Raw genomic sequence first — 72089 nt, 5'->3', positions numbered from 1 at the left:
GTGAGAAAGAGATGAAGAGATGGTGGTCTTTGTACTTTGATGGATCAGTAGGAAAGGAAGGGGCAGGAGCTGGAATTTGGATCACAAGTCCAAGTGAGGAAAGTAAGTTTTACTCTTACAAACTAAACTTTGATTGCACAAAAAATATGGCTGAATACAAATCTCTGATTTTGGGCTTAGAAGTCCTGTTGAAAATGAAGGCTCAAAATATTTTTGTTTTTGGAGATTCTGAATTGGTTATTAGACAAGTGGAGGGTGTCTATCAAACAAAGGATGTAAGAATGAGAGCATATAGAAATCTAGTTTTAGATATGTTGGAAAATTTTCAAGCATATTCTTTCACTATCAAAACTAGAGACCAAAACTCCATTGTTGATTCTCTTGCTGTTTCGTCAAGTTTGTTTTTCATTCCTATTCATTCTTTTGAAAAGTATGAAGTGGAAGTTCATCATAGACCAACTATACCAGATAATATTACCAGTTGGCAAGTCTTTGAAGATGATCAACAGGTAAAGAATTTTATTGAATTGAAAGAAGAATTTGAAAGCATTTAAGTGGATCAAAAAAACATGTTTGTTCAATCAAAAGAAAATTTTGAAGTCTTACAATTGAAAAACAATTCAATACCAAAAGGTCTAATCCCTCTTGAGAAGTTGTTTGATTAGAATGATGTGTTGAAATTCCAAAAGATACAGGCCAATGAGGATGAAGTAGAGAGCTGCAATTTAGGGACTTCAGTTGTACCTAAGGTGATCAAAATTTCAAAGTTTCTTCCAGCTGATGTGAAAGCCAAATATTTTGAGATGATGAAAAGGTTTGTTGATGCCTTTTCTTGGAGTTATGATGATTTAAAATAGTATGACCACTCCATAATTCAGCATACTATTCCTATTGAAGAGAATGAGAAGCCTTTTAAATTTTTTTTAAGAAGAATTAATCCTCTTCTCATGCCATTAATTGAAAAAGAGTTTAAGAAACTCTTTGATGCCAAAATCATTGTCCCAATCAGATTCTCAAATTGGCTTGCAAATTTGGTTCCAGTTAGAAAGAAGAGTGGAGAAATCAAAATTTGTATTGATTTCAGAAATTTGAATAAGGCTTCATTGAAAGACAACTATCCTCTTCCCAAAATGGATTCAATTCTGCAAAATATTGTTGTTTCACAAAGAATGTCTATGCTTTATGGTTTCTCAGGGTACAATCAGGTTCTTGTGGATCGAGATGATCATGAGAAGACAACCTTGACAACACCATGGGGTGCATTCATGTACGCCAAGATGCCCTTTGGTCTCATGAATACAGGAGCCACCTTTTAAAGAGCAATGGTGTTTCTGGGAAAACTAGTGCCTTTTCAATTGACTAGCACTCTAGGTTTGACAACTACCCTAGAAATAGCAGTTTAAAGCAATTCACGATTTCTTCTATGTATAATGGATAAGAAAGAGACAATGGAACCAACCTGGATCTTCTGCTTAATCCTTTGCTTGATCTCTCCCCCCCTTGACAGAGCTTGCAACTCCTCTTCGTACTTATCCCGCTTGGAGAGTACCTGTAGAAACAAAGTAATAGAGAATTGTCAAAGCATCTTGATCTATTATAACATGGGCATTACAGAATTAGATATATAATGAGCATACAATAGCATTCACAAATGATAATATTCACAAGTGCACAATTATATGGAAGAAATATTGAAGAACTTTATTAAATAGAAGGGTGAATTACAACCCAGTTGTTTGATCTAGCATCATCCTCCCAACATCAATCCGTCTTCACCTCATGAAATAGCAAGATCACACTAGCAATACAATGCTCTTTTCTCAAATACAAACTATCAGCACTTCCTTGCAATTCACAATATTCCAGCCTCTATTGATTAGGACTAGTAAATGTTTTTATGTATTTATCCAACATTTACAATCCTTTGTCGAAAAGTTGCTTAAATTGGTCTGTCGTTTTGGTACAAAAAGTGTCGTAACTGTCGTTTTGTGTCAAAAAGAGAAGTGTCATGGATTCTTCCTTCCCTGGATAGTCGATTGAACTTTTTGTTATGTATGTGATTTGATTTGTTGATATTCGAAGTGTTGAAAGAATTTTCTATTCGAAACTGAAAAGTGTCGTTTAGTCTTCCTTTCTCTTTTGAAGAAGAAATTGTCGAAATGTCATTTTGAAAGAAGTATTTCAGATCTTTGCTACACTTAGCCTTCCTTTTTGGCATTTTTCACATTAAGGGGAACGAAAAACAAATACATGCATTTGCATTTGCATTTAGTTTGTGTGCGAAAAATAATTTAGGAAAATGCACTAGTGTGTGCTCTTTGCTCTTTGTTTGAAAGAAATTGTACTCTTCTTTCCCCAGTAGCTAGGATTTTCATTGCTCAAAATAAACAACAATTGTTTATCATTGTAGATTGCATTTTAGGAATTTCAAATCAACATCACGCGATGAACCATTGAAAGGCAAACTTTAAACAAGATCAACTCTAAAATAAATTTCAATGAACCTAACAACGCTTTGGAACTTAACGCAACACATCTAGAGGTCTAGGCTAGAGACGTGTTCTGACGTCGTAAAAACTAGTAACTCTTGTTTTCATTGAAGGTTGGGTGATTCCTCCTCCTTGATACAACAAGTGCTAGCACATACTTGTTCTCCCCATACCGTCGAGTATATATTTGGAGACCACAATAGGCTTATATCCTTTATTCATAGGAAGCCGAGTCTGTCGCCCTATTGATCACAATGCACTGGACACAACATTCAGGAATATTGACTGCTATACATAAGTCCTTGGTAATTTCTCTTTAATTTATTGCCAAGGTGTATATTTTAGTTTTGTGATTAGTTTGGTAATCCCTCTGTCTAGATTTTCTAGAGTAGTCACTTTTGTTCCTTTTCGACTCTTTAAAAGAAAAGGTCCATCTAAGCACTTGTCACTTTAGGCTCATTAAAAATCGAAGGGGACTAGAGTCATCTTTAGCTTTTTCTCGACTCTTAAAAACTGAAAAAGAAAAGTTGTGTCAAAGCATCTTTAAAATTAATTAAATTCCGAATAACATCCATGTTCCTTAGTTGATCTTAGGTTGAGATATATGGAGACAAATCCTGGATCTACCAATTAAGGAATCTCTTTTGAGGGGAATCCTAGTCCTTTCTCTTCTTGGGGAAATACTGATGCTCCATATACGGCCACATTGTCCCTTCCAGGGATTACCATTGGCCTACTAGTATGGCTGTTCTCAACCTCTATGGTTCAAAATGTCGTCATTCCTTCGCAATCGAATCAGCATCCAATTAATACTAAAGATGACCCTTCGCCTTCTTCTTCATTTGTTTCTCCCTCCCCTTCTTCCTCTTCGCTTCGTGAAAGTAGTGATGCTAGTAACTAGGTGGCTGAGAAGAAGAAGAAAGGGAAGGAGAAGAAGAAGAAGCCAATTCAGCAAGGGGGAAACCATGAATCATTTGGTGAAAATCCACACATTAAATCTCCTAAACCCAAATTTCCTTGCATAATTTGTAGAGGAGACCATTTTCAATGAGATTGTCCCTGCTTTCCTCGAATCTTGAGAGAATGGTCTCCCCATTCGCTCCATGCGCTGTCATCAACCTCTGGCGATCATGTTGATAGTACACCATCAACTAGTAATAGTGAGTTTCATGGACAAAAAGGAAAGGTCAAAGTTTCATGTAGGTTATCTGAAGGTAATCATTCCCTTCGTCGTTGTCCTTTCTTGGATGAAGCCAAAAGAGTGTTGGATAACCGTCCTGCTTCACTGCAGCGACTGTCGTCTGGCTACAGGAAACTCCCCCCATGCCCTTTACTAGTTGAAAACCGACTGATTTAAATCAACCATCGATCGAAACCACTCTCTCTGAAAGTGAATCTCGTGAGTCCATACCAGAACAAAGTCAACAGGTTGAGGTGACAATTGACCCAGTTTTACCTTCAGAAGATCATACCCTTCCCAAAAAGAGTGAGAACATTATTGTTCAAATTCTTTTTGTTACTTCAGAGTTCAATGAACTTGGGGGCAATCCTCCCGTTCCTTCACAATAGGAGGAAAATCCCCTAGTTCTCGTAACTCAAGGGTTTATTTCTCCCGTTTATTCAGTACCCCCTCCAAGTAGTCTAGTCACATACCTTGATTGGAATCGACTAGCAAGATCCCACCTTCCTTCTTATGTACCTTTCCATATCATATTACAAGTTTACAAAATGATCGTGTCTGGCACTATCATAGATGAAGGGGCATCAATGAGTATCCTTTCCTCAATTGCTTGGAAAGCGCTTGGTTTGCCATCGCTTATGCCTGTTACACAGAATCTGTTAGGCTTTAACAAAGGAACTAGTCGACCATTAGGGATCCTTCCTAAGTTACCGATCTCTTTGAGAATGAAAACCATTCATCTGAACGTGATGGTAGTCTTGGGACCGTTAGATTACAATCAACTCCTTGGACGTGACTATGTTTATAACATGGAGGCTATTGTTTCAACACTATTCCGAGTGATGTGTTTCTTGCATGAAGGCAAGATTGTCACCATTGACCAGCTTTCATTTCTTGGTTCAAACACAGCTCCAAGTCAAACATCATCGCTAAATGGTCCTTTTGCATCAAAAGTATCTCTCCAACCTTCATTCCATCCACCTAATTGCCATGAGTAGTCTAGTGAATGTAATAAAGCTTAGGGGGCATGCACCATTGTTTATTCTGCGGACAAACCCAGCTGAAAAGATAAGTTTCCTTGTAGGTTATGTGATTGGTTTGACACACCATTCACTTTTGTCTATTATATGCACGAAGCTAAGGAAGTGTTTTGTTTATTCTGCGGACGAAGCCATCCTACCCAATCTCAGTAGTTTCCATATGGTTATAGGAGACTGTCCTTTTCATCATGCTGGGGCATGCAACTTTTTCTTTTTCCCATTTTCAATTTTTAGTTTTGTCATTTCTAGCTTTTTAATTTTGTCATTTCTAGCTTGCGTAAAAATGAAACTAAAAACTGAGCATAATTCCCCCATGGTTCAAGCTCATTAAAAAATGAACCCACCTTCAGTAAATAACCTTTGTGATTGCCATGCTATCAACCTTTTAAGCCTTGGTTGTGTACCTCTCATCACCTCCATTCTTTTGGCCGATCATACACTTCCACTTGGATGTTTACCCATTTTGAGGAATAGCTACGATGAGTGGTCTTGTTAGCCAACCTCTTCCCAGAAACGACCATGTTTTGAGAAGTTCCAAGCTTACCCGCAACTAGTTGCTACCCTAAACACCTCTTGTTCCTCAAAATCGAGTCTTCTTTAACCCTTTTCAGACTTGTTAAATATGAAAATATTGTTGAGCAATTGGCCTTTCCAGCTCGTTAAAGTGATTGGAAGTGCCATCCCTCCTATACATTTTAATCTTTTTCATACCTGAGGGATTATCTCACAAAAAAGTTCGAGCGCTTGTCTTTTTCGGCTCGTTAAAGTGATCAGAAAAGTCATCCCTTTTGTATTATTTCATCCTTTTTCAGACATAAGGGATTATTTTACGAAAAATAACTATTGGAGTTTCCTTTTCGTCCCTTTTCAAACTCTGTAAACATGAAAAGGACCGAGTTATCCTTGTCGTTAAACTCGTTAAAACAATAGCGACAAACTTGTCCATTCTAGATGAGACAGAGTTTCCCTTTCATCCCTTCTCAAACTCTCTAAACATGAAAAGGATCGAGTTATCTTTGTCATTAAAATCATTAAAACAATAGCGACAAGCTTGTCAATTCTAGATAAGACTGAGTTTTACTATCGCTAGACTCGTTAAAACATAGCGATAGGTTTGCCCGAAGGGAAAATTATAGAACAAGCATATGTTATCCTCCTCAAGCTTGAAAAAAATAAAGAGGTACTGGTCAGCAATGACTGGGGAAAAAGGGAAGAAAACTTGAAGAATTTTATGGTAGCAAGTCACTCCTGAACATGACACTTTCACTCCATCACCATTATTGAGTCAGGTTGGGTTATTCCGTTCACTGGTCATCTCACCATTGGTCTTCCACACCATCCATCTTTTGGGGTTAACGCTACCAATCCATCTCAGTGTCGCCGACATGTTCAAGAGAAGTCATTCAGTTGAGAAACCATAAACCCAGTTAATGCCTCATCCACTGCAATACCTTCAACCTTCATTTTTCATAGCTGCCATTCTTGAACCTTGTGTCGTCAGATTGTTTTCACCTCCAGAAAAACATTTGCTTCATTTTGTGTCTTAGATATGGGATACATTAAGGCCCTCCTACGACGAGTCGCTTCTTGTCAACACCAGCTCGTTATCCAAGAAGTTGACTTAGAAACACCCCTTTCAGTACTTTTAAGCTTGCATGCCTCAATGGAAAGTTTCTCGCTTCTAGCTATAGGTTGACATCAATGGCCTTTGACCGAAAGACTTTGCGTGGTGTTCGACATTAGATCATATATTCACACCACCTGAATTGTACTGTAGTACCTTGAGGGTCATTATCATTATCAGTGATTCCTCTCGCGCCTGTTAATGGCTCACATTCTTGGCTGGTAATCACGTGATGTATTTCCATGTTCAACTTCAGAAAATCTCTTCACATGGATTAACTTGTACTTTTGGTGAAGATTGAATGAGTTTGAAGACCCTGAATCTAGTCTCACCCATCCGGGCTGCAATATATTTAGGGATATAAAGACATCAAATGTACAAAGACACTGCATAGATGGTCATCTGGACCAAAGATGATGACTCTACATTTGAAGAATCACCAGTCTACATCTATAGATGATTATTTGATCTATGTACATGAAATGAATTTATAAAGCTGAGCATGGGAATGCCCGTGTCATTTAGATCATGAAAAATTATATAATGATGATGTATTGTATTGTATCTTATATAGGTTACCTTCCAGTTCGAAACCTCAGATGCTCATGATAAAGCATTTCACCCGACATCAAGATTTACAACTTCATGCTTTAGGGGGAAACTGTTATAGACATATTTGGGCACTTCAACCCTAATCTTATATGTCGATAAACTAGGGCTCATCAACTCCTAAAAGAGTTGTTTCATACCCTAAAAGAACATGGTCATCTGATTACATCATTTCCCAAAAGTTCCACCTAAAAAACCATCCAAAAATGGCCTAAACTAGAACATACTGATTGCTACACTGGCCAGTTGTGATGCATACTGAGTGGTACACTGCTCAGGTGCGATACATACTGATTAGGCCTTTTGCAGGGTGTGATGGGTGAGGATGGACAAATGTCTGAGACAGTTTTCCAAATGGATGCTCATGGGATCTTCTAGAAACTTCTCCTATGACACTTGCCTCTCTGTATTCGCCTAGGGATGACTAAGAGATCCAAGAAATATCCAAGTGGAACCAAATGCAACAAGTGGAATGACACTAATCAAAACCCTAGAGATGACTCACACCCTTGCACATATCTATAAATGGATCCTCATCTAAGAGATCTAGAGGCTGGAATGTTGTGAATTATAAGGAAGTGTTGATAGTTTGTACTTCGGAGAGAGCATTGTATTGTTGGTGTGATCTTGATATTTCATGAGGTGAAGAGGTATTGATGCTGGGAGGATGATGTTAGATTAGACAACTGGGTTGTAATTCTCCCTTCTATTTAATAAAGTTCTTCAAGTTTTCTTCCATATAACTGTGCAATTGTGAATGTTATCATTTGTGAATGCTATTGTATGTCCATTACATATATGATTTTGTAATGTTTATGATATAATAGATGAAGATGCTTTGATGGTTCTTTGTTACTATGTTTCTATAGGTACTCTCCAAGCGGGATAAGTACGGAGAGGAGTTGCAAGCTTTTTCAAGGGGGAGAGAGATCAAGCAAAGGATTAAGTGGAAGTTCTAGGTTGGTCCTATTATCTTTCTCTTATCTATAATACATAGAAGAAATTGTGAATTGCTTTAAACTATTGTTTCTAGGTTAGCCGCCAAACCTAGAGGGCTAGTTGACTGAAAAGACACTAGTTTTCGATCGACTAGCCCTATAGGTTTGGTATCTACCCTAGAAACAACAGTTTAAAGCAATTCACGATTTCTTCTATGTATAATATATAAGAGAAAGATAATAGGACCAACCGGGAACTTCTGCTTAATCCTTTGCTTGATCTCTCTCCCCCTTGACAGAGCTTGCAACTCCTCTCCGTACTTATCCCACTTGGAGAGTACCTGTAGAAACACAGTAACAAAGAACCATCAAAGCATATTGATCTATTATATCATAAACATTATAGAATCAGATATGTAATGGACATACAATAGCATTCACAAATGATAACATTCACAATTGCAAAGTTATATTGAAGAAAACTTGAAGAACTTTATTAAATAGAAGGGAGAATTACAACCCAGTTGTTTGATCCAGCATCATGCTCCCAGCATCAATCCCTCTTCACCTCATGAAATAACCAGATCACACCAACAATACAATGCTCTTTCTCAAATACAAACTATCAGTACTTCCTTGCAATTCACAACATTCTAGCCTAGATCTCTTAGATGAGGGATCCATTTATAGATATGTGCAAGGGTGTGAGTCATCTATAGGGTTTTGATTAGTTTCATTCCACTTGTTGCATTTGGTTCCACTTGGAGATTTCTTGGATCTCTTACTCATCCCTAGGTGAATTCAGAGAGCCAAGTGTGATAGGAGAAGTTTCTAGAAAATCCCATGAGCATCCACTTAGCAAACTATCTCGGACATTTGTTCATCCTCACCCATTGCACCCTGCAGAAGGCCTAATTAGTATGCATCACACCTGAGTAGTGTACCACTCAGTATGCATCACACCTGGCCAGTGTAGCAGTCAGTATGGTCTAGTTTAGGCCATTTCTGGTTGGTTTTTCAGGGGGAACTTTTGGGGAATGATGTAATAAGATAACCATGTTCTTTTAGGGTATGAAACAACTCTTTTAGGGTCTGAAGAGACCTAGTTTATTGACATATAAGATTGAAGTTGAAGTGCCCAAATATGTCTATAACAGTTTCCCCCTAAAGCATGAAGTCGTAAATCTTGATGTCGGGTGAAATGCTTTATCATGAGGATCTGAGGTTTCGAATTGGAAGGTGACCTGTATAAGATACAATAAAATAAATCATATCTGCACACACATATGAGTTTGATTAGCCTTGGTAACATTAAAAAACACAAAAACATTATAAAGATGATAAACAAAGATGTGGTCGAATCATTTCACCTATGGCACTCCACTGCTCACCAGCGAGTAATGCTAAATCCGGGTCGCCTCGGAAGTCCATCCTGACGTATTGATACTCTGCAAATACCATCTCATGATAGTGGAACCACTCAGAAAAGGCATCAGATAAAGAAATCTGTGACTGACTGGCATGTCTAGCCATAATATTGACCCATCTCTGCATTTGTGGTTCCCTTGGTGCTCGCAATCCCAAGGAAATGTTCTGAGGCTGTATCAGTGGAATCCTCTCCAAAGCAAAAGCAGTCAATATGGATTCGTAGCCAAAATTCTTGGTCCTTCCATTTTTTACTTTGGATAGTTGATCATTTATGACAGGAAGTATTGCCTCGCACTAGTTGAACACCTTCGGTTCCAGGCATACTAGGGCATACTGCATGTAAGATCTATTCACCAAATGAAGAGGAATCAACAAATCACGCTAATCCCACTTTCTTCTTCTTCTTCTCACCCACCTAGTTACTAGCATGACTACTTTCACCAAGCAAAGAAGAAGAAGGTGAGGGAGAAACAAATGAAGAAAAAGGTGAAGTGTCAAATTTAGTATTAACAGGATACTGATTCAATTGCAAAGGAATGAAGGAATTTTGAACCACAGAGGTTGAGAACTGCTATACTGGTAGGCTAATGGTAATCCCCGGAAGGGACAATGTGGTCATACATGGAGCACTAATATTTCCCCAAGAAGAGAAAGGACTAGGATTCCCCTCAAAAGGGATTCCTTGATTGGTGGATCCAGGATTTGTCTCCATATATCTCAACCTAAGATCAACTAAGGAACAGGGATGTTACTCCAAATTCAATTAATTTTAAAGACGCTTTGATACAACTTTTCTTTGTCAGTTTTTAAGAGTCGAGAAAAAGCTAAAGATGACTCTACTCCCCTTCGATATTTAATGATACTGAAGTGACAAGTGCTCAGATGGACCTTTTCTTTTAAAGAGTCAAAAAGGAACAAAAGTGACTACTCTGGAAAATCTGGACAGAGGGATTACCAAACCAATCACAAAACTACAATATACACCTTGGCGATAAATTAAAGAGAAATTACCAAGGACTTATGTATGCTAGTCAATTTTCCCGAATGCTGTCTTCAGTGCATTGCGATCAATAGGGTGGCAGACTCGGCTTCCTATGGATAAAGGATATAAGCCTATTGTTGTCTCCCAATATATACTTGACGGTACAGGAAGCACAAGTCCATGCTAGCGCTTGCCGTATCAAGGAGGAGGAATCACCCAACCTTCAATGAAAACAATAGTTACTAGTTTTTACAACGTCAGAACACGTCTCTGGCCTAGAACTCTAGATGTGTTGCGTTAAGTTCCAAAGCGTTGTTAGGTTCATTGAAATTTATTTTAGAGTTGATCTTGCTTAAAGTTTTCCTTTCAATGGTTCACTGCATGATGTTGATTTGAAATTCCTAAAATGCAATCTACAATGATAAACAATCGTTGTTTATTTTGAGCAATGAAAATCCTAGCTACTAGGGAAAGAAGATTACAATTTCTTTCAAACAAAGAGCAAAGAGCACACACTAGTGCATTTTCCTAAGTAATTTTTCGCACACAAACTAAATGAAAATGCATGTATTTGTTTTTCGTTCCCCTTAATGTGAAAAATGCCAAAAAGGAAAACTGAGTGTAGCAAAGATATGAAATAATTCTTTCAAAATGACATTTCGACAATTTCTTCTTTAAAAGAGAAAGGAAGACTAAATGACACTTTTCAATTTCGAATAGAAAATGCTTTGGACACTTTGAATATCAATAAATAAATTTAAATACATGAAAAAAAGTTCAATCGACTATCCAGGGAAGGAAGAATCCATGACACTTCTCTTTTTGACACAAAACGACAGTGATGACACTTTTTGGACCAAAACGACAGTGACGACACTTTTTGTACCAAAACGAAAAATCGATTTAAGCAAATTTTCGACAAAGGATTGTAAATGATGGACAAATACATAAATTTTTTTACTAATCCTAATCAATGGAGGCTAATCTATGTGATGCAAGGAGGTTTCAATAAGCAGGCACTATTCATAAGCAACAAAAATAACTAAAATAAAGCTGAAAACAAAGACAAAAACCCCAAATTTATAGAATGGAAACAAGTTCAGTTAGTCATCACACCTAGGCTTCATAGAAATAGGGATGCATCATGTTAGTGCCTAGATTTACTTCAGGCTGAGAAAGGTAGGATCTAGGGCCAACATCAAACCACGCTTAACCTGGTAGCTAGCCCTACCAGGTCGGGAGAGGGCTCTCTCCGGGTCAATCTTAGCAAATTATAATCGATGAGGGCTTGAGATGATTGATAGAAACACTGATCTTCGGCTAGGTATATGTGCAAGAGAGTTTGATTGAATAAAATGATGTTTTTGTTGGCTTAGATGGAAAGGTAGATTTTGGGGTACGAGGATTGAGGCTCAGTCTTGTAGAGATCTCAATGGGGCAAGGTAGGCAACTGATTTTTGCATTTCAAATCAAATGAGGTGGAGGGATTATATGGGTGAGGAGTTGAAGAGGGCAAGAGAAACCATGGATCCTCTGCAAATAGCTGAAAACATCAAGAAACTAAAGCATACCTCAAGTAGAGCACTAGAATTTCAATGGATTCTACTTACACTCTTGTTTGTTTAGTTAAGAAGAAACAAGATAGAGAATGGCATACATAACACATAAAAAATTCAAAATTACAAAGAAAAGCATTGTACCAAGACAAATTGCCACATGGATCCCAAAGAGTGTTGCAAATCCTGGTCTCAATTCCTTAGCCAAAATGCTAATATGAATGTATAATGAAGCTCAAGGCTTTCTCAAAAGTCCAACCTTCTACCAAACTCCAACCCATACACTATGAAATTCATAAAATATATACATTTTCTCATCCTTGTACTAAGGGATTGAGCTCAACCATTTTCTTCAAAATAGAATTAGTTACATTAAACTTGGGTCGAATTTCTAAAAATAGGTGTTGATGATGAACTTGTATCCCCTAAACCATAGCACCTGTTACAAAACTGAAAGACATTTTCATAGATAAGGTCATGTTGGAGAAAAACCTCTCTCAAATTTGGGAAATTTGTTTCCAGTTGCTTGCAATCTGTTCCACAAAATCATCTTTAAAACAAAAAATCATTAAACATTTAAATATGTGAAGATGAGCTGTAAATATCTAGTCACATATCCCAATTAGTGACACCTGTGAATAAACTGAAAGAATTTTTTTTATATGGCTTGTGGTTAACAAAAAACTCCTTGAGTTTTGCAAAATTACTTTCCATCTGTTTTAAAATGGCCCCGCACTAAAATGACTAAAACAGTAAAAATATGAAAAATTTGCTTTGTTTTAATGTAAGCTCCAAATATCACTGTATATCTCCCACATAGTAGCACTTGTGCATAAATTGAAGGAGGTTTTTGTTATTTGGTATGTGATGAAGAAAAACCTCTTTCACTTTTGGAAAATTCCTTACCATTATTTCACAAACTGATTTTGTACTGAACTTGTCATTGTGTGCAGCAACTGACCTCAAAACATGCATAACCAAGAATCACTTATTCATTTCGATCATATCTTCTAATCCGGGAGCTAGTTATGGGAGTGTGATATATTGTTGGAAATATTTTTCCGAGCTCCTTCTGATTGACACACTTGTGACATGTTTTGTGTTGAACATCATGTGAAAAACATCTAACAAAACCAGACATAGTAAGAGCTCATGTTGATCCCTGGTGACAGGCTGCGAAGACTGGAACTAACACATCACACCTACTACACTCAGGAAGTGTGATGCATACTAGTTTACAGTGATAGACAGTGTGATGGGCCAGGGAGTGTCACTAAAGAAGGATTTTTCTCAAATATGCAGCTAATTTCAGTGAGTTAAGCTGAGCTACGATGGACAGTAAAGACCAAAGTACAAAGGAACGTCTTGAGAGGTTACTGAGCTACCAAAAGGGAATCTAAGCATCAAAGCATATTCATCTATTATATCATAAACATTACAGAATCAGATATGTAATGGACATAAAATAACATTCACAAATGATAACATTCACAATTGCACAGTTATATGGAAGAAAACTTGAAGAACTTTATTAAATAGAAGGGAGAATTACAACCTATTTTTCTAATCCAGCATCATCTTCCCATCATCAATCCCTCTTCACCTCATTAAATAGCAAGATCACACCAACAACAATGCTCCTTCTAAAATACAGACTATTACCACTTCCTTGTAATTCACAACATTCCAGCCTCTAGACGTCTTAGATGAGGGATCCAGTTATAGATATGTGCAAGGGTGTGAGTCATCTCTAGGGTTTTGATTAGTGTCATTCCACTTGTTTCATTTGGTTCCACTTGGAGATTTCTTGGATCTCTTACTCATCCCTGGGCGAATTCAGAGAGGCAAGTTTCATAGAAGTTTCTAGAAGATCCCATGAGCATCCACTTAGCAAACTGTCTTGGACATTTGTCCATCCTCGCCCATCACACCCTACAGAAGGCCTAATCAGTATGCATCGCACCTGAGCAGTGTACCACTTAGTATGCGTCGCACCTAGCTAGTGTAGCAATCAGTATGGTCTAGTTTAGGCCATTTCTAGATGGTTTTTCAAGTGGAACTTTTGGGGAATGGTGTAATCAAATGACCATGTCCTTTTAGGGTATGAAACAACTCTTTTAGGGGCTAAAGATCCATAGTTTATCAACATATAAGATTGGGGTTGAAGTGCCCAAATATGTCTATAAAAAATGGATATTGCTTTTGCTGAAGAAAAGGATAAATCAATGGTTGTTTATCTTGATGACATCAAAATATTTTCAAAGAAAGAGGAAGATCATTTGAAGCACCTTGAAAGAATTCTACTGAAATGTAGAAGTTTTGGTATTTATCTTAATCCACCAAAAGTATCTTTGCTTTAACATCAGGCAAGCTACTTGGTCATATTATTTCTGAAGAAGGAATTAGGATTGATATTAATAGAGTTAATGAAATTCAAAAGGTAGATCTGCCAAGAAGTAGGAAAGAGATCTAATCTTTTCTTGGAAAGGTGAATTTTGTTAGGCGCTTTATTCCTAATTTTGCTGAGATAGTCAAGGATATAACAGGGATGTTAAAGAAAGGAGTGGACTTTAAGTGGACAACTGAAGCAAAGAAATCTTTTGAGGAAATCAAGAAGGCACTGTTAGGCCCCTATACTACTAGTGTAACCCCTCATTGTTATTAGTACAACCCACTTATTATATTGATGTACCCATGTAGTGCCCATATTGTTACTATTGTGCCGCATAAAATCCCACTATTGTTATTATTGTGCCCTTACATTATTATTGTTATGTCAGCTCTGATTATGTTATGACCCCTTAGACTCCTATATATATAAAGGAGATCTTTTCATTTGTATGATCCAAGAATTGTTCATTTATGTAATGTAAAGGAGGTTTCCCCCTCGAAGAGGCTGAATTCTAAGGCGTTGATATATCTTTTCTATCTTTTCTTGAGCTAGTTTCATAACATTTGGTATCAGAGCACTTTCCTGGGAAAAAAAGTGGAGAATTTTTCTTATGTTTTGCAGGAAATTTCTAGGGCGGCGTGTTTGCATATTAGATCTGTATGTTTTGGTGCAAGATCTGCAAAATCTAATTGTAGATCTAGATTCTATGTGAAGGATTATTGTATGAACAGGCATATGGCTTGTGGAGTGTTCTCCTTCCTTAAGGAGTGAATATATGGTGTTGCCCTACCTTAAGGGTTTGATCAATAAAGTGAATCATTTCTATCTATATTTAGATCTTGTTATTTCTTGGGTTTATTTGCATTGTCTTATATGTTTATATCAGATCTATAATATTTCTGGGTTAGATCTATAACAAGTGGTATCAGAGCTTTGGATTCTAGGGTTTCGCTGCTCCAAACAGGTCATCATGGAATTTTCGCTATAACTTTTTTTCTGTGACGTTTAGAAGTCGCAAAAAAAACCCATTTGAGAAGAAATTGTGCTGAACCTTGGATCTGAATTTTGGAGCTTTTAGCGTGATATTTGCAGAGATATGATCTGAGGAAGTTGGTCTTTTTGAAGACTCCTGAATTACATTCAAAACAGGTGACCTGGGGAAAATCATCATAGCTTTCTCTCTGGGGATTGGATTGAAATTTCATAAGAAGGTAAAAAAGGAGGACAGACTGTAGTTTCATGTGTGCATTTTTCAGATCCAAAGGTCGAAACAGTGACACGTGGCACTTCATACAATTTCGCTCTTCTGGAAAGGTCTATAATCAGGTCATCTTGGGATATTGTGCATAACTCTTTCTTAGAGAATCCAATTTGGATCAGACTGGTGGCATTGGAAAGAGGACACAGAGGGCTACTATAGGTCACAATTTCAGAACTTAAAGATCCGAAAGGACAGAGTTACAGTCGTTTCAAGGTTGAGCTCATAAAATCAAGAAAAAGAAAGATGAGGAAGTTTTATGGCAAGGATCCGGTAAATTGGATACTTCATATGGAGCAATATTTTGATCTACATGGTGTACAACTGTTACAAAAGGTAGGTATTTCATCTTCATATTTAGAACCAGATCAATTTTTATGGTATGAAGGGCTTTGTTCTCGTAAACAACTTGTTACGTGGTCAATTTTCACGGAGGAAATGATAGCACATTATGAGGATACAAAAAGCAACACCTTCTTTAGAGCAACACCACAACAATTGGAAAGAGTAAAAGGGCTTTGTGACATAGTGGAAAGAAAAATTATGGAAACCAAGAAGCGTACCCCTCACAACTATAAATATGGAAGTGTTGTTTCTCCTAGCCTTCCACAACCTACAAGGGTTACACCACAACAATTGGAAGAAAAAAGAGAAAAAGGGCTTTGTTACAATTGTGATAGCAAATGCACTAAAGGTCATAAGTGTGCTGAGAAGAAATTATTTTACATAGAATATGAAGAGGAGGAAGAAAAGGATCAAGGAACATCAAAAGAAGAAGATATACACCAGGACCCCACCCCAGAGAAAGAAGAAATGAATCAGACCATATCTTGTAAAGCATTGGCAAGAATTACCACTCCTCAAACTCTCAAGGTAGAAGGACATATCAAGAAGAAAAAGGTACAAGAAGTGAAAGATCACATCGAGAAAGAAGAAATGAATCCACCCATATCTTGTAATTCATTGTTCGAAATTACCACTCCTCAAACTATCAAGATAGAAGGATGTATCAAGAAGAAAAATGTTCAAGAAGTGAAAGATCACATCGAGCATCAAGAAATGAATCCGACCATATCTTGTAAAGGATTGGAAGAAATTACCACTCCTCAAACTCTAGAGATAGAAGGACATATCAAGAAGAAAAAGGTTCAAGCAGTGAAAGATCACATCGAGCATCAACAACAAGTTCTCCAACTTTTAAAGGATTATGCCACTTCGGTGCAAAATCAGAAGAAACAACAGGTAGATAAACATCGTAGTGAAAAATGTTTTGATGTAGGTGATTGGGTATTTTTACTGCTACATCTCAAGAAAGCTATTTATGAGAAGAAAATGTTGGCAATACTACATGCACTTAAAAAATGGCGACCTTACCGAATGGGAAGACTCTTCAAGGATGAGGATGTGGAAGCATTGTTTTGTGCTATTTCTATTATCCAACCAGATTGGATAAACGAAGCAAGAGATGAATGGAAGAAGGACAAAGAAGAATGGCCACTTATTCAAAAGTTGCAAAACATCCCAATTCAAACAATATTGCCAGAAATTGAAGAGGAAGGAAAATCATATTGGAACCTGGAGCAGTCACAGAAAAAGAACCCGACAGCTGCGAAATCGATCAATTTCAGAGTATCTCATCAGGTGCAAGAACTTACCAGCTGAAGATTCCACATGGGAGGACAAGAATTTTATACAGAAGCATCAAGAACTACTCAAACGTTGAGGACAATGATTTTTGAAGGAGAGGGGCATGTTAGGCCCCTATACTACTAGTGTAACCCCTCATTGTTATTAGTACAACCCACTTATTATATTGATGTACCCATGTAGTGCCCATATTCTTATTATTGTGCCGCATAGAAGCCCACTATTGTTATTATTGTGCCCTTACATTATTATTGTTATGTCGGCTCTGATTATGTTATGACCCCTTAGACTCATATATATATAAAGGAGATCTTTTCATTTGTATGATCCAAGAATTGTTCATTTATGTAATTAAAGGAGGTTTCCCCCTCGAAGAGGCTGAATTCTAAGGTGTTGATCTATCTTTTCTATCTTTTCTTGAGCTGGTTTCATAACAGGCACTTACACAAGCATCGATACTCATCAGCCTAGATTTTACAAAGGAATTTCTTATTTTTACATTTGCTTCTAAGAATTCAATTGCTGGAGTTCTACTACAAAAAGGAAAACAAGGTACTGAACAACCTATTTCTTTCTTTAGTAGGACATCAAATGCTGAACTGACGTACAATATTCTAGAAAAGCAAGCTTATGCCTTGGTGAAAGCTATAAAAGATTTCAGAATCTATCTTCTACATTCTAATATTGTGGCATATGTCCCAAGTGCTGTAATAAAAGACATTCTAACACAAGCAGATCCAAAAGGTAAAAGGGTAAAATGGATAGCCAAATTGCTATAATATGATATTGACATCAAACCTACCAAATTTGTGAAGGGTCAAGGCTTGGCAAAGCTAATGACTCAGTCAAATATGGACCGTCTTGACATAAATTTGAAAGCAGAAATATCAAAAATTTCTGAAAGCGAGGAAGAATTGGTCCAAATCAATGAGAAATTCTTGATTTCAGAATGGTACAAGGATGTGGTTTTTGTTCTACAGCATAATAAAACTTCTGCCAATCTAACAAAGTCCAAAGCAAGGTTTGTCAAGCTAAAATCCTTAAGATATTTTGTATATGACCAAAATCTGTTTTGGAAAGATGTAGGAGGGATTTTGTTAAATTGTCTCCTTGAACAAGAAGTTGATAAAGTTATTGAAGAATTTCATAAAGGAGATTGTGGAGGACACCATTATTGGAAAGCTACTACAAATAAAATCTTAAGAGATGGATATTTTTGGCCAACTATGTTCAGAGACATTTACAAAAGGGTGCCTGCATGTCATGAATGTCAAATCTTTGAAGGAAGAAGAAAGCTTATGCCTTTGCCTTTGGTTCCTATATATGTGGAGGCGCCTTTCTAGCAATGGGGATTGGATTTTATTAGAGAAATTCATCCTCATTCATCAGGGCAACATCACTGGATTCTCACAGCCACTGATTACTTCACCAAATGGATAGAGGCGATTCCAACCAGGCAAGCTAATGATTCAGTAATTATTTCTTTTCTAGAAAATAACATATTGTCTAGATTTGGCTATCCAATGAAGATTATAATAGATAATGCTCAAGATTTTAAGTCCAAGAAAATGATTAAATTTTGTCATCAATATCACATTACCCTTGGACACTCTACTGCTTACTATTCGCAAGGAAATGGCCTTGCTGAATCATCAAACAAGAGCATTGTAAGGATCATCAAAAGGGTGTTGCAGGAAAATAAGAAGGCTTGGAATTTAAAATTGAAGTATGCCTTGTGGGCTGTGTTGTGGCCAGCAACAACCCCCCTTTTATTTAGTTTTAGTAATAAAGCTAAATAAATGGGGACCCTTCTAAAAAATAAAAACTAGCACTTCTGTTTCCCTTTGAAAACAAAATGCTATCATAAACTTAGGAAAACGCCCGAAAAACCTAAAAAACTTAAGTTTTATGATAAGTTCCGAATGAAATCGTTCTCTTAACAATACGACATCGCATTGCAAAGGATAATGGAGAACATCATATAAACAAGCTTTTGAAATTGTAAAAACACGATGCGAGATTGCGTGCCTTAAAGACTCATCGCACATCGTAGATTTCATACGCCGCAAGTATCACTTAAGGTAAAATATCCCGATCCAGCAATATGCGATAAGACATCTCACAAATAGCATCTCGCAGCCACTTAAAAAAATAAATGATTGTTGACAAAATGGATTAGCGATATTATGATATGTGATACCGTGAAGCAAATCGCAAAATCGCTTTACCATAGATTTGTAGGGTTCATCATTCAAGAAAGTTTTTCTCGTAATCCGATACCAAGTTATGGGCATTAATGTCAATTTAGTGGTTATTTGATAGTCATTTATGAGATAAGATTTAAATATGATTGAAAGGTTATTTCACGTAGGGTGGTATATTTGATATGATTTCAGAATTAAAGAGATTTCCTGTCACTTTATCTCCTATCATTATTCTTTCCTTACTTGTAAATTTGCAGGAGCAACAAGAAGAATAATATATGCACGCAGAATGTAATGGGAAAGAAGGGAAAATCTCTAGTTGTAGAGGACAAAGAGACTATGCCCTTATACACAGACACCACCTGTAACAGAGATTCTGACATAACCACTTGGGAAGGCATGTACAGTCTGCTCGAAGAAAAGAAGCCGAGAGTTATGGAGGTTGAAGCAACAACAGACTCACACGGTTCATCTGAGGCATCAGTTACTGAACTTGCATGTTCGTTCTTGCACCGGATAGCAGCAAGACCTAAGATTCTTCCATACACAGACATGGTCAAGTGGGTACTGGACATTGCTGATATATCAGACAGACAATTCAAGTCTCGGAGCAAAGACCTCATTGTGTCATTCACTGCATAAGATTTAAGGCTTATGTATCATCTACCAAAGCTACAGGAAACCTACAACAAGTAGTTTGTAGAGAAGTTTACCAAATAAAACGATGATTTGGTAGAGTGTACCAAAAGCTGGTCAGCGAGGGAAGAACCATTAAAAAAGGACAAACATGGTATGTACAATACTGGTTCCCTCTTCTCCCCATATTACTTTGTTGCTGCTATGCTATGTAGACTATTTGGAAAACCAAACGTCAACAAGTTTTCATCTGAGTGGCTACCCCTATTAGATGCAGCCACTAATGCCATTATTATGGATTGGGTTTAGATATTGTTTGATAATTTAGCTTTGGCTATTAGGAACTACCGGTCCAAAAGAACTGCTACTCAGAGGATTTATCTCCTTTCTATTTAGCTGCTTATGTTATGGATGCAATCTGTTATGTTTCCAAATTTCCTTTAATGGGTTGGAAGTGGACTATCTAGAATCCCTTGCCCATTCACATTTATCATAAAGAATTGTGGAATTCCAAGTTTATTCCGGTTTTTTATAGAATTTGCCATGGAATTATGTTGCCTCTGTATAGAATGTTGTATAATAGGGATGCTCCAAGATTTTCCCCTGAAACGGAAGTTGAAATTCTCCCTGTTGCAAGATGGTTTGGGGAAGAGCTTTTCACCTATACCAGAGTATTTGGAAGCATTGCTTCCCCTCATGTCCTACCCTTATATGTTCCTGATAAGTTATTGGCTCAAGAAATTGCCTACCAGACCTGCGGGGTGGGAGGAATGAGTAAAGGCTTGAAAGATAAGAAGAAGGCGATTTGGCTGCAATTTCCTGTGGCCTATGGGACCTTTTCATTGTTTGATTTAGGTCATGCATTCCAAGAAGTAGACAATATGCTGTGTCTACGACTTTTCAAGTTTCCAGGAAGACAATTTGACCCTTTTGATGTCATTAAGAATTTCACTACTGTTGTCAAGATAAAATTATTTTCCAAAGAAGATGATCTTTTTGATGATGCCTTCCAACAGAAAAGCACACTGAAAGAAGTTTTACACATGGCTCAAATTCAATTTCCCCCAGTGGAATTCCAAGAATTCAAGTTGTACAGAGAAAGGAGATTAGCTAACATCCCCTTGGATAAGTTACTCTTGGAGCCAATAAGGAAGCCTACTCCTAGTATCACTTTAAGTGGAAGCTCAAGTACAGACAAGTCCAAGCCTAGGTCTGGAAAAGAATCACCAGAATTCTCTAAATAGTCAGAGAGCAACCACAAAAAATGTGAAGGATCAGTTAGAGACACTGCCCAATCTAAAGAGCGCGCAGAGAAATAGGTCTTGACTACACCACAGGTAAAAGTTCCCCCTCCCATCATCCAGCCACCAAAGCTAGTAAGAACGGAGCTAGATAAAGAGTAGGAAACATTCAATGAATTAATTAATACTGAGGAGTAGAATGCGAAGACACCTGAGACTACATTACAAACAGTGACAAATATGATCATGGAAACAGTCAGCAATGCTCCAGAAATAGAGCATATTCCCATTACGCCATCATTTGAAATCATGCTCAAGATAGAGGAGATTCCTCCTCTAGATGTATTCTATAGCCTGCAACGTAAGATAGTGGTAAGAAGGGAAAGAAGGAAAAGGAAATAGTTTCTGATGCGCGATTAGTGCTTAGCGGTAGTCGCACATCGTTGGGAAAAACCCCTCAAGAAGGAAAGCCCCCGAGCGCTTGGTCGCATGTAAGCCAGAAAACTACGGGGAAAAGTGCTAAAGGCTAAAGGCAGGACGCATGGCAGCGGAAGAAGCAGCTACAACAGAAAACAAAGTCATTGACTGTGTCAATGAAAACTTGCACAATGCAAAGCTCATTTCAAAGACCGCACTGGGATTTCTCCCAACAGCACAACAACTGCAGACAAGTTGGAAACAAAAAGCTGAGGAAAGAGCAGAGTCCATCAAGAAGTTAACCAAGTTGAATTGGGATACTTACTGGCAGTATTTGGTTAAACCACACAGTCAATGCATGACTCTCAAATGCCTTACGAACTTTGCTGAGAAGATAGCGCCAACACTTTTCGATTCTATTTTTGTAGGGCAACTAAAATCGAAGGTTAGCCAACCGATGATCCTCAAGCCGATGTTGAATGCTTACGATCTTAGAGAATAGATACATAGATAGTTAATTCCAGATTTAGTTTTAGTTGTAGTTTTGATTTATTTTTGCCTTAGATGAGGACAATCATTTAAACCTCCTCCTATATTTTTGTAATAAACTATTTTTGGTATTTAGGAAGTAGTATTTTAATCCCTCTCCTGCATTTAGAGAGGGGTCTTGAAATTTGTCAAAAACATTTCCGCAGAACATGCACTTCTGCACCCTCAAAGGAGGTTTTGATGAATGAATGGAAAGAGATTTATTTATATATGTGTTTAATGTCTGCTACTGAAATGCGCTTTTTTACTCTTCGTAGACGTTGAATAAGGAAGAGATAAATCTATATTGCTGAAGCTCATGAGTAGGACTTGTTATCAATGGTACTTTTATCTCTTAATGATTTCTACTTATTTGTCAAACTAATATTTTATGCTTAGTTATTTATATATGAAAGCTTGAATGCTTGAGTTTTCATTTCGCACTTTTGTGTAGAAATTTTGAATAATAAACACTTATTCACAGAGATTATCCCGATTATACACTATAGCAGAATACATGCATAATACATAACCTCCTTTACGCTGATCATCAATTTAGCAGCATAAAAAACAATGAAACATCAATCGCATGCACACATTAACACAGTATGTAACCCGGGGAAAGCTTACAGCTGAAAACCCCACACTATCTGTATATTAATGATTGAGAACATGTAACATTACATAATACAATACTCCTCACAAGTATCCAGCACCCACCTGTTACACACAATACAACTCAGATTTGATCTCCAAATCTCCCCCACTGATTTGCCTGCCTCTACTGCACAATCCTGCAAGAGAATGAATGAATCCAAACTCGTTACAAGTTCTATTTACCTTGGAGAATCACTCACACTGGAAATCACGTGAGCACAGGATATATCACTGGGCATATGAAATTCTCATGGGCATTCTCAATCCTTTGATTGTGCAAAGTCTCATGCACAACTATAGTCACAACTGATAGCAATCTCAACCTCTAACACCTATCTCCACTGAACTGTACATGCACTGAGTTAACTGATGTATTATTTAGTTCATTATGAGTTAATAATTAGTGAATTAATTAATAACTAATTCACACAACTCATCACTTAGTCTATTGGATAGTTAGACTAAATACAACTAGTTCAACTAAGTCAAGTTGAACAAAACTCCATTAACTGCTCATCGAACTCCACATAACTCAACCACATGAGTTCTAACTGATGTCCTACATGCAATAGATCAACTGACCCAAAAAGAAAGTGTATTTCCTTATGACAGCTGCATGTGCCACATCTGTAGCTCAAACTGAAGTGCTCCAAGAGGATAAGATACGGTTTATAGTCTAAATATTATTATGAGACAATAATATTTGACTTTTCTATTTTTGACTAGCAGTATAAAAATAGACTCTGATCACTCCTGCTATGATCCAAAAATAGAAGTCCATCTATTTTTTCCAACATGACCAATCATCCATAAACAGCAAACTGCAACTCATAGACCATGATCCATATGTCTAAAAATAGACATAGTCTAAAAATAGACTTTGCGCCAAAAATTGCCTGCGGGACCACTTAGTGAAGGCAAATCCTTTCCACTAAGCTCCATCATCTTGTTGCATTCTCAACAAGAATTTCTTGTTGCACACTTTTCAACACTCCGTCTCAACAAGAAAGGCTTCCTCTCAAACCCGATCCTGTAACTTTGGAATGTTCTGCATGCAACACATCTGCCCGATCCACTTGCTCCAACAACACCTGGAACAAAAAAACTCCCAACTGACCACTCTATTGGGCTAGGAACATACTCTGTTGCTGAAGCTCTACCTGCTGCTGACAAGTTATCCCTCTCTGAAATCTGCGCTACTGCGACATCTCCATGCATCTTGCACCATTGCACACCTCTCTATGCCACCTAGCACTGTGCAAAACACTTGTGCCTCTCGCATTGCTGCAACCTGCATGCTATGCGTTGTCCTAGGATTCCCTGCACTGTCACTCTCTCTGCCGCTCCATCCGCATCTGTCTCTACCCAATCAGTTAGTTCCTGCTACTCCACATAGGGGCTCCCGTAGCAAGGTCTCATCCAAGAGGTTGGGTACCTCAAGGATCTTGCCCCTCCTCCTTGGGACGATCACTCCACATCACCCCACCTCCTACCTGGAGGTATGGCTGCATGTGATCCCTCTACCCACCTGGCTTGAAGTTTACCACTACTCGAGGTCTCTGCATGAGTAGATGTCTCTACTCGATCTCCTCTCAGCTTCCCTTGTTGTGGCTGCTCCACAACCTCCTGAAGCTGTTGCACCAATCGTGGCTCCTCCACAATTGTCTGAGACTTCTTCTGGCTCTCCATGTCGAGAGGTAATATACGCTCCCTCTCAACCACCAAGTCTCCATCAGTTGCCTCACTACTCAAGGCTTTGCATGCATCTTAAACCTCAAGAGCATATAGGTTCTTGACTTGTGAACCAATCTTCTTCACCTGTCTAGTGATGATGTGTCTAAGGAAAATCTTTCCCTTACTGAAGACTACATCATAGCCTCTATCTTCCAGCACGGCGATCGACACCAAGTTTCTCTTCAGTCCTGGTACATACTTGACATCGGTCAAGGTAAGGCGAGCTCCATGCTCCCTCTGAAAAATAATTGTGCCTACACCTGAGACACTATACTTCTCATCATTACCCATCCCTATGAGTATCTGGAGATCTTTCTCTTCCAAAGTACTGAACAAACTTTTGTCACCGGTCATGTGGAAAGAAGCTCCACTGTCAAGAAACCAACCACTTCCCATCATGGATGAAACCATGCATGTGAAGAGTGTGAAATCCAACTCAAATTGTGAAGCAAGTGCCTCACCTTCAGATCCTTCCTCGGATCCCTTCATGGACTTCTTCTTTGGGAAATTAGTAGCATAATGACCCAACTCATGACAGCGAAAGCATCTCACCTTCGACTTGTCAACCTTCTTCCCATCATTGGAAGAACTAGATTCGGAAAGGTAAACCTTCCCCTTCCCCTTCTTCACCTTACTCGCTAAGGTACAGTTCTCCTCATCATGCATAGATGAAGAACTGTCTCTGGTGCGCTGTCTAATCTCCTCTTGCACAAGATCCGACCAAAGTCTCTCCCATCCTGGCAATTTCTCCCTTCCATTCACCAAGTCCTGGTAGCTATGCCAACTCTTAGGAAGGCCAAGGAGTGCTAGACTCACCATATCCTCATCCTCAACTGTTACCCCCACGCTTCCTAGCTCATCCTGGCATTGGGTGAACTTCGTGAGATACTGGGGCATACTGTCTCCATTCTCACACCTAATGTTTCTGAGTTTATCCTTGAGCGCCAAATTCCTCTGGTTGCTCTTGCTTTGGAATAATTCTATCAAATTTTTCCACATCAAATATGGAGAATCCTTTCCATGGAGGCTGGACACAATGTGATCGCTCACGCCCTCCAACAGAATCCTTCGACACTTTGCTGTCTTCTTTTGCCAATCCCCGACTTGAGCAGCATCAGTAGGTTTTGGGACATCCACATCTATGAACTCCTTTAACCCATTATCATCTAACACTGCCTCCATCCTGTCCTTCCATGCAATATAGTTCGATCTACCCTCAAAGACATACTCCAATCACAATCCATTAAAAGACATTTCAACTTTGACACCAAGAAAACACTGCTGCAAATTCGAATTCCATCAGCTCAACCGCTTCTGATCTAAAATTCGTGAGAATAAAGTATTTCTCGTATAAGATCGACTGTATGGGAATTCGCCAGATATCTCACCTTCCAAAAGAAGGATGAATCTAGAGGCTACCTGGCCCGATCACAGACTCTGCCTAAAGAAATAAAATGTAAACACTTTCTAAATAATAGATTTGATGATCAATACAACACTGATATCATGTAGAACTTATTCTACAAATCAGCTCGCTCCGATACCATGTAGAAATTTTGAATAATAAACATTTATTCACAGAGATTATCTCGATTATACACTATTACGGAATACATGCATAATACATAACCTCCTCTATGTTGATCATCAATTTAGTAGCATCAAAAACAATGAAACATCAATCGCATGCACACATTAACACTGTATGTAACCCAGGGAATGCTTACAGCTGAAAACCCCACACTATCTATATATTAATGATTGAGAACATGTAACATTACATAGTAAAATACTCCTCACAAGTATCCATCACTATCTCCACCTGTTACACACAATACAGCTTAGATCTGATCTCCAAATCTCCCTCATTGCTTTGCCTGCCTCCACTGCACAATCCTGCAAGAGAATGAATGAATCCAAACTCATTCCAAGTTCTATTTACCTTGGAGAATCACTCACAATGGAAATCACGTGAGCACAGGCTATATCACTAGGCATATGAAATTCTCATGGGCATACTCAATCCTTTGATTGTGCAAAGTCTCATGCACAACTATAGTCACAACTGATAACAATCTCAACCTCTAACACCTGTCTCCATTGAACTGTACATGCACTGAGTTAACTGATGTATTCTTCAGTTGCATTAGGAGTTAATAATTAGTGAATTAATTAATAACTAATTCACACAACTCATCACTTAGTCTATTGGCCAGTTAGACTAAATACAACTAGTTCAACTAAGTCAAACTGAACACAACTCCATTAACTGCTCATCCAACTCCACAGAACTCAACCACATGAGTTCTAACTGATGTCCTGCATGAAATAGCTCAAATGACCCACAAATAAAGTGTATTTCCTTCTGACAGCTGCATGTGCCATATCTGTAGGTCAAACTGAAGTTCTCCAAGAGGATAAGATAAAGTTTATAGTCTAAATATTATTATGAGACAATAATATTTGAATTTTCGCTTTTTGACTAGCAGTATAAAAATAGACTCTGATCACTCCTGTTGTGATTCAAAAATAGAAGTCCATCTATTTTTTCCAACATGACCAATCATCCATAAACAACAAACTGCAACTCATAGAACATGATCCATATGTCTAAAAATAGACATTGTCTAAAAATAGACTTTGCGCCAAAACTTGCCCGCGGGACCACTTAGTGAAGGCGACTCCTTTCCACTAAGCTCCATCATCTTGTTGCACACTTTTCAACATTTTGTACGGTGATGACTATTCTATTTATGCTCAATGTATGAATGACTTATTATGCGATATGTTTCTCACAATTGTTTTGGCTAACTTTTTATACGAAATAATTCATTTTTATCGAATTCTTTTCTTGTAGCGATTGAATGATCTTTATTACCAATTGCTGTTAGAAATTATTTTAGATCGCATAAGTGAAAAGTTGAATCTCGGGTTAGTTTTATACTTAAATATTTCTGTTCATTAGAATACAATTGCATGTTTTAAATTAGACTTATATTAAAAGCATTTTACTTAGAAATCTTTAGAAAACAGAAATATCAATTCTTATCAACACACACAAATTGGGAAACTGGTCCCATTATCCCCAGTTGAACCCACCATCCCAAATGGAAAAGGAGCTGCTTTCAAGGTCCAGACCGGGTGGGTATCCCCCTTGTTGTAGACCCAATTTTCTGGGCTTCAACATATTTGGCGCTAGAAGGAGGGCCCCGAACTATGAATGGCTAGTAAATCCAAATCTAAATACCATTTTGAGAGTAGGTCGCCGTCAGCATCTCCCCCGACTTCTCCATCGCATTCTGAATCTTTAAATCCTAAGTGAGAAGTTGAGAAAACAACAACCACTGTCACAAACCCAAACATTTCAGATAAATCTACTATTGAACCTCCTGAAGTTGAATCTTTGATTCATAAACTTCAAGGATTTTCCATATCACTGCAAAAGTCTGAAATATCTCAAGGTAGTGTGACTTCACAATACAATCCTTCTCATCTTTTAACCAGATTGCAGAGTGAAAAGTTTGGTATCGAACCAACTGAATTACCTGAGCAAGGAAATCACTTTAAGGGTCTGATAGTAAGACTCTTTCATCATCAACATCCATTCCAACTTCTCCATTGCAAAGTCAACCATCCACCCCTCCACTTCAAATTGTTGTCCATCAAAGTACTGGAACTTTAACATCCTCATCCCTTCCACAAGCGACTTTGTCTGCGCTTTCCTCTGTTAGTAGTTCAACAATGGCCCAAAACCCATGGAATAATCCAGGGGTAGTCTCAATGCCTGCGCCCTTGAGCCAATTACCGGTCCATCCTGAAAAATTTCTACCTAAGTTTAATCCTGAAGCAGGCATGCTAGCAGAAGAACACATAAACAACTTTATGTTATCGATAAATTTAAATGGTGTTACTAATGGAGATGTTGTTCTTTGGCTCTTTCCTTACACATTACAAGGAGAAGCTGGATCCTGGTATTTTTCATTATCATCAGGATCCATCACTAGTTGGGACATTTTCCATGAGTAATTCTTGACTAAGTTCGGCGATGATAGATCTACAACAACACTGATCAATGATCTATCAGATCTAAAGACTAAATCGAGAGAACCTATCAAATATTTTAACTCGCGTTTCAACAAGATTTTGAATAAAATTCTGACCGCTTCCAAGCCTAGCAAAGAAGTTCGAAGTGAGTGGTACATATCTGCTTTACTTTCAAACATAGCGATCTTCGTTGATAGGGTTGCCAAGACAACATTAGCTGAAAACATGAAGGAAGCGATAGCGGTAGAGACACGTATCTCAGCTTTAGAAAAGAAAAACTTTGTCGATAAAAGAAAATATAAGAAGGTTAATTTTAAATATGATCCTAAGAAAAAAAAATCAAAAGACCCATTTGATTTAGAAGGATTATAGAAAGTCTTAAAAACCATGTCTAACGAAATGGTTGACATCAAGAGACAAGTAGTAGAGACTTCTTCGAAAAATCCCTATAAGCCTTATAGAAAAAATCCCTCAACTGGTTCAAAGCCTCCCAATGCTATATGAAATGCAGAATCCGAAGAAGAAGAAGAAGAAGTTTCTAATGAAGAACCTACTGATGAAGATGAAGTTGTAGAAGTACATGGAATGTGGGACTTCATTCATCCAGACAAAGAGGATCAAGAGGTATTACCAGTTATTACAAGAAGTAGAAATCAACTCGATCCTCCACAACCTAGTCCTAAACATAAGAGTGCAAGCTCGACATCTAAAGATAAAGTTGCAGGTAAGAAACTATCACCAAAAGCGACTCAAACAAGCCCAGTCAATTCTGATCCCTCAAATCCATAAAAAAAATTGATTGTTTATGATGAGATGGAGTATAATATCATTGAAGACATGAAGAAGAATAGGGCTAACATTACTTTTCATGAATTTAGCAAATTGAAACATCAACAAAAGCTACTTTTGAAAGAGTTACATGCAATTCCTGTTGCACCTCTCCCTGCCACTGTAATATCGCAAGCTTCGCATGAAATGGGAAGACCTCCAAATAATATGGCAAATAAAGTTGATCCAAATGATATTGCCTTAATCAGAGGTAGGTCAGAATCCCATACTCCTCCATTCCTCCTTATTACAATTTTTTCAATAAAAAACTTGCATAATTGTTTGGTAAATTCAGGAGCTTCATCTAATATCTTACCTAAAACAATATGTGCAAAGTTAAATGTCCAACCTCAAAAATATGTAGTACGCATAGTTCAACTGGACCGATCACAGGTTTAAGTAATCGGTGAATTAAATCAAGTTACCATAAGGTTGTCATCTAATCCAAAGGTATGTCAAGTTATTGATATTCTAGTTGCAGAAATTCCCAAATTTTATGGCTTAATTCTTAGTAGGGATTGGTCTGAAAAGCTTCATGGATACTTTGCAACCGACTGGTCACATATGCAGCTCCCTTATAATGGTAAACCAAATCAGATAAAGGTTGAGCGAGAAAGACACCAAAAATACATAGTGACGGAATTGGAAGGAGAAAATGAACCTATAACATACAACAATAATATTATTGGCAACTATTCTGTTGACTCTTTCTTGGGAAATTTTAATGCTCATACTTTGCCTTACCTAGAACACTCTGTTCTGTCTCAAGTAGAAATTTTTTCTCAAACAAATAGTTCTAAATGTGTTAATTTTATAGATAGTCCTACAAATAAATCTTTATTTTGGAAACTATTTTTTGATGGTTCTAAGTCTAATGATGGAGCAGGAGAAGGATGTGTTTTAGTTAGTCCAAAGGGAAACAAAACTATGCTAACATGTAGACTCGAGTTTGATTTCACAAACAACATTGGAGAATACGAAGCTCTAGTCCAAGGACTCTACAAGGTAATCATATTAGATATCGAGTATCTACAAGTCTTCGGAGACTCTGAGATTGCTATTAAATAGGTACGAAATACTATACATTGTGTATCGGGTCATTTGAAGCATTATCAATCTTTAGTGCAAGATCTAACTAAACATTTTATAGCATTTAATATTTCACCTATTCCTAGACTCAAAAATGCTAGTGCTGACCTCCTGGCTAATATGGATTCTAAGCTCATTCCCTCAGAAGACTATAGCATAGACAGATTCTCAATCGAATTGATCTTTAGGCCTTCTATCCCTGATAATGTTACAAATTGGAGAATTTCAATGATGATCCAGATATTGTACGTTTCCTGACATCGGAAGGATATTAAACTAATCAGATAATTAATGAGGACCAACATGACAAATAGTTACAACAAGAAAAAACTAATAATGCTATACCAAAATCTGTAGTCAAGTTGGAAGACCTATATGATTTGAAAGACCGATTTAAGAGATCTACCAATTCAAAACTTCAGAGTTCAACTCTAAACTATGAATTAGTAAATCTAGGAATGGATACCAAGCCATAGAATATAAACCTAGGTCTTGGCCCAGCCCCAGAAGAAAAATTAGCCTATGTTCAGCTTCTGAAACAATACAAAAATGTCTTTGCCTAGAACTATGATGACCTTAAGACTTACGACACTTCGATCATTCAGCATACTATCCCAATGATGGCTAATGAAAAACATGTATATCAAAAGCTGAGGAAGATTCATCCTAATCTGGAAAGTTAGATTAAGTTCGAGCTTAATAAATTATTGAAAGCCAAAATTATTTTTCTCGTTCAACATTCTAAATGGGTTTCGAATATGGTCCCAATTAGAAAGAAAAACTAAGATATTAGAATTTATATTGACTTTCGAAATCTTAACAAAGCCTGCCAAAAGGATAATTTTCCCCTGCCCCCTATGGAACAAATATTGCAAGCAATTGTAGGATCAAAATTAATGTCCTTTTTAGATAGTTTCTCCAGCTACAACCAGGGTCTGGTCCATCCTGACGATCAGCTAAATCCACATTTAGAACCAAATGGGGTGCTTATGCATATCAAAACATGCCTTTTGGTCTGATCAACACTGGCGACACATTTCAAAGGGCCATGGATATCGCTTTTAAGGGATTAATAAACAAATCAGTGGTGATTTACTTGGATGACATAACAATATATTCTAAAAAACGCAGTAATCACCTTAGAGACTTAAAACAGATCTTCCAACATTGCCAAAGGTATTGGATTTATAGTGTCTAAATCTGGAATCCATATTGATCCTGATAGAATTAAGGAAATTTTCAAAATATCCTTGCCACATAATAAGAAAGCCATGCAATCCTTCCTTGGCCAGATTAATTTTGTTAAAAGATTTGTTCCAGACTTCTCAAGGATTGTGTCACCATTACAAGCAATGATAAAAAAGAATTCACTTTTCAAATGGGGCCAAGAGGAATATGAAGCATTCAATCTGATTAAGCAAGCAATTATTAATGCCCCATCCTTAGCGACTCCAAATTTTTCCAATCCTTTTATTTTGTATACATTTGCCTCTGATAAGTCATATGCTGCGATACTCACTCAAGCCAATCAAGACAAGGCGGAAGCCCCAATTTCCTTTTTTAGTTCAAATCTGCAAGGGGCTGAATTAAATTATTCTGACATTGAGAAACAAGCTTATGCTGTTTTCAAAGTGATCAAATATTTTAGGCCCTTTCTTCTTAAAACCCATACAAAGATCATAGTACGTTTTTAGCGATAAGAAATCTCTTAGTATAGAAAGACATGGGTGAAAAGAAATAAAATTGGGTCATGGCCTTACAAGAATACGACGCTGAGATTAGGCCAGCAAATATTGTAAAAGGTCAAGGCTTTTGCAAGATGTTAGCTGGAGCATTGTTTATTTCTGAAATATTATCTCCAAATCAAGAGGTACAAATGTATGAGGTAAGCCTAAACGATATTGAATTGAGAAATGCAGATATCATATTTTATCTAAAGAACGGATATGCTCCTTCAAATCTGGATTATAGAAAGAAATAGCTTTAAGATTGAAGGCTAAGCAGTATCAACTCATAAATGATGTACTTTTTAGGATGAATTATGATTCTATTCTCCTTCGATGTCTTGAGAAATATGAAGCTGAAAAGGTGTTGCAGGAACTCCATGATGGACCAGTAGGTGGACATTATGCGGGAGATGCTACAACACATAAAATCTTGAGCGCAAGATATTATTGGCCCACACTATTTAAAGATGCGCATAGCTATGTAAGGAAAGGTCAAGTTTATCAAACTGCTGCGGAAGACAGAAGAAACCATCATTGCCTTTGCGAACAGTCAATATCGATCAACCTTTTCATCAATGAGGATTGGATATAATAGGTGATATCGTTCCTCACTCTTCTAAATAGCATAGGTATATACTTACAACTACAGATTATTTTACTAAATGGGTAGAAGCGGTTCCGCTGAAGACAACCAATGTTGAACATATCATTGATTTCATAGATCAGTTCATAATCACCAGGTTTAGTTTACCCTCTGCTTTAATGTTTGATATTGCATCATATTTTTCTGGCAATGTTATGACTGAATTTGCACTTAAAAGAGCGTTTAAGCTTAAATATTCTGCCAATTATTACCCACAAGGGAACAGGTTGGCCGAATCAATGAATAAAAACTTAATCAGAATCATTAAGTGAACCATTGATCAGATTCATAAAAGTTGGCACAAATCTTTGATGTATGCTTTATGGGTAGACCAAATGACCCAAAAGGCTTCCATTGACACTTCTCCCTTTAATTTAGTTTATGGGAAAGAAGTAGTTCTCCCAACTCATCCAACAATTCCTTCTTTGGCCTTAGTTCAATTTATTGACGAAACACCAACTTCATCTTTACAGCTAAGACAATTGTAGATCCTTAAGCTAGAAGAGCAGTGAGAATAGGCTAAAATCACACACGCTCATCATCAAGAATTAGTAAAGTCTTCCTTTGATTCAAGCATGGTATCTAGGAAGGACTTTCAAATTGGAGATTTAGTTTTGAAATGGGATAAGGCTCATGAGGAAAGACAAACATTCTAAATTCCAATAAATGTGGCTTGGTCCATTCCAAATTATTGAAATCATAGGTCCATCCACTTTCATGCTACAGGATTTAGTAGGGAAAAGAGAATATTTACCTGTTAATATGCAGATTCTTAAAAAATAATTTCCATAGAAGAGGACCTCTTCTATTTTTGTAAACTATTGCTTATAGATTTATTTTGACAATAAAACAGGTTGTAAATGGTTAACTTTGGGAATTCACAAAAAAGATTAGTGTTTCTTTTAGATTTTGTTTTTTCACTTGTATAAATAGAACTGATTTGGAAAATCGATCATTATTATTGAAAGATACAGTCAAATTCCATAAGCTTGAAAATGTAACTAGTTTCAACCTTACGAATTTTGATGAAAAGCAACCTTTAGTGAGGATTTGTTTTATATCAGTCAATGGAAAGCATCAATAACAAAATGAAGGTTCTTTGTAGAAAATCTGTGTCCAAAAACTCTATAATTGTTGTCCAAAGCTATTCTTAAGGAACCAATGACTTCCTTCCCACCTAGGGAATTACTAGTTTCAAGGAATAATCCAATGATACACTCTAAGCTTAAAGAATAAGAGGTCTCATCATGAGCCGACTTATCATGATCATATATTTTATAACTTGCTGACATTGCCAAAAATGCATACCAAAACAGGGCAATGACTCAAGATTGTTGCAATCAAAAGACAAGGGGTCTCATCATGAGCCAACTTGTTCAGCAAAGTTATAAATCAAGTGAATGGCACTGTCGTAATTTGGCTACCAAACCAAGACATTGTTCTTTAATAAATAAAAGAGAACAAAAAAAACAAGTGTGAATATGGATTTATCTTTGAAAATTGTATATTTCTCCAAGTAGGATATAGGATCATTGCTAGGTAATAGGTAACCCTGTCGAGGCTATGAACGCCTGCTGGCAGTAGAGACTCTACCTACGACAAATGAGCATATTTAAAACTGATCTACAGAGAAGTATTTTTTTTTATCTTTATAAACTAAATAGTAGCTGATGTAAATACAATGACTAGCTTTGGGAAGTAAATAATTAGACTTAACACAGGAAAATCAAACTACCATTGACAGTTGAAAGCATGATGCACTTTATATTTCTATAATAAAGTTTGATTTTCCAAAAAACTTTTCTGTTTTGGAAGTTTAGAAAATTCAAAAGACAATCAGAGATAGCTGGTTCTTCCTAGTGAATCGCTAATTGTTGTGGCCAGCAACAACCCCCCTTTTATTTAGTTTTAGTAATAAAGCTAAATAAATGGGGACCCTTCTAAAAGATAAAAACTAGCACTTATGTTTCCCTTTGAATAAAACTTGCTATCATAAACTTAGGAAAACAACCGAAAAACCTAAAATACTTAAGCTTTATGATAAGTTCCAAATAAATTTGTTCTCTTAACAATAAGACATCGCATCGCAAAGGATAATAGAGAACATCATACAAACAAAATTTTGAAATTACGAAAACATGATGCGAGATCGCGTGCCTTAAAGGCTCATCGCACATCGCGGATTTGATATGCTGCAAGTATCACTTAAGGTAAAATATCCTGATCCGGCGATATGTGATAAGACATCTCGCAAATCACATCTTGCATCCACCTAATGAAATAAATGATTGTTGACAAAACATATTAGCGATATTGCAATCTGCGATATTGGGAAACAAATCGCAAAATTGCTTTCCCGCAGATCTGCAGGGTTCATCGTTCTATAAAGTTTTTCTCATAATCCGATACCAAGTTATGGGAATTAATGTCAATTTAGTGGTTAGTTGATAGTCATTTATGAGATAAGATTTAAATATGATCGAAAGGTTATTTCACGTAGGGTGGTATATTTGATATGATTTCAGAATTAAAGAGCTTTCCCGTCACTTTCTCTCCTATCATTATTCTTTTCTTACTTGTAAATTTGTAGGAGCGACAAGCAGAATAATATACGCAACAGGGTGCAGAACGTAATGGGAAAGAAGGGAAAATCTCTGGTTGCAGAGGACAAAGAGATGACGCCCTTATACACAGACACCACCTGTAACAGAGAAGTTGGCATAACCACTTGGGAAGGAATGTACAATCTGTTCAAAGAAGAAAAGCTAAGAGTTATGGAGGTTCAAGCAACAACAGAATCACGCGGGTCATCTGAGGCATCAATTACTAAACTTGCATGTTCTTTCTTACACCGGATAGTGGCAAGAGCTACGATTCTTCCATACACAGACATGGTCAAGTGGGTACTGGATAGTGCTGATATATCATATAGACAATTCAAGTCTCGGAGCCAAGACCTCATTGGGTCATTCATTGCACAAAATTTAAGGCTTATGTATCATTTACCAGAGCCATAGGCAACCTACAAAAAGAAGTTCATAGAGAAGTTTACCAAAGAAAACAAAGATTTGGTGGAGTGTACCAAGAGCTGGTCAGCGAGGGAAGAACCATTAAAAAAGGACAAACACGGTATGTACAGTACTGGTTCCCTCTTCTCCCCATATTGCTTTGCTGCTTCTATCCTATGTAGACTATTTGGAAACCCAACGTCAACAAACTTTCATCTGAGTGGCTACCCCTATTAGATGCAGCCACTAATGCCACTATTATGGATTGGGCTCAGATATTTTCTAATAATTTAGCTTCGGCTATTTGGAACTATTGGTCCAAAAGAACTACTACTCAGAGGATTTATCGTCCTTTCTATTTAGTTGTTTATGTTATGGATACAATCTATTATGTTTCCAGATTTCCTTTAATGGGTTGGAAGTGGACTATCCAGAATCCCTTGCCCACTTACATTTATCATAAGGAATTGTGGGATTCCAAGTTTATTCTATATTTTTACAGAATTTGCCATGGAATTATGTTTCCTCTGTATAGAATGCTGTATAATAGGGATGCTCCAAGATTTCCCCCAAAGCGAAAGTTGACATTCTTCCTGTCGCAAGATGGTTTGGGGAAGAGCTTTTCACCTATGTTAGAGTATTTCGAAGCATTGATTCCCCTCATGTCCTACCCTTATATGTTCTTGATAAGTTATTGGCTCGAGAAATTGCTTACCAGACCTGCGGGATGGGAGGAATGAGCAATTAGTTGAAAGATAAGAAGAAGGCCATTTGGCCGCAATTTTCTGTGTCTTGTGGGGCCTTTTCATTGTTTGATTTAGGTCATGCATTCAAAGAAGTAGACAATATTCTGTGTCTATGACCGTTCAAGTTTTCAGGAAGACAATTTGACCCTTTTGATGTCATTAAGAATTTCACTACTGCTGTCAAGATAAAAGTATTTTCCAAAGAAGATGACTTTTTTGATGATGCCTTCCAACAGAAAAGCACACTGAAAGAAGTTTTTCATATGGCTCAAATTCAATTTCCCCCAGTGGAATTCCAAGAATTCAAGTTGTAGAGAAAGGAGATTAGCTAACATCCCCTTGGATAAGTTAGGATTGGAACCAATAAGGAAGCCTACTCCCAATATTAGTTTAAGTGGAAGCTCAGGTACAGACAAGTCCAGGTCTAAGTCTAGAAAAGAATCACTAGAACACTCTAAACAGTTGGAGAGTGACTGCAACAAAAGTGAAGGGTCAGTTAGAGACACTACCCAATCTAAAGAGCGCCCAGAGTAACAGGTCTTGACTACACCACAGGTAAAAGTTCCTCCTCCCATCATCCAGCCACCAAAGCCAGTAAGAACTGAGCTGGATAATGAGTGGGAAACATTCAATGAATTGATTAATATTGAGGAGAAGAACATGAAGACACCTGAGACTACAGTACAGACAGTGACAGATATGATCGTGGAAACAGTCAGCAATGCTCCAGAAATAGAGCATATTCCCATTACCCCATCATCTGAAATCATGCTCAAGATAGAGGAGATTCCTCCTCTAGATGTATTCTATAGCCTCCAACATAAGACAGTGGTAAGAAGGCAAAGAAGGAAAAGGAAGTAGTTTCTATAGCATCGCTGGGCAAAACCCCTCGAGAAGAAAAGCCTCCGAGCACTTAGTCGGGAGTAAGTTAGAAAACCACGGGGAAAAGCGCTAAAGGCTAAAGGCGGGACCCATGCTCCAAAACCGACGGTATTTATCAGGTGCACCCTTGGGTAGTAAGTGGATTTGGCTGAAACTTAGCGATTCCATTCAGCGCCCGACGCGTGGCAGCGGAAGAAGCAGCTACAACGGCAAACAATGTCATTGAATCTTTCAATGAAAACCTACACAAAAGCAAACCTCATTTCAGACACTGCACCGGGATTTCTCCCAAAGGCACAACAACTGCAGACAAGCTGGAAACAAAAAGATGAGGAAAGAGCAGAGTCCATCATGAAGTTAACCAAGTTGAATTGGGATACTTATTTGCAGTACTTGGTTAAGCCGCATAGTCAATGCATGACTCTCAAATGCCTTATGAACTCTACCGAGAAGATAACGCCAACATTTGCCGATTCAGTTTTCGCAGGGCAACTAAAATTGGAGGTCGGCCAACCGACGCTCCTCAAGTCGATGCTGAATGCTTGTGATCTTAGAGAACAGATACATAGATAGTTAATTTCAGATTTAGTTTTAGTTTTAGTTTTGATTTATTTTTGCCTTAGATGAGGACGATCATTTAAACCTCCTCCTATATTATTGTAATAAACTATTTTTAGTATTTAGGAATTAGTATTTTAACCCCTCTCATGCATTTAGAGAGGGGTCCTGAAATTTTTCAAAAACATTTCCTCAGAACATGCACTTCTGCACCCTCAGAGGAGGTTTTGATGAATGAATGGAACGAGATTTATTGATATCTGTGTTTAATGTCTGCTACTGAAATGCACTTTTGTACTCTTAGTAGACATTGAATTAGGAAGAGATAAATCTATATTGTTGAAGCTCATGAGTAGGACTTGTTATTAGTGGTACTTTTATCTTTTAATGATTTCTGCTTATGTGTCAAAGTAATATTTTATGCTTAGTTATTTATATATGAAAGCTTGAATGCTTGAGTTATCATTTGGAACTTTTTTACGGTGATGACTATTCTATTTATTCTCAATGTATGAATGACTTATTATGTGATATGTTTCTCACAATGGTTTTGGCTAACATTTTATATGAAACAATTTATTTTTATCGAATTCTCTTCTTATAGAGATTGAATGATCTTTATTACCAATTGCTGTTAGAAATTATTTTAGATCTCATAAGTGAAATGTTGAATCCCGGGTTAGTTTTAGACTTAAATATTTCTATTCATTAGAATACAATTGCATGTTTTAAATTAGACTTAGATTAAAAGCATTTTACTTAGAAATTTTTAGAAAACAGAAATATCAATTCTTATCAACACACACAAATTGGAAAACTGATCCCATTATCCCTAGTCGAACCCACCATCCCAAACGGAAAAGGAGCTACTTTCAAGGTTTAGACCAGGTGGGTATCCCCCTTGTTGTAGACCCGATTTTTGGGGCTACAATAGGCTGATAGGATTTGTACAAAGAGATCAATTGGGAATTTTCCATATAAATTAGTTTACGGTGCTGAGGCCATATTTCCAACATCACCTGGAATACTGGTAATGAAACTAATTCAAGGAATTGAAGAAGAACCAAATGTCATTCAAAGGAGAATCAATCAGCTGATAGCCCTACAGGAGAAGAGGAATGAAGTCTATGACAATCATCAACATGGTCAGAAAAAAGTAAGAGTACATTTGATAAAAAAATCCAAGAAGATAGCTTTCAGATCCAAGATAAAGAGCTGAAATAAGAGGCCAGAATTGAAGAAAAAGGCAAGCATGGTAAGTTTGAGAATTTGTGGAAAGGTCCATATCAGATTGCTACTTTTCATGGAAACAACACTTACATTCTGTAGGAAATTGATGGAGGACCATATGCTGGAGGACCTGTCAATGGCAGGTTCCTAAAGCATTATCGTTGCTGAAGTATTACCAACTTCTCATAACATTGTATATATGCGTTTTGATCAATTTTTTTGCTAATAATGACAAGCTGAAACAAAAGGCCTAAGCCTAAGGAGAAGGCCAAAGAAGCTTAAAGGGGATGCTTGTCAAATAAATTTATGTTTATCATAAGTGGATGAAGCATTGGAATTGCAGGTTCTTAGTGTACCACAAGGGCACACTATCCCAAGTGGAGCCACTGTTATCGCTATAATTTTTTTTTTTGGGACAACTTGGATGGTTTCAAATTCTTAAGTTAGTTTTGGTCAAGTCATTTCTATTGTTTTGTTTAAGTAGTCTAAAACATAGAATAGAGTCTTGTCCCATTGTCAAATAAGTTCAACAATCTTGTTTAACTATCATTAGTCCCACATTGGTTCATAGATGTCATGTGTTAAGACTGTTTTAAATTCGACGTGAGCTACGAAATCACCTAGGAGTTTTCGTAGTGAAAAAACCAAAAAATACACTGTGTGCACTACGAAATTAGGGATTCGTAGTTAGGATATTTCGTAGCGCAAAATCTAGAATTTTCACTAGTTATGCTATGAAATCGGGGATTCGTGCTAGATCTTGTCTAGCTGTCTAATCCATCAAAATCCATTAATGTTTCATCACCATGTGTCAGTCCATGAACCTTGCTTATCACATGCAACCATTCATTCTCATCATTAGATTCGTTAGGGGTCTTGTTCGCACTCTTTTCAAATTTCAAAAAGGGTAAGGTAAGGTGAGTTGGTCTTAGTCTTTTCCGTGTTCCTTCATGCATAAGAAGACAATTAGCAAGCTCAGGGACCAGAATTATTTGAAAACTCAAGCGAGGCAGTTTCCAAACTAAGATAGTGCGGGTTCTTTCAAGTCTCCTTGTAGGTGTCTCACAAAAATGTTTGAAGAAAGGAAAAATCATAGATTAGGCCGGTGTCTTAGAGTTGAGCCTGAAGGCTTAGATGTTCTCATGAGGAACAAAGAGGTTGAACATGCATTCAAACATGTGGGCTGTTGGAGATTCTGCGAAAAACTTCAGGGTGGTCACGTTCAAGTAACCAAGGACATTGCCTTCAATTTCACTAGTTTGAATTCAAGAGTCGGAGTGCTAGAAATACCAATTTCTCCTAAGGTTATATCTATAGTCACAAAGATACCAAGAGGCCAAGAAAGATGGTTCAAGAACTTCAAATTTGAAATGGCACCCTGCCAAGAATTTTTGAAGCCAAAATTCATACGCTCGGACTTAACCAAATTAGTGCCCAGAAGCTATGTAAAAGATTCATATGCCAACTTTTTGACATTCATCCAAAGATATTTTACTTGTGAGGGGAGTACCATAAGGTGTACTCTTACCATTTTAAGCTCCTATTACATTTCACTGGAAAAATATCTCTTGATTTAACTTTTTATCTATTTCGTAGGTTAGGAAGAATGTCTAATAAGGTTCAATTGAAGAAAGAAGCTTGTGAAAACTCCTTGTCCCATCATGGGTTGATCAAGTTGATTGTCTTACATGAGCTTTAGAATATTGGAAGAGAATGGTCTACTTTCTTGTTTATGACAAGCTTTAAAACTAAAACAGGAATTAGCCCTAAGGCTAAGGAGATTTCTTCACCAGCAGTAAGTCATTAGGAGGAAGCAAGATCAAGTAGGTTTGTGAAATTGAAAGCCAGAAAGCAGGTGAAGGAGCCTATGGCACCACTAGTAGTTCAAGGCACCCCTCAACAGTCACAGAGAAAGAAGGTTCAGATCAATGTGATGGTACAAGAGCAGTTTGTTGATAAAACTATCCAAATAATATTAACAAGAAGTCAATTATCCAAGGAAAGGGGGAAGACTATGATTGCTGATGAAAGCCCAGCATCAAAGGGAATTTTGAACGATCTCCTCTACGCTATCAACATAGAAGAGACTCCTCTGGTCCAAGAAAATCTACTTGAAGTAAGTAAGAACAAAACAAAAAGAGTTAAATCTTCTAAAAATATTCAATTTGATGACCAAGTCTCAGAGTTTGTGTTCAAGCCAAGAAGACTTGTGACTAGACATTTAAGAAGAATACAAGAGGCAGAGCCAAAAAAAAGTGAGATAGGGGAGGTAGAAAAATTCCATGAAGAGCCTTCGGTTCCATCAGAACCATGATCACAACTGCACAAAGATGACAGTGGTAAGGAAGTTATCACTCAAGAAGAGGAATATGGTTTTGAGGAGGTCAAAAATAAATTGATGTTTGCAAATCTTGAGATTGCTCAACTCAAGGAAAGGGCAAGAAAACATGCAATTGAAAAGGCAAATCTCAAAAGAGTAAAATCTAGCTGGGAAGATGGGAAAGTTCCAAGATATGAAATGGTGAGCAGTCATGCTCAATACTTCACTTGGACCGTTCCTGCAATAAAAGAGGCAAGATATGCCAGAAGGATAAATGGAAAATTAAGAACTAAAATCTGGATGCTTAAAAGACAGGTTGATGATTTGAAAATTCAACTGAATGAACTAGAAGAATTGCCTCAACATAAATGAACTTGATAGTAAGTGAAGAAATTTTGAGACAATTTTGATGTGAAATTTACTTTTTGAAGGTTGAAGGTTATTTTGGATAAACAATGTCAATTTTTTTGGCTCATTAGCATGTGGAGAAGCCATCAAAAAATCCCCAAAAAAAATGACAAAAAACTGTGTTCTTGATTCACAGAGTAGTTTCGTAGCGCGCTACGAAATTGATAAAGATGACATATAATGCATAGTAGTTTCATAGCGCACTACGAAATTGCTGAAGCTGCCAGTTTTGTTTTTTTTTAATCAATTTTGAAATTAAAAGGGGAACCATTATGAAAGAACGTTGCTACAAAAGACACAAAAGGGCCACCTCAGAAGTTCTGAATATTAAGCAAAGGAAAATTCAATGAATTAGAAGCATATAGTAACCCCAAACTCTGCGCTACGAAAACAACAGTCATTTTGTAGCTCAGACAGATTGTCATGCTTCAGGAAACATCTATCGGGTTTTCTTAGCGGGAGTATATGAGCAGGACCTTTGGATAAATTTTAGGCATCACATGTTATTAAAGGGGATAATATGGTTAGCAGAATTCGAGGAACCACTTTGGAGACCAAAACAGAAAATACAGGGGCCGTTTTCCTAGTATCCAAGGACAGCCAAAGGACAAACAATCAAAGGCCAGCATGAAGTTTAAAGTAATCACTTAAGCCAAAGATGAAGAGGGAGAGATGTCAAAGAACGAGTTTATTTTCATAGTTAAGGTTGTTGCTAGCATAAATAAGGAGTTACACTCCTAGTCAAATTATGTCTCTAGGAGTGTTAGTTTACAATCAGTTGTAATTAATAGTTTGTTTAAAGATCAGTAGGTGTTAGGTCTAGAGAAATTCAAATTCCCCTCTTGATGGAAGAAGGAATACAAGCTTTTAATGAAACTCTATATATGACAAGAGATGTAATGCACCAAGGGTTGGAAATTTTTGTGAGAAAACACTGATATTGTGTCATTGTAGAAGACTATGTTTTAATGAAATACAGAGTTTGGCTTTACTTCTCAGGATTTAGAAAGAGTTCAATGCTTGCTTGCTTTTTATGATTGTCCTCATTTCCTCATTTTCAGTAGTATGAATGTATGTTAATTAGAACTCATTGGCAATGCTCTAACTTCTTTCATGCATTTGTAGACTGTGTTTCCTACATGTTCTTCTGTGTTAATTGTTATATTGAAATCTTGATGCCCTGACTTCCATGTTTAGCTAATATTGTTGTCGTACTAAATGTTTTCTGACTCCATAAGCCCAATGGATGTTTATTAACTGTGCTTCAACCATTCACACTCCTTCATTTGTTTCATAGAGTTAGCTATCTAATATATTACTAAAATCTTTAACCTAGTGAGAGAGCCCTCTCAGGTTGAGGAGGCTAAGCCTCAGCCAAAAGTTGGTTTGAAACAGTTACTCAAGGTCTACCTGATCAACAGCCTGTCAGGGTTAGGTTTTGTGATAACACTTTTGATGGACCCTGCTACACAAAAAATTGAGAAATACATGAAAAATTTGATTACAATCACGTTTTTCATGTATTTGTCATTTTTTGTGTAGAAGGGTCCATTGAAAGTATGCAACATGGGTACTCCTTGGATGAGGAATTAAATTTTGCATCCAATGAGTACTCCCACTCAAAATTTGAGTAAAACCTTAGGGAGATAAGTTGAAAATTTGAGTTGAAAAAGTAGTTTTATTATTTATTATTTATTAATCTTTTTACTTTTTTTCTCCAAAAATGATGAATCATTGCCCATGGTTGACATCATCATATTGAATCATATTGGTTCTCATAAAGTTTATTTTGGTTGTACATTTTTTTTAGGAGGCCCATTTTAGACGTTAAAATTCCCCTAATGATATATAATTGTTTGAAGGAATTGTGCCTCAGCTACTACTTTGGGAAACCCATACTGCCTCACAAAATTGACTGGATAAAGCAACACATAATCTATTCATCAAGAAGCTCGAGACACACATGACATATTTACATAGCACCCTTGAGGATATTGGGGCATCAGTAAGTATTTTCCTACCTTTTCTGAATTTATCAGTTCAAGTCCACCTGTTTCTTTAGCCTATAACCCTACTATTGCTTTAATTTCCTCAATGGGCTCTCACTATGATACTCAACCCACCATCACGGATACTCTCCCAGTTACCAACAAACCACCATCAGTTCCCAAGAAAAGGATGAAAACAACCTCTAGTCAAGTTGTTGATCTTAATGAAGAGGAACCCTAATCTCACACTAGCATGCCCATCACTGATGAAAATCCACCCTCCACTTCCGTCATATCCTCGAGGTCACACAATCCATCGCTGCTAATAGCCTCCACCTAAGACACTAGTTAGACATACCTCCATCTAGAAATCTCCTTTGTGCAAAAAAAAAATTGGAGGTTGACTCCATAATGTAATCGATTACTGACACTAATAATGGGTGCTTTTAGCCCACCCCACAATCAAGGAATCCATTCCTATGTCCCTCCTATCTTTACTCCTAGAACCAAGCATATCAACAAGAACCAATCATCCCATTGACATTGAGAACCCAAACACTGATTCCATAAGCACATTTCCCATATCTGTTAACCACGTCTCCTCATCACCACCACACTCCACTCTCAAACATTTTAGCCCTCACAGCGCCAAGCCCTCGTAGTGCGAAACCTCACCCCAAGGGTTTTCTAAGAAATCAATTGCCAATGGCCAACCATTACAGAGTCGGTTCCCCAAACCCACTACTATGACCCCTGATGACCTCCAAAGTTTTTCATCCTTTCAATTGTTTAATTCCATTCAACTAGATGCATGCTGAGTGAAAGTGTTGCACAACACTCTAACAACTGAACATGAGCATCAACAATAGAAAATGCTTTCCCTCGTTGCAAAACAACATCACATTCTTCAAGAGAGGCATACTCTATAGAACCAAGTTGAAAAAATAATTGCAAAGTTCTTGGATATATGGACCTCGGTTGCTGAGATAGTCACAGATGCGATAGAATACTTTTCATCATTCATTCTAGTTGAATGCTGCAATCAAATCAAAGAAGCCTACACCGACCTCATCTTGAAAAATAGAGAGATCAAATGAAGTACTGCTTCCACTCAAAGGGCACTACCAGATCCTGCTTCCCAATATACTAACGAGATTGAGCAGAAAATGACAGAAGTGGCTTGTCTAAAAGCTTCTACCATTGAAGCTATGGAGGAAGCCAAGGGACTCTTAGTGCAAGTTTTAAATTGGACAAGGTACCTTATGAAGAGAAATCAACAGGTTTACCCCCTGCACTGATAGGATAATCAGGTTTTCAACCAAGCCATGGCCACCAAAGAAAAAATCCTACAGAAGGAGATTTTAGCACATGTGGATTCCCTTGAAAGACAAATCCAACAAATCGAGCATGAATAGAGAAAGACTAAGAACCTTCTCCATGACCTTAAGCCACTAGCATAGGATCACTTAGAGACAATATAGTAAATCAACAAGGACACATAAACTCAATGGAATACACTATTGATGACTCGCCCTGACCAACCTACCACCAAACGCACAACATAGTTCCTCGATTAAGCAAGCTCTTTCATAGGTTCATGGTAGGAAACTCTCATTGAGTACACATGGTTCAAAAATGTAACCATTGAGTCCATTCTACAGTTCGGTCCTTCGTTGGGAGGAATAAATTAAGGAGGATAAACACAAGAAGGAGAACTGCATAAATAGTAAGCACCAACAACTACAACAACATCAGCAACACCAAAAAATGATTGACTCAGTGACGAGTCAATGGACTATGGTCAGGGCCAGTTGGGTCCTTCGTTTTGAGGGTTAAGTTTTTCTACGTTTTGATGTTGACTAAATTTTGATCAAAGGTGATTATTGGGAAGTCACGAAGAAGGTAACCAAAAGAGGAGAAGGGACCCACCAAATACTAGAATTTTGCCAGAGAAATCAATGCTCACATAGTTGTAGCTGAGCTGGAAGCTTCGTTGACAGCTGAGGAAGCAAACACAACCAAATAGTAGAGGCAATTGAAAAGGTAAAGGGCATAACATCTGAGGGAGAATAAGAATTCCAAGTGAGAGAATAGATTAAAAAGGCTGAAGGAAAATACAGAAACAAAGGAGAGAAGAGAAGAGAAGATAAGGGAAGCGAGGGAAGTATCAACATGATGTTGCGGAGCCTATTGAGCGCACACGATTCTGTACTATTAGAGTTATGTATTGCCTTATTTGGTATATCTAGACTCTTCTCTATTGATGAGGCTTTGAGTGGAATGTATTCTTGTGATGATGTCGAGCCTAATCAAAGAAAAAGTTACAGGGATATATGACAGTCTTCTTGTGTGACTTTATGTGCCCTCTTAAAATTTTTGTTATGAATGTATTCGTATGGTACCTATTCCTTTGTAAATTCTTAGTCTGTTATGGTTATATCTTTGATAGTTCGATTTTGGACTGATTGAGCATTACTAGTTCCATGTGAAGTTTCTCCTGACGCTTAGTTCCAGCCCCTTGTTATCGGGAAAACTAATGTCCATTCAGAGTTACTAGTCCCACTAAGATGGGTAGCTATCTTAGAAACAAACAAACTAAAGTTACTTGTGTTTTCCTTTATGAGAGATAGATGACAAAGAAGTAAAGAGTACCAACCTCAGTCTTTCGCTAGTCTCCTTACTTGTTTCCTCTCTCCTTTGATAAAGCTTTCACCATTCCTTTCTCACTTGTCCCGCTTCAAAGAACACCTGTAGAGTCAAAGTAGAAAAATAACATCAAAGCATAGAGATCTATAACCATAAACAATGTAGGATCAGATGTACATTAACCATGTAAATGCATATACAAATACAAGATTCAGAGATATACAAGCATATGGAGGAAAACTCAAATAGCATTTTTGATAGAAGTAGTAGAAGAGAATATTAAAACCAAGCTATCTGATCCAGCATCATCCTCCTAGCATGAAAGCCCTCTTCATCTCATACAAAGCAAGATCACCCAACAATACAATGTCTCAAAGAGAAACCAACAGCACTTCCTTTACAGATTACAAAATTCCAGCCTCTGGATCTCTAGGATGAGGGATCCATATATAGATGTTTGCAGGAGAGTGAGTCAGCTTCTGGGATTTTGATTAGTGTCATTTCACTGATAGTTCTTGGTTCCACTTGGAGATTTCATGATCTCTTACTCATCCCTGGGCGAATTCAGAGAGGCAAGTGTCATATGAGTAGTTTCTAGAAGATTCTTTGAGTTTCCACCTAGAAAACTGCTTCTGCCATTTGTTTGCTCTCACTCATCGCACCCTATAGAAGGGATTTTCAGTATGCATTGCACCTCTCGTGTGTAATAGGTGAGATGCATCGCACCCTCAGCATGGAGTAGTCTGTATGGTCTAGTTTTGACCAATTCTAAGCAGTTTTTCAGGGAGAACTTCTGGGAAATGATGTAATCAGCTGACCTTGTTACTTTAGGGTATGAAAAAACACTTTTAGGGGTTTAGAAGCCCTTGGTTTATGGACATATGTGATTGGGATTGCAGTGCCCAAATATGTTGATAACAGTTTCCCCCTAAAGCATGAGGTCGTAAATCTTCTGATGTCGAGTGAAATGCTTTACTATGAGGATCCGAGGTTTTTCGAACTAGAAGGTGACCTGTAATAAGATACAATACAATACATTATCTTCATAGTATTTTCATGATCTAGCTGAGGCAGGAATTCCCATACTCAATTTTATAAATTCATTTTCATGTACATAAGACAGACAATCGTCTGTGTGGCAGATTGATGATTCTGTAGAGCCATCATCCCTTAGTTTGGATGATTATCTGTATAGCTATGATGTAAATTTGATGTTTTTATTTTCCTGAATATATATCGCAACCTGGATGGATGAAACTAGATCCAGGGTCTTCAAACTCATTCAATCTTCACCCGAAGTACAAGTCGATCCATGTGAAAAGATGTTCTAATGTCAAACATGGAAAGACATCGCCTGATTACCAGCCAATGATGTAAGCTATTAACATGCGCGAGAGGAATCATCGATAATGATAATGACCCTCAAGGTACTGCAGTACAATTCACGTGGTGTGAATACATGAGTCGATGTTGAACACCACGCAAAATCTCTCGGTCAAAGGCCATTGATGTAAACCTATCGCCGGAAGTGAGAAACTTGCCATTGAGGCATGCAAGCTTCAAAGTACTAAAAGGGTTGTTCCTAAGTCGACTTCTTGGATAATGAGCTGATGTCGACAAGAAGTGACCCGTCGTAGGAGGGCCTTAATGAATCCCACATCTATGACACTGAACGGAACAAATGATTTTTTTGGAGGTGAAAACGATCTGATGATACAAGGTTCATGGTGGCGGTCATGAAAGAATGGAGCGTTAAGGTATTGCAGTGGATGAGGCGTTAGCTAGGTTGGTGAATTCTCTGAGTGACTTCTCTTGAACATATTTGAAACAATGAAATGGATTGGTAGTGTTAACCCCATAAATGGATGGTACAGAGGACCAATGGTGACATGACCGGTGAACGGAATAACCCAACCCGACTCAATCATGGTGACGGAGTGAAAGTGTCATGTTTAAGAGCGACCTGCTACCAATGAAGTTATTCAAGTTTTCTTCCCTTTTTCCCCAGTCATTGCTGAGCAGTACCTCTTTATTTTTGTCAAGCTTGAGGAGGATAACATATTCTTGCTCTATAATTTTACCTTTGGGAAAACTTGTCGCTATGTTCTAATGAGCCTAGCGACAGTGAAACTCGCTCTTGTTTGCATGGAAAATTTTGTCGCTATTGTTTTAATGAGTTTAACGGTAAAGGTAAATCGGTCTTTTTCAATTTTAGAGAGTCTAAAAAGAGACGAAAATGAAACTCCAGTAGTCCTTTTTCATATTATTATCCCTTAAGTCCGAAAAAGTATAAAATAATACGAAAGGGATGACTTTTAGATAGTTTTAACGAGTTGAACAAGACAAGTGCTCGATATTTTTGTGTAATGATCCCTCAGGTCCAAAAATATTAAAATCTAGAGGAGGGATGGCACTTTTGATCACTTTAATGAGATGGAGAGGCCAATTGCTTGGCAATCTTTTCATATTTTATGAGTCGGATGAAAAGATCATAAAGGAGACTCGTTTTTTGATGAACGAGTGATGTTTTTGGATAGCAGCTGGTTCCAGGTAATGTTTGGAACTTTTCAATCATGACAGTGTAAAGAAGGTGGCTAATAGAATCACTCGTCGCAGTTGTTCCTCAAAAGGGTGAACAATCAAATGGAGGTGTATGATCGACTAAAAAAGAGTGGCGCTGATGGTAAGAACATGACCAAGGTTCAAAAGCTGATAATGATGCAATCACAATGGTTATTTACTGAAGGTGGGTTCATTTTTTAATGAGCTTGAAGTCTGGGGGAACATGTGCTCATTACTAGGTTTATTTTTTAATAAGCTTGAATTTTGTGTAAACCTTCTCGTGATGATAGTCAAAGATGTTGATTTCACCATTAACACTATGTTCTTCTGACGGTCATACTGCCTGTTCAATTACTCCATCAAATTGATTAGAAATGTAAATACATGCTTGAAAAATGAGCTAAACACCAATATTCTACTTGAATTACGTGAATAGTAACATAAAAGTAGTTTTTACCTCTCATTTTTACCATTTCATTAAAATTTGGGATTTTTGGAGCTCTGGAGGTGTTTTCCCCCTCGATTTTCATCAGTTGATTCCGGGAGATTCTGTGGTTCTGTCCGTGCTGGCACTCCGAGTGAAATGTACTGTGGCTGCATCAGTGGGATCTTCTCCAAGGTGAAAGCGGTCAGAGTAGAACCATAACCAAAGTTCTTAGATCTTCCGTTATTCACCTTGGTAAGCTTTTCTTTTATAACCGGAAGTACTGCATGACACTAGTTGAATACCTTTGGTTCAAGGCATTCCAAAGCATACTACATATAGGACCTGTTGGCCAAATGAAGAGCCGCACTACCAACCAATCTAGCAAAGGTGAATAATATAGTCCTCAAGGACTGGTCAGTGACATCTCGAATACTGATCTTGCCGTCCCTGCTCGACTGAGATCCATCTCTACAGAACCAATGAATATAATCCCTCACGGATTCACCCCCATGAGTAGATCTTGATAGTGAGAGAGGGGCACCACGCCTCGATAAACTGGTCAAGAAGTAGATATCCTCAACTGTCAAAGGGATGGATTTACCTCGAATCTGGAACACTTGGTTGGTAGGATCCCATGCATCGAGAAAGTATTGCAACAAATTGATTTGTTGCCTCATGCTGGATATGTAGAAGACTTTGAGCAAGCCACAGTTCCGCAACGCAGTCATCATACCCAGATCATGTAAAGAAACCATATCCTCTTCTTCATGCTTGCGTTAACACCATGTAACGACCATCTTGATTCGATGAATCTCTGGAAAACAAAGAAGAGAAGAATTAGGATCCTGATTCAGACAAAAATAGGCAAAATTTCGATGAAAAACAGTGCATAAACTTTCCTTTTTGCGCCCATCGCACCCCAGCTGTGTACTAGGTGGGATGCATCCTGACTAGACAAAGACCAGCTTAGTATGCATCACACCTTTCGATGTATACTAGGTGCGATGGGGAGAGAACGAATTGTTCAAACCCTAGAGGCTCAGAGAAATAGGAAAACATGCTCAGAATCAGAAAAGGAAAGCCCTCTTCACGTCATACAAAGAAAGATCACCCAACAATACAATGTGTCAAAGAGAAACCAACAACACTTCCTTACAGATCACAAAATTCCAGCCTCTGGATCTCTAGGATGAGGGATCCATATATAGATGTTTCTAGGAGAGTGAGTCAGCTTCTGGGATTTTGATTAGTGTCATTTCACTGATAGTTCTTGGTTCCACTTGGATATTTCATGATCTCTTACTCATCCCTAGGAAAATTCAGAGAGGCAAGTGTCATATGAGCAATTTCTAGAAGATTCTTTGAGTTTCCACCTAGCAAACTACTTCTGCCATTTGTTTGCTCTCGCTCATCGCACCCTACAAAAGGGCTTTTCAGTATGCATTGCACTCCCCATGTGTAGTAGGTGAGAAGCATCGCACCCTCAGCGTGGAGTAGTCTGTATGGTCCAGTTTTGACCAGTTCTGAGCAGTTTTTCAGGGAGAACTTCTAGAAAATGATTTAATCAGCTGACCTTGTTCCTTTACGGTATGAAACAACACTTTTAGCGGTTTAGAAGCCCTTGGTTTATGGACATATGTGATTGGCATTGCAGTGCCCAAACATGTCTCTAACATCCCTTACCTAAGTAACGCCCTGATGCACCTCGGGTGGGATGCCTTATTCTTTCCAAGCAAGGTAAACATGTTTTCACTATGGTAGACTACGACAAAAATTTTGTTGGCCCCTGTGCCTGAACCCAAACTCTCAACCTATTCATTATTTTTCTGCCAACAATCCTCTCTCATTTGCATTGAAATTCTTATGAGGTTCCACATTATCCTTGTCACCTGCATCCTGAGATATTCCTCTCTTCTTATGCCATTTTCCTTTTGTCTTCTCATTACCTTTCTAGTTACGCTTGAAGTCAAGCTTGCGCTTAGACTACTCATAGCAATGCTTCAACTTCTTGATGACTTCCACCAATGAATGAGGCTCATCATACTCAATCTGATTAATAAATGCTAAAGGAAATCCACTGATGAACCTTTATACCTTTGTTTTCTTATCCTTGGGGTAGGGAACATACCTTTATAGCTCAAAGAACTTGTTTGTGTACTCTTTATCTATCATGGATCCCATCTTAATCTCATAGAATTCCTTGTTGTTCCTGTCATAATCTCTCTCAGACAAGTAATTCTTCCTATAGAGTCTTTTAAACTCATGCCAACTCATATCCTCTTCCCTCATGCCTCTCATGTTCTTAAAATATTCCCACCAAATATCTGATTTTCCCTTGAGACTGAATATACATATTGTTGGGCCCCAGAAATGGCACTCATTACCATACATTTTTCACTTATGCTTCCATTATTTCGCTCACTATTCATCACCTTGTCACTCCATTTTCCCTACTATTCACCATTAATGGGTCTCATTTATATTTTCCAAATATTGTTTATTTTTAAGCATTTTTGAGAGAAATTCTTGATTAAATATTAGAAAATAATATATTTTACTTTATATATGGAAAGTGGGTTGTTTTGGTGACATGTGTAGGTTCCAAGGAAGCTTCCAAGGCATCTTTATGTGGCCATGAATGATCAAATTCGAATTTGAGAAGATAAGCTTCATGGAGGAGATCATGGAGGATAGGGTTATGTGTCATCATTGGTTGAGAAATATGTGGGTCAAAGGAGAGAATAGTGGGTCTACATTTATGAGGTTGTTATCTTAGTTTTTGTATAAATAGGAGCACCTCCTCCATTCCAAAGGAGAGGACTCTTAGAGAATTGTATCCAATTGATGATGGAATAGAATAAGGCTTCATTTTTCATATATTTCCATTATGTAGTTTTAGATATAAATTGTGTGAATGTAGGATATGAATTTATGTAGTTTTAGATATAAGTTTTCTTAGTGTAGTATATGGAATAATTTGTTTTGTTCTTAAGAGAATTGAGCTCACTCTAAAAGGATGAGAGAAACATTTTATTTCATATTAGATTTTGTTTCATTTCATTGTTTAGATGTTTAAGGATTTGATTGGTGAATGAGTTTTGAATTAAAATCTTTTCAGCATGTGAGAGAACAACCAAGGGTCTAAGTTAGACTCTCTCTCCATTTGATTTGCATGATAATTAAAATTCATTCTTTTGCTTTTCTGTTTCAAGTATCATATGAGGAGATACCAAGAGTCTAAGTTAAGCTCTCTCTCCAATGATTTATATGGTAATTGAAATTCATTCTTTTGTGTTTATGTTTCAAAGTTATTTCATTTCTTATGTTTATGGATGAATCTTAGTTTAGTTTGGATTAGTACATGAGAGGACAATCAAGAGACTAAGTTAGTCTTTCTCTCTCTTTGAATCTGAACAACAATTAAAGTTCATTCTCTTGTCTTTATTTCAAGTTTCTGGTTTTATGAATGATTTCTCTATGATACTGTAGGGAAGGACAACCAGGACCTCCTTAGTTAGGAGCCTCTTCCCTTGCATATTGTATTGAATCTTAAATAATTTCATTAGACATAGAGTTAGTTGCCTACTCTTGCATATATATTGCTAGCACCATCACAAACTTACGAGTTTCCCTGGTTGATAATTTAATGCAGCGATTTAAGCCCAATAAATTGCCCAACATTTTGGCGCCGTTGCCAGGGATGGTGCTAAGAGATTAGGCATTAGAAATTTAATTTAGTACTAGTATTTTTCTTTAAGACAAAATAATTTGTGAGACCTGGTGACAGCAGGATCTTCACAAAGAAGTTTAAGTTTGAGTTTTTTTATGGTTTAGTGTTTAGCTAGTTTTAAATTTCGTCTTTTCAAAAACACCCCCCTGCATGAATAAAAACGAATCAATCCATTAGTATGCTCTCTTCCTGCGCTTCGTGCCATCAGGAAGATCAGAAAATCTATTGATTTATTTCAAATAAAAATACTTTTGCTGGAGAACTAATCTGCAATGCGACAATAAAGAATTTTGTGAATGAGAAAAATATCATCTTCAAAACGCAACCCCTTAAAAACGTCAGTTTTGAAAAGCAGTTTGTGATCCAACCAGGGCAAATCTGGACAAACGAAGACATGGGTTTTTTCCAAAATAGAATGAGTTATATAACCCAGAAATTGTTTGCTTAAATTCCTAACGGTCTAAGATTAAATCGTGGTTCTTCGGGACCCTATTTTGATAACTGCGTGAATAAAAACGGTTTTTCTTTACATTCATTGTGCTTTTCTACTTCTCCACATTACATATTTTTGCTTTCCCATTCCAATTTTTTTTCAGATTTTGCACAAATTCGACTCAAAATTCACTGGTAAATTAGAAAGTTTCTCTACATTTCCTCTACCAAATTAACTTCCAAAAAGAATCAATCTTTGGTTCCTCGAATTTGTTTGGGCAAAAACATAAGCAACAAGAGCCGATCCACGGAAAAGATTTGCTGGTCATTAACGGAACAGGGAAGCCGATATGAGGGGCTTCCGCTCCATGCATTGCAACTTCACTCTGTCGATCCCGAGGTAGAGCTCCGGTGAGAGGAGCATTGTAGGCCAACTTAAACTGCAAAAGATTTGAGAGATTGCCTAAAAATGGCGGAATCATAGTGTTGAGAAGATTGGAGACGAGGTTTAAGACTTGCAACTCTGGCAGCTGGCCGAACGAAGAGGGAATCAGACCGCTTAAGTTATTTCCAGAAAGATCCAGATGCTTTAGCCTCGAGAGCTCGGAGATTCTGCGATAAATCCAAACACTGGAGTTTAGAGCATCTTCCCAAGTCCGCAGGAATCGAACCATTGACGTAATTATTCGCCAACGAGAGGTTCTTGAGGCCTTTGATTCTGCAAACGACGATTGGAAACGGTCCCATTATGTCCTTCCACGAACTTTTCGCCGGCATTGCACGTAATTCCCGTCCAATTACACGGGGAATTGTCATTCTCACTCCAGTTCTTGAACGCGCTTGAAGGATCGTCGAATCCACCAATAGCAAAGCAGCTTGATGTTATCAGAACCAAAGAAAAAAAAACAGAAAATGGAGAGAGCTTTCCCGTGACATTTTCTGGTCCATGGCTTCAAAGTTTCCTGGCAATGCACAAAAACAAAACTTAAACTTCCTTTCGCTTCCTCGAACCTCTTTCCTCCTCGTGTCTCTCAGTTTCAAAGCTCAAAGTGCAAGCTTCCACGTTCTGGAAGAGCCAAACTCCATTTTAACCAAAATGATTTCTACATTTGCTGGTGATGAATAAAGCGAGCGCAAACCCTTGTAACAAAGGAAACCATGAAGAATAAAAAACGTGCAACCAATATTCATCCCTGAGTTGAAATGTAAGAGTCAACCAAATCCCACTTTTTATTGTGCGTTTGATATTTTTAGCTTAATTTGGTTATTGTATTTAATTGTTTTGATTTCGTTATACAAAAAAAATTTCGTGTTTGTTGTAATTTATTGATGTTTGTTATTATAATTAATATATTAATTAATATATTATTATTATTTTGTTGTATTATTAATATATTAATTTATCATTAATATGATAATTGTATTAAAATATTAATTTATTATTATATTTGTATTTGTATATATTTGTATTTTGTTGTATTTTCATTGTATATATTAATATTTGTTTGTTATATTTTTCTTTTATAAGTTGTTGTATACATTTGTTAAGTATTTTATTTAATTATTAATTAATGTTTGATGTAAAAATTTATTAATATATTATTTATATTAATATGTTTTATAACTGCATTAATTAATATAGTTATAATTTCTTGTTATTTGATTATCGTTATGTTGGTTATTGATTGTTTTTTATTATGTGGTTATAATATATGATTGTCTTAATACATTGTTAAAAAAAAAAAAAAATTAAGTGTTTTGTGATTGTTTTTGAAACAAAACTTTGGTGGCATAAAAATTGAGAGAATCGCGAGAATTACAAGAACACGATGAAAACTTTGGAGGCATGAAAATTGAGAAAATCATGAGAACAAAAAAAAAAAAAAAAAAAAAACAAAAACAAACAAACAAACACACTTTTCACAAAATTCACGCAGGCTTGAAAATAAAGAATGGAACATTTGGAAGCATAATTTGGAAGAACAGTTGGTGGATTATTTAAATGGTGACTAACTTGTTTAGAGTTGGCAAATTGATATTGTTGTATGCTTTTATAACGTATTAATCTGCAGGACACAACAAATCTATGATGCCAAACTTTTCGCCATGCACAGAAGTCAGCTGACACAAACAGGGAGTATTACTCTCCGTGGTTATTTTCACAAATGGATTGATATTAATATCATGATTAAGTCAAATTTAACACTTTGTTTGTCCTTAATTTGTTTTATTTGGTATGAAATTTTTGCGTAAGAATCATGAAGAAACTGGCCATTTCTTCTAGAGCACACTTATGTTTTCTTTGTACCAAGGTTTTTACAGATTACAGGTTAATCAAGTGAACATAAGGAGATTAGATTGTGACGACAATTGGTCTTCCAAAGACTAAGTCATGACAGAATCTGAAGACAAATCCAACTCTACAACTACTCCTTTGCAATTCCCTTTTTTGCAAAAGATTTTCAATTCCACCTATTGTCAAACCATAAAGCATGACCTTTCCATATCCATTTTTCACAGCAAGAGTTCTTATTCATACACCATGCATTTCCTTATTGTCATTTTCCATGTCATTACCATTCCCCTTCATTTCCGCAATAAAACTCTGCTCGAGTCAAAGTCCTAGAGTCTAAGTATCATTGAAAAAACACCTAGAGGCTTGCATGCCTTAATGGCAAGTACTCTTGCCAATGAACAATGGGAGTACATTAATATCCCTTGTTCGTTGGATCTTGTAGGTGACTCGACCACAAAAAATTTATTCGTACCTACAAAGATGTGTTAGGCATCCTGACTCCCATTGGAATCAATGGTGGGAGCTCTTGTGTTGGCTAGGGGCATTCATTAACGGCCACTAAGTCAACAACTTCTTGCTATGTTCGACATCGACACATTTAATCACATAGTAAGATTTGTGCCATCGAGCGTTGAAGACTTGAAGACCCATATTTTGTAGCAGATGAAGCCAATTTCTTTTCATTGTTTTTCAGTTTGCCATCACTTGAGGACAAGTAAATCAATAAGGCTGGGAGGGAAATGTAACTTATATATTTTGTATACCTTCCAAGCCTTATAGATTTTCAGCCATATTTAGCAGACTCATCAGATTCATCATCCAGCAGCAGAAGATCCAGCAGCAGATACGACTTTCAGCCATGTTCAGCAGACTCCTCGGATTCATCATCTAGTAGCAGAGGATCCAGCAGCCGATACGACAACACAGACCCATCTTTCATCCACAACTTGAAGAAGAAGCTTCAGATCAGAATTGTGGCAGCTGAACATGCATGATTCATCCACTTCCTTAGGTAAGTAAGGTATGATGTTTTCTAACCTTTAATCTTGAAATTCTTTTTAGATGCTAAAATGATGATATTTGGAAAATATTCCACTATTTCACTATTTCCTTTCTCATTTAAAATTGCCAAAAACCATCAGTTGGGGAGGGGGGAATTTCACACTTCATTCTTTTTCCTCATTCATATTACATCTTAACCCACAGTCTTCTCACAATAAAAACTACTACAAAATGATGAGCATATGATTGATCTCAACAAAGTAAATAATGATTGTAAACACAAGAACCAATCATTAAAAAGAGATCTCAACAAAGTAAATAATGATTGTAAACACAAGAACCAATCATTAAGAAGAGATCAAAGTAAATAATGATTGTAACACAAGAACCAATCATTAAAATATGTCAATGCTTTGCAAACAAATAAAAGTTATCCAAAGATGTGCAAAGTTAAAAGGAAGCTCATTTAAGAATCAAATCAAATAAGTCATTGTAGTAGCTTGCATGAGGACATGCAAGAACTTCAGTTGGGGAGTATGTTGGGCTCCAAAAATGGCACTCATTACCATACATTTTTCACTTATGCTTCCTTTATTTCGCTCACTATTCATCACCTTGTCACTCCATTTTCCCTACTATTCACCATTAATGGGTCTCATTTATATTTTCCAAATATTGTTTATTTTTAAGCATTTTTGAGAGAAATTCTTGATTAAATATTAGAAAATAATATATTTTACTTTATATATGGAAAGTGGGTTGTTTTGGTGACATGTGTAGGTTCCAAGGAAGCTTCCAAGGCATCTTTATGTGGCCATGAATGATCAAATTCGAATTTGAGAAGATAAGCTTCATGGAGGAGATCATGGAGGATAGGGTTATGTGTCATCATTGGTTGAGAAATATGTGGGTCAAAGGAGAGAATAGTGGGTCTACATTTATGAGGTTGTTATCTTAGTTTTTGTATAAATAGGAGCACCCCCTCCATTCTAAAGGAGAGGACTCTTAGAGCATTGTATCCAATTGATGATGGAATAGAATAAGGCTTCATTTTTCATATATTTCCATTATGTAGTTTTAGATATAAATTGTGTGAATGTAGGATATGAATTTATGTAGTTTTAGATATAAGTTTTCTTAGTGTAGTATATGGAATAATTTGTCTTGTTCTTAAGAGAATTGAGCTCACTCTAAAAGGATGAGAGAAACATTTTATTTCATATTAGATTTTGTTTCATTTCATTGTTTAGATGTTTAAGGATTTGATTGGTGAATGAGTTTTGAATTAAAATCTTTTCAGCATGTGAGAGAACAACCAAGGGTCTAAGTTAGACTCTCTCTCCATTTGATTTGCATGATAATTAAAATTCATTCTTTTGCTTTTATGTTTCAAGTATCATATGAGGAGATACCAAGAGTCTAAGTTAGGCTCTCTCTCCAATGATTTATATGGTAATTGAAATTCATTCTTTTGTGTTTATGTTTCAAAGTTATTTCATTTCTTATGTTTATGGATGAATCTTAGTTTAGTTTGGATTAGTACATGAGAGGACAATCAAGAGACTAAGTTAGTCTTTCTCTCTCTTTGAATCTGAACAACAATTAAAGTTCATTCTCTTGTCTTTATTTCAAGTTTCTGGTTTTATGAATGATTTCTCTATGATACTGTAGGGAAGGACAACCAGGACCTCCTTAGTTAGGAGCCTCTTCCCTTGCATATTGTATTGAATCTTAAATAATTTCATTAGACATAGAGTTAGTTGCCTACTCTTGCATATATATTGCTGGCACCATCACAAACTTACGAGTTTCCCTGGTTGATAATTTAATGTAGCAATTTAAGCCCAATAAATTGCCCAACACATATATTGGCTTTCATGTTCTCTGAATAATCATGCAATTTGAAAAACTTCTTCATCCCAAGTAGCCATGCTTCTACATCTTCTGATCTCTTCACTTCCCCATCAAAAGTAGGAGGCTTTGATTTCCTAAAATCATACGGAAAGTAGCCCCTTTCACTCCTCCTATAAGGATGTTGGTGATAATGACAATGATACCTCTTGAAACCGGAGTTGGAATAAAATCCATGAGTGCTAGCATATCTATCAGGCGTATCCAAAGATATGCCACCTCTAAATATTTCATCTCTATCAATAACGTGTCTTCTTTGAGACCTGATATGATATGACCCAATTTTATTCTCCTCCTGTCTATCTCCATGACTATTCTCGAGTTGTCCCTGCTTCCGCAAATCTACAAGGATCTGAAGAATCATTGCATTGAATTCTACTTGCTTTTCCTAAGCCTCTGCAAGTATTTCCTATTCCCCAATCAACCTTTTATTATCCATGTTTCAACTTATGATCTCTTTCCTTAGACTCCTTAGTGTATCTGCAAGATTAGGAGAATACTCTTCTCCTTGCTGCTCAACTGACCTTTTCCGTTCCACTAATTTCACATCAAGCCTGTAAGGGGAGTCATGTGAACTATACTCCACTACTCTACTCTTTAACTCTGATCTTCTATTTCTTGCAAGCATACCATGCTAGGTAAATGAAACAGAAGACATAATCAAAATCATGCCTCAATTTGTCTCAGGGTAGGATATGACATCTGCACAACTCATCCCATATTAGCACTATATATATATATATATATATATATATATATGTAACAAAACATATCATGATGCATGCATAATAATAATACAAACTAAAACAATATTTACACACATGATAACCATAACCATCTACATGTGCCTCGAGGTCCAGTGCTACAACCTCGCTCTAATACCACCCTGTAACACTAGTATTAGAGGAAAGGTTGTAGGGAATGGAACTCGCTCTAATACCACCCTATAATAAATCCTCACACATTTACCCACTTTTAAAAGATTTCTAGGGTAAACATGAGTTAAGAGTTACTGTGACATGACACAACCTCCAAGTTCCAATTATTGAAGTGTGGTGTACTAACCGAAACTCTTACTACCACTCATCAGGGACTCAAGATCACTCAAGAGCCTAAATACACCCCTGGTGATCAATCCCTGAGTTGGAACTTATTTTTACAAGCTTTAGCTCCCAACCGCACCCTTGATGCACTGTGCATGCAGTTGGAAGGCTACAACCACACCCGCACCTGCAAGTCTTTATGACTGAAATTTTATAGTTATGTGCATGTGGTGGTGAGATGTATGCCACTTGTTTAGGGCTAGCCTATAGGACGCTACCTAGAATTGCCCAAAACTTTCCAGAGTGAAGTCTCATGTGATAAAAAGACAAAACAAACAATAATCAAGAAAGATGTAACAACCCTTTTAAAAACTACATGTAATAAAGTTAATAAAGGAAAATAATAACCAAGGTCATGGGACAAAAATTCCAAGATGAATTTTGGTAAAAAAACATAGTGATGGGGATCACTGGTGATTAATTATTGGCTATGGAAATTGGCAAAGGAAATGGAAAATTCAAAGTGGAATTTATCGACATTTATTTACGAAAATACTGGAAAATAGGAGAAAAGGAAGGTGAAAGGTCACCATTGCCTTGATGGACCCTGACCTAGCTTCATCGTTAAGTAGCCAAGAAAATCCCTACACTACTAGCCCTTTCAGCATCAATCCATAGAGTAGGACTAAAGTCTCACTCGAAGCAGTATGGGAGGATGCAGGAACCAAGTTTCCGCACCCTGAGATGGTTGTGATGTTGGTTATATGACCTAACCCTTCCTTTGCACAAACTGATAAGCCATTTAGGGCTTATCAAAGTACTTCTCTTATTCATCCTTGAAGCCTCCGAAAAAGTCTTTGATTGTCCTTCACGAGCCCTAAATAGATATATTAGGCACTTATGCGCCTCTGTAATTACTCTTACTTTTGTATATACTCATATTCGCTTAAGTATTGGTTAACTTTAACATGCATTACGATTATCTTTGCATAAAAATATATTATTACTTGCGTTCATATGACAAATTAAAATACATAGATTCATGCATCAATATAACATTAATTCATAACCCCAATATTCAACATAACATAATCACAACATTCATAACAGAATTAAAATAACACATACATAGATAATTCCAAAATACTTCTCTTTATTGATTATCCAGATTTCCAGTACAAACTCTAACTACTCTGCGCATGCAGCTGCAAGGGTCCGTGCACTTAGCTGTGGACTTCTACACTAGCCCTCTACGCACTCATCTATAGAGCCTCTTCCTACACTAAGAATCTTCTCTCTTAGCTCTCACAGACTCATAAACTTACTCTGAACTCTACCAAAAAACTTATGAACTGCCTTAGACTCTTTTAAAACTACCTTTTTATACAATCCCATGGTTTGTGGACCAAGGGAGGATCTCATCAAGTTGACACAATCTATATAAACTAAGGGAGAAAACCCTTTTTGATTTCTTACATCTTCACACTCTGTGGTCACAAAATGTTGAGACTTTACATTCTTTACACAAAACTCGGGATTTTAGCCCTAGAACTTGGGCTTTTAACCCAAAAATTGATCCCAGGGGATCTGTTCCCAATAGGCCCCCAACACAAATATGTGACTCACCCCTGAGTCACTCTACTGGTCCAAAGATCTTGTCGTGAAGACCTACAACTCCACTTGTACCGTTACGACTTCGACGGTGCACTGTGTTGCCGCCCGCTTCACGTACTCGACCACCTGCTCTGTTGCTAGCTTTGCGCTGTCTACCTATATTTTCTACTATGTCACTTGTAGACTGGCCAATTTCCCTTCAATGGAGGTAGTGAGTACATAGGCCTCCTGTAGCCAAGGCCCCAATCTAGCCATGAGTATTGTGTCCTTGCATTGAGCTACATCCACCTGTTCTTTTAGCGCCTTTGTTTCCTGCAACTTCGATAACCTTTCTGTAATGCAATGGTGTGTGTCATCGCTTTAACCTCTTCATATCTCTGCTACAGATCCCACACCTCTGTCTCCAGCCTCTGCACAGTGGTATCCCTTGTAAGTTGCTTACTACTTCGAGCGACTAATCGAAGAGCACAGTGCACTCCTTCACGACGACATCTTTGATAGTGGTTGCACGCTGCTCTTTAACCTTTGGTGGAGTCGAATGTTGGGCCCTCAACTCAAGCTCTGTATTTTTAAGGTTCATTTCAAACTGAACCTTATCCAGCTCTATTCTCACTTTGTTCACTCTGGCAGCGAGCTTCTGGATTCTCACATTCACTGGCGCATCTTCAGGAATATCCAGCTCTGGCCCAACCCGCATGCCTCAACCACCACCTTGGGCATGTTCTCATTCTTTTCCATGGTGGCCTTAATAAGATCAATGGTAGAATTCTTCTGGGTAGTCAACTGAGCATTGTTCACCTTCTTCTCACTGATAACGTTCAGGGTGCGTTGTTCACGAGCACGAAGTTCCACGATCACACCATCTTGCAAGGTGTGAAGGGCTTCACTTGGAAGCGCAGCCAAATTTAGCCCAACCCTCTTGAGGGAGCTGAAAATGGCCCTGTCATCTTTTGTTTCTGTAGTCAGCACTCCATCCCATAGCACTATGGCCCAAGGATCTAGCATGCACACCATTTCTGCTGCCTCCAACTTTCCGGGCAGCAAACTAGTTGACTAGTTGATGTCGCGCTGCTTTGCCCCAGAATGTTCTGTACTTGTGATGCCTGGATCTGTAGCTCATGCAAACCCATTTGAATGGAACCCAAGGCCTATTGTTGTTGCTACTCGGATTGTTGCAGTAGTTACGCAGTCGCATCCCTCACCACATCACCAATGTCGTCCAAATCACCCTCTATCAAGGTGATTAGGTCAGGGGATGTTTTGATGGCCTTGGACTTCTTCGTGGCCCTACTTTCTCTTGATCCCTATTGCAATTAAACCAGAACATAGTAGTCTTCAATTTTTCTCCTCCTTGGTTAGATTGTTGCTCTTCCCCTTCTGTCTCTAGGGATGGAGATTCTTTATTCTTGTCGGAGTCGCGCTCCTCCTCTTCTTCCTACCCTTTTTCTACTTTTTGGAGGCGCGCTCCACTTTGGCTTTATCCTCAGCCTCTTTCTTCCTCTTCTCAGCTAATTGTTCCATCTTTAGTTTGGCATCTTCCTTCTTATGCTTCATTGCAGACTTGCTAGACTCAGCTATCAAGTTTGAGGTCATGCACCACTCTGCTGGAAAGTGGTCGAGGACCGTTGTGACTACGTCATCTATGGCGAGGTATTGAAAGTCATACCACTTTTGCTCAGGGTCCTTCTGTGCTTGAATGGAGACACAATGGAAGTTCACCTTGAACTCCACATACTCTGCCAACTGGTCGAAGACAATCAGTGACAACTGTGATCTACAGTTGATGGCCATGTTGATACTCATCCCCATCAAGATCAAAAAGATATTGCTATCCTTGACACTTTGGGGGTCCTTGGTGGCCTAGAGTGAAGCGAACTTCGTTGCTTCTGGTAAATCCTTTGCAACTGGAGGAAACTGACTATCCTCTGGTAACTCCCATGCAACTAGTTCTATGGATAGCAACAACCATGCATAGTGAAAGGTTTTGTTGTGGTCTTTGTAGTTCACAAGGAACTTGCTGTAGAGGTAGTTCACCCAGTTGAATTGTACGCCCTTCGCGCACTGGGTCGCTAATGATACAACTGGTGCTAGCACTTTAGCTGCGTGACACTTCCTTATAATTTTCCTAGCTAGGATATGGGTGGCTACTTTGACTGCGGGGTCAGTTATACTGCAAGTGGAGTAGCCACGTAGCTTCTTGACGAGCATAAATTTTTCCTTCATTTGCTTGGCGAGGTCATACTCACCTATCTTTTTGACAAAGGCCATGGTTGGATTTAGCAAAGAATGCATCAGTTGAGTGATCCTATTGATCAGCATGTCAGTAATTGGTATTGGCTCTTCCAACCATAGGCACCCATCGTGCACCAAGCATAGTAGTTGTTTGATCACTATCATAGTTATGGGTGCACAGTTGTAATATGACACCCATAGCATGTTTAGCAGTCCTACCTTGTCCACCCCTTTTATCCACTTCCTTGGCTCCAATGTGGTCACACCGATGTCCTTATAGAAGACACGACACATGCACTGATTAGTTGCTAAGTGGGGAAAGCACTCTGTATTGGTCAAATCCCAATCCTCCAGATTTAAAAGGGGGACACATCCCAAGTACAATCCATGAAATGTGATCTTTTTAGGTAGCAACGATGTATGAAGTGTGACTTTGCTCTCGTCAATGTCCTTGGGGACCGTTTCCTTGCCTTGGCGTGGGGGAATGTATTCGGGTAGTTTAGAGATAGGATCAAACCCTTCAAAGTCAACGTCCTCAGCCCCCATGTCAATGTTATCCCCACCCATATTGATTTCTTCATTTTCTTCTTCAAGTTCCAGGTCAACTATCTTACCCTTATCCTGCACGGTGAGCCTTTCCTTTTGTAGGTTTTTTCTCAGTGATGCTCGCACCAGTGTTATCTCTTTGGTGGCTTAGGTGTAGGTGATATAGACAAATGCCCAAATACTGATATAATTTCCTCTAAATCTGGCTGAAACCCTTCTTCTTCTATCACTAGAGTATCAGTCATATATTTCTAAGCGGAATGTTTATAAATTCCCCTTTTTTTGGTTAGTATCAACACTTCTTTTCCCCTTAATCACCCCAACCCTTGTTATCGGGAACAAATTACACAATAGAGCCTCTTTCCCTCTATCGGAACTATAATTCCATATGAATTATAAAATACACTATCGGTAGGGATCTTGGGTGTAATTAGCATAATTGCGCATCAAATACATTGTCGGCGGTCTTCCACAACCATAATGAAATTATACCCGGAAATGCACTATTGACAGTCTTTTATTGTTGTAATGCTTTTCCACATGAATTACACTATAGGCGGGTTTTTACAAAGGGAAACACTAATACATAGAATACGATATCAGCACAGTCCTTTCAAAGGAATGTGCTATACGCAAATTACACTATCTACGCTTTAACTATCGGCTCTTCCAATGCTCCTTCCCTAATGCGATAACACATAGTGCTATTGTAAATCGCTATCATTGATTCAAATACACGCCACTAAGTGCTCTCCCTTGAGGCTTGTGATGTGATAACACTCACGGACCTGATCAACTATCAAAGCCTCCCTATAGTATTTCGGGTCCGAGGTATTGCTACTTCAGACTCCGGTGCTTTTAAGGGTTAGATCCTCTCCACTATAGTTCCGTGATGCGATATTGGTTTGGAACCGATATGGGTATAAGCCAGATATGGTAAGGTTTCAGGTCTGGAACTCTATTTCAGCTAAGTCTTTTCATGATTTTCCTATGTAAAATAGAGTTTGCTTGCGGGACTCTATAATGCAAATAAAGAATCCAGGGCTCGCCGATATGAAGGAAACATAGTCCAAAGGCTTCAAATGAAGTGTTAATTGTAAAAATAAAGCCAAACCACTGATATTAAGACTCAGAAGAAAAGAAATAGAGCTAATACACGCATAATTACCAGTCAACAAGCAAACACAATTCTGAGGAAAGGATTTCGGAGGTCACCATGCCTCCGGGATCAACCAATACATAGAGATAAAACCCTTTTCTTTTTAGAAATATCCTACAAACGTATGTATTCAAAATCCCATTACAATAGCATCAAACTTACATATGTACTTGTTCGTGTTAACAACCAGTTCCTAAAACAAAGGGTTAATTTTTGTAACTATCAGTTCTACGAGACACCCTCCTCGAGAACCTCCACATTGTTTAACTAATCCTATCTATTCAGTGAGTATTCTCCTCGAGAAACTCCACTATAGCTTATCTATTTAACATTTATTACAACATGATTTAGTCTTATATTCTATCACTATGTTAAGCTAGAAAAACATGGAAATTGATGGCTAAAGGATCCCACTCCTTTGCTTGTATATTTTTTTGTGTTTTTGAAATAAATTTGAAGATTTCACCTCCAAGTCTCATGCTCCTACATCGGGATCCTGAGGAAAAAATTCTTCATGGGCTCCTGTCCATGAGCTCTTCTAGAGAACTGCCCAACTTCTGTAACATGCTTTCTGTTACCCAAGTAGCTTCAACAGTTGGCTGATCCTTCCATTTGACCAAATATTGAAAGTACTCCTATCCTATGGTCTTCTTGAACACATTTTTGTCCAAAATCCATTCTGGATGTAACTCTTTTGTTGTAGGTAACTACTTTACCCAGTCAATCTCTTGTGTCTCTTGATCTTGCGCTGTATCATTTGCATTTTCACCTTCATACTTGTATAGGTTAGCAACATTGAATATTGGAGATATTCCAAAATCAGGAGGTAATTCAATCTCATATGCATTTGTAGAAAACTTCCTTAATACTCTGCATGGTCCAATTTTCTTGAACTTTAATTTATTGTACTCCCTCTTTGGAAATCTTTCCTTTCTGAGGTGTGCTAAAACCAAATCTCCAACTTCAAAGTTTACCTCTCTTCTTCACATGTCTGCTCTGGTCTTGTAGTTGATGTTGCTATCCTGCAGCTGTTGTTTCACTTGTTCATGTATTGCTTGCATTTATGAAGCAAAATCTTCTCCTTCTATACTTCTCATCTCATATCTTCCCAAGTTTCTGAACTCAGATACTTCTCTTGCATGCATTCCATAAACTATATGGAATGGACTTTGTCCTGTACTCCTATTAGGTGAGTCATTATATGCATATTCATCTTGTGCCAACAATTGATCCCACTGTTTTGGATGTTCTGCAGTAAGACTTCTTAAAAGATTGCCCAAACTCCTATTCAAAACTTCAGTTTGTCCATTAGTTTGTGGATGATAGGTAGAACTGAAACTTAGTTTAGTTCCAAACTTCTTCCATAATATCTATTGGGTCCCTATAATACTAGTGATTACCCCATTACTATTGTAGTTATACCCCTTATTAATATTGTTGTGCCCCTATTGCCCCCATATCGTTATTACTGTGCCCCATAGAATCCCTCTATTGTTATTTTTGTGGCTTTATATTATTATTGTTAGGTCGGCTGGATTATATTGTGACTCCTTAGACTCCTATATATAGAAAGGAGGTTTTTTCATTTGAATCATCCAAGAATTGTTCATTTATGAAATGTAAAGGAGGTTGCCCCCTCGAAGAGGCTGAATTCTAAGGCGTTGATCTATCTTTTCTATCTTTTCTTGAGCTGGTTTCATAACATTTGGTATCAAAGCTTTGGATTCTAGGGTTTTGCTGCTCCAAACAGGTCATTGTGGCATTTTCACTATAACATTTTTTCTGTGACTTTTCAAAAGTCGCAAAAAAAACCCATTTGAGAAGAAATCACGCTGAACCTTGGGTCCGAATTTCAGATCCTTTCGCTCGATATTTGCGGAGATATGCTCTGTCATAACTTTCTCTCTCGGGATTGGATTGAAATTTCGTAAGAAGGTACAGAAAGAGGACGGACTGTAGTTTCTTGTGTGCATGTTTCAGATCCAGAGGACGAACCAGTGACTCATGGCACGTCGTACAAGTTCACTCTACTGAACTAGTCTATAAGCAAATCACTGTGGGAGATTTCACATAGCTCTTCCTTAGAGAATCCAACTTGGGTCAGACTTTTGGCATTGGAAAGAGGACACAGAGGGCTACTACAGCTCAGAAATTTAGAACTAGATGATTGGAAAGTATAGAGATACATCAGAGGCAATATCAAGCTCCTAAAAAGTGGAAAAAGGTGTGTAGATTTTCTTAAATTTTTGCTTAAGCTTGGTTTGAAAATTTATTTTGAAGGATTTCAAAGGGCATAGTAGAGCATTATTATCAGTAACTAATGCCCCGAGGAAAGAAAATGCAAACACCTAGTAAGGAACCTGAAATCTCTAGCATGACTCATGAAGAAGAGGAAGAAATTCAACATGATATATCAAAATTACAAGACCAAGTGCAACAACTATCCCTTGCACAAAAAGGAACAGAATCTAAGATGGATGGTTTAAAGAAAGATGTAGAAGCTAAGATGGATGGTTTAAAGAAAGGTGTAGAAGCTAAGATGGATTGTTTAAAGAAAGGTGTATAAGCTAAGATGGATGGCATGGAAGCTAAGGTGAATGGCATGGACGCTAAAATTGATGGCATGGATGATAAGATGGAAGAATTGAAGATAAATATGAATAAGTTGCTACAAGAAATGGTCACTAAGGGTGAAAGGGTACTAAAGGAAACTCATGATGAGAACAAAAGAAATGTTAATCATGATTCCATAGACTCTAATGTAGGATAAAAGACTCACCATGTTCCAAAAATCGATATGAGGAAGTTTGATGGCAAGGATCCCGCCACATGGATATTACAGATGGAGCAATTCTTCGATCTCAATAATGTTTAAAACACACAAAAGGTACGTATGGCAACTTTATATTTGGAACCAAACCAGTTTGTATGGTATCAATGGCTTTGCTCTCGTAAAAAATTTATCACTTGGGCAATTTTTATGGAAGAATTGATAGCACATTATGAGGATACAAAAAGCAACACTTTTTTTAGCCAACTGATAAGTCTCGAACAAAAGGGTTCAATAATGGAGCACATTGAGGAGTTCCAAAAATTGAACATAAGGGTAAAAGATATTCCAGAGGAGCATAGGATTGTTGTGTTCATAGGGTCTTTAAAGGATAATATCCAACATGATGTTCGCCTTTGGGAACCGGATTCATTAGAGAAGGCATTCAGGTTAGCAAGAAAAATGGAAAGCAAAATTATGGCAACCAGGAAGCATACCACTCACAACTATAAAGATGGAAGTGTTGTTGCCCCTAGTCTTCCACAACCTATAAGGTTGACACCACAACAATTGGAAGAAAAAGGAGCAAAAGGGCTTTGTTACAGTTGTGATAGCAAGTACACTAAAGGTCTTAAGTGTGCTGAGAAGAAATTATTCTACATAGATTGTGAAGAGGAAGAAGAAAAGGAGCAAGAAAGGTCAAAAGAAGAGGATATACTCTAGGAACAAAGTCTAGATGAAGAACAAATAAATCCGACTATATCTTGTAATGCATTGGCAGGAATTACCACTCCTCAAACCATCAAGATACAAGGACAAATCAAGAAGAAAACGGTAATAGTATTGATTGATTCAGGAAGCACCCACAATTTTATTCATTGTAAGGTAGCAAAAGAATTGAATTGCTTCCTATATCCAGCACTAGAGTGTCAAGTGATGATTGCAAATGGAGGAACAATAAATTGCTCTAGAAAGTGCCATAATATCAAGCTATCCATGGGAGAATATGTATTGACTAGCCCAATGCTTTCCATTCCAATGGGAGGTGTTGATGTTGTACTAGAAGTCCAATGGCTACAATCCTTGGGTACAATAGCTTTTAATTTTCAAGAACTTTTCATCAAATTTTCTACGGAAGGAAAGGAAGTTGAATTAAGGGGTATTACAGGGAAACTAGGAAAGATAATCAGCTCTAATGGTATGACAAAGCTTCTAAAAAAGGAGCAAAGAGGTGTAATTGCACAATTATGTTCACTAGATGTTTCCACATTGGAATCATATGTTTCTCCAGATCTCCAAAACGTCTTGGACAATCATTCCAAGGTATTTGAGACTCCCAAATGTCTCCCACCTATGCGTGATCATGATCATGCTATTCATCTGATTCCATGAAGTGTTCCTCCAAACATCAGGCCGTACAGATATCCCTATTCCAAAAGAGTGAAATTGAACGTATGGTTGCAGAAATGATAGAGGCTGGTATAATTCAACCGAGTCAAAGTTCTTTCTCTACTCTAGTAGTATTGGTGCACAAGAAGGATGGATCATGGCGCATATGTCCGGATTATAGGGAGCTCAACAAGCTCACTATTAAAGATAAGTTCCCCATTCCTGTCATTGATGAATTACTGGATGAATTGCATGGATCAATTTACTTCACCAAGTTGGATCTTTATTCAGGATATCATCAAATCAGAATGAAGACTGAAGACATTCCGAAAACAACATTTAGAACTCATGAGGGTCATTACGAATTTTTGGTCATGCCTTTTGGCCTTACCAATGCACCTTCAACATTTCAAGGTTTGATGAATTCAATTTTCAAACCATTCCTTAGAAAATTTGTGTTAGTATTTTTTGATGATATACTAATCTACAGCAAGTCTTGGAAGGATCATGTTGAACATGTTGACAAGGTGCTACAACTATTGGAGGAGAAACAATTATATGCAAAAAGATCCAAATGTTTCTTTGGAGTCGAGGAGGTGGAATATCTGGGTCATATTGTATCTCATGAAAGAGTTAAGGTAGACCCTAGCAAAATTAAAGCCATTAAGGAATGGAAAATCCCCACATCCATAAATCATCTGCGAGGATTTCTCGGGTTGACATGGTATTATCGCAAGTTTGTTAAGAATTATGGGAGAATAGCAACACCTCTAACAACAATATTGAAGAAAGATGCATTTTCATGGACTCTGGAAGCAACAAAGGCCTTTAAACATCTTAAAGAGGCAATGTGCCAAGCACCGGTCTTAGCTACATCGGACTTCACAAAAACATTTATTGTGGAATGTGATGCTTCAGGAAATGGAATTGGAGCTGTTCTAATGCAAGATGAAAGACCTATTGCTTTTGAAAGTCGTCCAATCAAGGGAAAGTTTTTAAGAAAAGCTATTTATGAGAAGGAAATGTTGGCAATACTCCATGCACTTAAGAAATGGCGACCCTACCTAATGGGAAGACACTTCAAGGTAAAAACGGATCATGATAGCCTTAAATACTTTTTAGAACAAAGATTATCCTCTGAAGAGCAACAAAAGTGGGTCACAAAGATGTTGGGTTATGACTTTGAAATCATCTACAAAAAAGGGAAGCAACATGTGGTGGCAGATGCACTCTCAAGAAAGGATGAGGATGTGGAAGAATTGTTGTGCGCCATTTCTATTATCCAACTAGATTGGATAAACGAAGCAAGGGAGGAATGGAAGAATGACGAAGAAGTGTGGGCACTTATTCGAAATTTACAACAAGATTCCAGTACGTCTGATACATTTAGCTGGAAAAATGATTCATTATGGTACAAAGATCGCTTATATCTCTGTAAGAATTCCCAGCTAAAACAAAAGATTCTTATGGAATTGCACACTTCTCCCTTAGGAGGGCACTCAGGATTTTTAAAAACTTACCACAGGGTTAAGAAGGAATTTTTTTGGGATGGCCTTAAATCAGATATTCAAAAGTTTGTGGCAGAATGTTTGGTTTGCCAACAAAATAAGGTTGAAACAATTAAGACACCGAGTCTATTACAACCTTTATCCATTCCAAGCCAACGTTGGGAAGAGGTTTCAATGGATTTTATCACAGGTTTACCCAAGTCTGAGGGAAAGAGTGTCATCATGGTGGTAGTTGACAGACTTAGCAAGTATGCACACTTTTGTGCATTATCACATCCATTTAAAGCCAGTACAATTTCTACTGCATTTATGGAAACAATTCAAAAGCTACATGCAAAACCCAAAGATTATTGTAAGTGACAGAGATCCCATTTTCACTGGAAATTTTTCGACAAAATTATTTTCTTGTCTTGGTACTCAGTTAGCTCATAGCTCATCTTATCATCCTCAATCTGATGGGCAAACTAAGATAGTTAACAAATGTTTGGAAGGATATCTTCGTTGCTTTGTATCTGATAAACACACACAATGGGTCAAATGGTTGCCTCTGGCTGAATGGTGGTATAACACTTCCTTCCATACAGCAACAAAAATGACCCCATTTATGGCACTTTATGGGTATTAACCACCATCCATCACATCATATTTAAGAGAAAATTCTAAGGTTCAGGCAGTGGAACATCACATCAAACATCAACAACAAGTCCTCCAACTCTTAAAGGATAACCTCTTGTTGGCACAGAATAGAATGAGACAACAGGCAGATCAACATCGCAGTGAAAGAAGTTTTG

This window comes from Pinus tabuliformis, chromosome 1_2 (assembly GCF_031772625.1).
Source record: "Pinus tabuliformis cultivar Carrire ecotype Pingquan chromosome 1_2, CPIR1, whole genome shotgun sequence".
NCBI lineage: Eukaryota > Viridiplantae > Streptophyta > Pinopsida > Pinales > Pinaceae > Pinus > Pinus tabuliformis.
This window is presented reverse-complemented; position numbering follows the sequence as displayed.